At 38.6% G+C, this 66,658-nt stretch overlaps 4 protein-coding genes and 1 long non-coding RNA gene across 33 annotated transcripts in view; 1 reads left to right on the top strand and 4 right to left on the bottom strand.

The window, feature by feature from the left end:
• Positions 1–29,108: 29,108 nt before the first annotated feature.
• Positions 29,109–34,540, bottom strand: LOC133739361 (probable serine/threonine-protein kinase SIS8). Of its 17 annotated transcripts, none has more exons than XM_062167134.1 (10): positions 33,946–34,540; positions 32,474–33,213; positions 32,282–32,391; positions 32,109–32,185; positions 31,963–32,015; positions 31,318–31,465; positions 30,969–31,078; positions 30,606–30,657; positions 30,251–30,285; positions 29,109–29,438 (listed from the first exon to the last, which is right to left on the bottom strand). In XM_062167134.1, the coding sequence occupies exons 4-10, from the start codon at positions 32,178–32,180 to the stop codon at positions 29,393–29,395; spliced, it is 516 nt and encodes a 171-aa protein (XP_062023118.1). In that variant the 5' UTR covers positions 32,181–32,185; positions 32,282–32,391; positions 32,474–33,213; positions 33,946–34,540; the 3' UTR covers positions 29,109–29,392. The 17 variants fall into 17 exon arrangements, with proteins under 17 accessions (XP_062023118.1, XP_062023124.1, XP_062023119.1 ...); XM_062167140.1 differs by having other exon boundaries at positions 32,109–32,171; XM_062167135.1 differs by having other exon boundaries at positions 32,282–32,380.
• A 5,452-nt stretch (positions 34,541–39,992) lies between these two features.
• LOC133736002 (polyadenylate-binding protein 8-like) lies at positions 39,993–44,804 on the bottom strand. The gene is made up of 9 exons (XM_062163436.1): positions 44,115–44,804; positions 42,890–43,008; positions 42,147–42,803; positions 41,968–42,045; positions 41,648–41,737; positions 41,363–41,500; positions 40,936–41,109; positions 40,653–40,856; positions 39,993–40,441 (listed from the first exon to the last, which is right to left on the bottom strand). The coding sequence occupies exons 1-9, from the start codon at positions 44,371–44,373 to the stop codon at positions 40,196–40,198; spliced, it is 1,965 nt and encodes a 654-aa protein (XP_062019420.1). The 5' UTR covers positions 44,374–44,804; the 3' UTR covers positions 39,993–40,195.
• A 4,805-nt stretch (positions 44,805–49,609) lies between these two features.
• LOC133739419 (uncharacterized) lies at positions 49,610–53,275 on the bottom strand. 9 transcript variants are annotated; one of them, XR_009860607.1, is made up of 10 exons: positions 52,796–53,275; positions 52,318–52,489; positions 52,116–52,192; positions 51,939–52,028; positions 51,359–51,521; positions 50,799–50,870; positions 50,571–50,650; positions 50,181–50,244; positions 49,961–50,020; positions 49,610–49,863 (listed from the first exon to the last, which is right to left on the bottom strand). XR_009860607.1 is itself a non-coding variant. In XM_062167200.1 (6 exons), exons 1-4 carry the CDS (start codon positions 53,001–53,003, stop codon positions 51,418–51,420), a joined length of 516 nt encoding a protein of 171 aa, XP_062023184.1. In that variant the 5' UTR covers positions 53,004–53,262; the 3' UTR covers positions 50,456–50,650; positions 50,799–50,870; positions 51,359–51,417. The 9 variants fall into 9 exon arrangements, 1 of the variants encoding a protein (XP_062023184.1); XR_009860611.1 differs by having other exon boundaries at positions 52,376–52,489; XR_009860609.1 differs by having other exon boundaries at positions 52,137–52,192; positions 52,796–53,274.
• Positions 53,276–56,290: 3,015 nt separating this feature from the next.
• LOC133741167 (uncharacterized) lies at positions 56,291–60,041 on the bottom strand. 4 transcript variants are annotated; one of them, XR_009861658.1, is made up of 3 exons: positions 59,319–60,018; positions 59,117–59,221; positions 56,291–57,910 (listed from the first exon to the last, which is right to left on the bottom strand). It is a non-coding gene; the product is annotated as an uncharacterized LOC133741167 (long non-coding RNA). The 4 variants fall into 4 exon arrangements; XR_009861659.1 differs by having other exon boundaries at positions 56,291–57,596; positions 57,850–57,910; positions 59,117–60,015; XR_009861660.1 differs by having other exon boundaries at positions 56,291–57,019; positions 57,405–57,910; positions 59,117–59,925.
• A 5,328-nt stretch (positions 60,042–65,369) lies between these two features.
• The window catches only part of LOC133738204 (CBS domain-containing protein CBSX1, chloroplastic-like), a 5,098-nt gene continuing 3,809 nt past the window's right edge, over positions 65,370–66,658 (top strand). The window contains exons 1-3 of one of the 2 annotated variants that reach the window (XM_062165667.1): positions 65,370–65,857; positions 65,938–66,002; positions 66,125–66,185. In XM_062165667.1, the coding sequence (XP_062021651.1) occupies positions 65,551–65,857; positions 65,938–66,002; positions 66,125–66,185 (433 nt within the window). In that variant the 5' untranslated portion in view covers positions 65,370–65,550. The remainder of the gene's footprint in view (positions 65,858–65,937; positions 66,003–66,124; positions 66,186–66,658) is intronic. The other variant, XM_062165666.1, reaches the window with a different exon arrangement.

The following is a 66,658-nucleotide window of genomic DNA, read 5'->3' as shown; positions in this document are numbered from 1 at the left end:
ACTGGTTCAAGAATCACAGAAAAATATGGTCTGTAGCTCGAGATATACCGATCGAAAGCTTCGGTGGTCGGAAAAATTCCAGAATTTTGCAGAATCCGGCAAGGCTCGATTTCGACGTCAAAACTTCAATTTAAGGCTTCGATTCCTTCTGAAGAGTTGTTAAGAAACTCAATAAGAACTCACTGGTTTAAGAATCACTCAAAACGACGTCCTGTAGCTCAAGATATTTGGATCGATAGTTCCGGTCTCGTTCTTGGCTGGGTTGACTTGTAGTTGCTGCTACGGGATGCGCCGCCATGCAAGGCTGCTTCTGGGGGCTTCAGGAGGTTGAGGGAAGCACGAGGATGCAGTTTGGCAAGGATCGGTGGCCGGAAGCACGAGTTATCGAGCTTGGAACTAAAACGGGCTTAAAACTAACCGGACTTCCGCCGCCGTTTCGGACCGTTCTGCGGCGTAAGGCTGCCTCCTGCAGCTGCGCAAGATCAAGGTGAAGCTGTGGAACGTGGTCTGGGGTCGATCGAAGGCCTGTGGAGCGAGAACAAGCTTGGAGAAGGAATGCTCTGTTTTGGTTGCTAGTTTCGGCAGAGAGAGAGAGGTTTATTTTTTTTTTCTTTCTTTTCTGCGTGCTGCCTACCCCTTCCACCAATTCTAATTCAATATACAAAAGAAGCAAAGCAAAGCAATGCAGCCGTCCCTTTGTTGCTCAAAACACGGAACATGCCGCACCATTTCTATTAAAAGAAATCTCCACTTAAAAAAAAGGGGTTATTACAATCTACCCCCCTTAAAGAAATTTCGTCCCGAAATTTAAGCGCAAGTTAATTGCTCTCGATTACGGTTAACCTAACCATCGAATCTCCATCTTTCCCAAAACTGTAGTAATCTACAAAGCCACAGCCCTTTGTATAAAAATACATTCCTATGGCCACGAAATCCTTTCATCACAAACGTAAACTCACACAACATCCTCACATGGATCCTCACATAGATCTTCACATAGATCATCTCATAGATCATCACCCTGTACTGGCATACAAGCACAGTAACATTCCCACAAAGCGTTTCGCCACTCAATTAGCATCACTCAAAACAATTCATTCCAAAAAGCACGCCAATAAATTATGTCACTCAGTGATGATGACTTGGGCTTACTCAATCCTTGGGCTCAGCACTAGGGCTGGCCATTTGGGCCGAAGAAACGGAACCATCCAAATTTCGAACCGGCCCGAACCAATTTGGGTTTAACATTTGGGCCTACCATTCGGGCCGAACAATTGGGCTTAACATTTGGGCTTACCAATCGGGCCGAACAATTGGGCTTACTATTTGGCCCACCAACTTCCAGCTCGGCTACGGTATGAAATTGTACATACCGTATATATGTATGCATACCGTACAGACCGTATATACGTATGCATACCGTATAACTGTATATACGTATGCATACCGTACAGACCGTATATACGTATGCATACCGTACAATTGTATATACGTATGCATACCGTACAGACCGTATATACGTATGTATACCGTACATACCGTATATACATCCGTATATCAAGCATATACGAGATAAAAAAATATTTGTAAGAGGTAAGGTTCGAACTCCCGACCTCGAACACGAAGGTTTTGCTCCCAACCACTGAAGCAAGAGCTGCCTTCATTAATATATGCTCACGTGTTATATTTATTATGTCATAAGCGACATAAATAAAATAACGGGAGAGGCAAGGTTCGAAACCTTAACCTGCTGCACGAAACCTTTGTCCCCAACCACTGGAGCACAAGCTGTGCTTAATATAATGTGTACAAATTTTATACTTATTATGTCATAAACGAACATAATAAAAATAAACGAGAGGCGAGGTTCGAACCTCAGACCTCTTGTACACGTACTTTACACTCAACCACTCGAGCACGGCTGCTCACGTTATTATCCATACCAATCCTTTTATTTAAACCAACTGTTTCAACTGTTTCAACAATTCGGCCCAAAACATCCAAAACTGTTTCAGAAACTCGGCCCATCAGGCCTCCACCCACAGCTACAGTGATGCCTTGATCCGAGACAGGCCCAAGTACGGCCCACTTGTGTCACGGCTTATCCCTTCCGTGATTTACGGCAGTCAAATCTGCTTTCGGCTACAGCTGTCTGCCACAGCGCCTCGAGATTCCCTCGGTCCCCTTACACGCTCTCCACGCGCCAACAACTTTTCCGGGTTTCAGGGCGACTTTAATCCAACGCGTAGAATGAATCACAGGAATCGTCCATCCAACGGTGGAGATCTGCTCACCTCGCTCTATAAATAGGTGCATTCTGAGGGCGCAACTGTTCACTCCAAAGGAACGAAAATCTCTCCTGAGTTCCAGCCCCTCTCTCCCAACTCTTCAGCTTTCCTCTTCTTTCAAAACTCAAAACATTTCTTCTTCGATTCAATCCTTCTCTTCTGATCTTCTCTCCCATCTAGTTGATTCAATCCCATCTTTCCTCTGAACTTTCAGATCTCTAACCCACCATCATCATCCTTAATCCCTTTAACAACAACTCCTTCAAACACTCGACAACTTTACTCTTCGATCTTCACATCCCCTCAACCCATCACCATGGAACCACGAACTCTGCAACTGATGGAGCTACAAACCCAGCAACAAATCGAGGATGGAGGAAACAACCAAGCAGCCGGGAGTAGTGCCAACACAGATTTCTGGCGAAGCCGTGCCAGGTGGGTTCCTACTCCAGATCAAATAAGGATCCTCAAGGATCTTTACTACGACAAGGGAGTTAAGACCCCAACTACAGAGCATATTCACGAGATCTGTCTCCAGCTGCAACAGTATGGACAGGTTGAGGGCAAGAACATTTATTTTTGGTTCCAGAATGTCAGGGCTCGAGAGAAGCAGATGAAGAGGTGCAATCAGGCTGCTCAAGTGCCCATGGGAACTAGTTCTCCTGGTACTGGTGGATCCATTGATCTCAATTTTGGGTCCACTGGTTCTACTGGTGCTGGTGGATCCATCGACATCAATTTTGGGCCAGCTGGTGGATCCATTGACATCAATTTTGGGTCCACTAGTTCTACTAATGATGGTAGATCCATTAATCTCAATTTTGGTTCCACCGATTCTACTGGTAATGAAGGATTTCTTGATTTAAATTTTGTTTCATATTCTTCCTCACACTTCAACACTAATACCAGTACAACTCTTTTGGCACAACAGGAGGACAAACATCCCTGCAACAACGAGGAGGAGATCACCAGGAGGTTGAAACTCTTCCTCTGTTCCCCGTGCACGGCGAGGACGTCTTTGGTAACCCGAAGACTACTTCTGAGGAAGGTAGCGCATTTGGTTACTATTCTGGTGGCTCAGGCGGTTACAACAGTGGCTCTAACGTTTCTCTTGAGCTCAGCCTCAATCCATCCGGAGCTGCTGACTAGGCTTAGCATAGCATAGTCCTCGTTTTCCTTTTTGTAATATAAAATCAATAAGATTGCATGCATGTCGTTTCTTCTTTTTGTTAAACCAACAACAACACCAAGGATCAACCTTGGTCACCTAATACTATTTTCAAAACCATTGACAACTCTGCTGCACACATCAATCATAATGATTTATCACAAACAATCAATTAAGTTGCACAGAGGTCTAGCTAGCATCCTTAGAGTCAAACCAAACACAACAATTTTGTCGTTAGAATTAGGGTTTAATAAAGCTAAACACATCCTGAGTTAGCTAGGAAAAACCCACATCCTTAGAGTTACTCATACAAATCTTATAAAATCTCAACCATTTCCTCTATTAATTTCTCCATTAAACTTACCACAATTCATACCCTATGAATTTACGATTTAGAAACCGAATCAAACTCCATATCGCATAGTAATTCACTTGAACCACTATGGATACCCAACATTGTCACTACAATCAATACCCAAAATTGCACTTAACCATTTCTCCTAAAATCCATCACCACAGAAACACACCCTCATCTAATAACATTTACAGAGAGTTGACTCTAAATCTCCCCATTAATTACCGACCAAGATCAAATTCCATTTCAAAACTTTAAGTGTCCCGCCTACTTAAACTTAAAACACAACAACCTCAAATTCACTTCAGTCCAACTCCATACTACGATCCAAAACTTAAGAAAACTAGTTCACAAAATCAATTTCCTTCACTTAAATAAAACTATGTCCACAAGTCATAGTCAGGTCAACAGACCAAGGTGTCCAAACGGAGAATTTCCAATCCAGTTGTCTTTGTGAAACGCAAAATATCAATCAAAAATGATGCTCGCAATATCAACCACGTATACAAAACATGTTCCTCGGATCTCGATTTAAATTTAGAAATACCAAAACTACCACTAGTCCCACTTCAAATAGCCCTTAAGATTGTAGGTACTCGGAGAGAACTCAAATATATAGTCGTTCGTCTCAATCACTCAAACACGAGATCAAACTCCGTTCTCGCATCTCAAACTCTGCTCAACAACTTACAAGCACATGGAAGAATTAACCACAATAATTTCTTCCCTAACCGCAACACTACTCACAACTCCACATGAGTCTAGAATCTATTCAAATGCATCTGTATGTCCAACTTAAGAAGGCAAAATTACTATCAATTAATACTCGTATCCACATCAGATACAAGCATAGGTTCACACCATGCCTTCAACCAAACACTTCTACATACAAACGGAAACTCATTTCCATAAACAATCCTCACTGACTCATCAGAGTTAAATCCGGAGGTTTCCATTCCTCGAAGATCACAACTCGCGGAAACTAAACTTATTCTAATACAAACTTAGAAGGCAACTCTACCGTCCTACGGACATACACGCTGTCTAGACCCCATACTAAGACATACCCAATGATTATACCAATACCGAAGAGTATATGATGGGGATCCGCTGCAGACGGGCCATCACTCGGGAAGTATTGATTATCACCAAATATGTACCTTACGCTCTGATACCAAACTGTCACGCCCCGAATTTTGAATAATAAATTCAAATCCGAAACATGAATAATTACAATTACAAAATCCAAATCTCGAAACTTCGAGTTCATTATTACAATTCACTCTCACAAGCAATATTGTAAAGCTCAAATGAGCATAACACACCTCACAACGTACAATTGCTGTAAAACTCTAACAATTGCTCTAACCGCACGATCACCGTCCTGGTTCTCCTGTCCTGTAGGATTACCCGCTACACAATTTGAATAGTGTACCGGGAGTTGCAACAACACAAAACCCGGTAAGCTTTTTACAGCCAGTATGAGTAAACAAGAAAGAATTGTTGATTTAATAAAATACATTTCCTTTAACTCAAGTATAGAAATGTAGAAACATCACAATTACAATGATCACCACAAAACCACTTCACTTTCTCACTCTCATATACATATAAATATATATATATATATATAAATATTATACACTTTATGAGTCACTCCCCGTTACCCTCATAAGGTCACTCAACATTTGGCAGACAGACTAGAGCTCTAACTGATCGTTTCCACCTACCCGGCGCGAGGGCGTGGTTCACGATTTAATGCTATTAGTTTCCACCTACCCGGTACAAGGGCGTGGTTCACTAATAGATGCCATGGTCACCCCCGTGACCTATTGATCTCCACAGATCAATATATCTCAACAAATCAACAATTTATTGTTTCTCAACAATAAATTTAATACCTCTCACAATATTGTTGCTTTTCAACAATAAACTCAACACAACCATAACAGTACATAATATCTCACAATTTCAACAATACATATTATTTCACATAAATAATATATATATAGATAGACATTCACACAGGAATGCCCATTAATACCAACTATAGTTCACACAATGACGACAAAAAATAAATTAATTAAAAGTACTCGGTTCGTAATATGAACCACGTGAGGTTTACTCACCTCGATAATCCCGCTGCGTCTTCAATTCCGCTCAAAATACGATCCACAATCGTCCACTAACTCAAACCGTCAATCACCTAGTCAGATACGATCTTAACTTAGCAATCATTCATAAACCACACATATACGGAAATCCAACGGTCGGATTCTAATTTAATGATGATCCAACGGCCAGATCGAATTTATATGATGATCCAACGGTCGGATCCTCACGGATCGCCCTTAGGATCATCCTCCAAAATTATCACGAAGATCCAACGGTCAGATCTTCTTGAATCACTCTAACAAACATCTCCTCAAAATTATACGAAAATCCGACGGTCAGATTCTCACTAATCGCCTTCCGAATCACTATTTCACAATTATACGAAGATCCAATGGTGGGATCTTCGCCCGTGACCACACAAAGTCATCGGGACAGTCATACGATCAACATATTCAAATTTGAAGTAAATCTGACGGTCGGATCTTAGCGGATCGTAAACCGAAGATAAAACGTAAAAACGTTAAATAGTAACGTCAAAACATAAATCCACTATTTATCAACGTTTTCTAAAATGACCTTGTAATATATCAAAACGCTCGTAAGGATGCGTAGATCATCACCTAGATAATAAAAACTCGAAATATGGTCGAATACGCCGCCACAAGCGGCGGTCAGTGGGTGGTCAACGCGGCGGTCAACGACGGTCAACCACCTCCGATGCAAAAGTTGTCAACTACAAACTTGTTCAAAATGACGAGTTGATCCACTTTCATAACTAGCATGAAGTCTTAAAACGAAAGGAAGTGGTCGGAAATTACCTAGAACAGTCGAGGTGACTGGAAAATTTCCAGAATCCGGCGAGAAACTGCAGAAAACGGCGAGCTCCAATTCGATGTAAAAACGTCAATTTAAGGCTTCGATTCCTTCTGAAGAGTTGTTAAGAAACTCAAGAAGAACTCACTGGTTCAAGAATCACAGAAAAATATGGTCTGTAGCTCGAGATATACCGATCGAAAGCTTCGGTGGTCGGAAAAATTCCTGAATTTTGCAGAATCCGGCAAGGCTCGATTTCGACGTCAAAACTTCAATTTAAGGCTTCGATTCCTTCTGAAGAGTTGTTAAGAAACTCAATAAGAACTCACTGGTTTAAGAATCACTCAAAACGACGTCCTGTAGCTCAAGATATTTGGATCGATAGTTCCGGTCTCGTTCTTGGCTGGGTTGACTTGTAGTTGCTGCTACGGGATGCGCCGCCATGCAAGGCTGCTTCTGGGGGCTTCAGGAGGTTGAGGGAAGCACGAGGATGCAGTTTGGCAAGGATCGGTGGCCGGAAGCACGAGTTATCGAGCTTGGAACTAAAACGGGCTTAAAACTAACCGGACTTCCGCCGCCGTTTCGGACCGTTCTGCGGCGTAAGGCTGCCTCCTGCAGCTGCGCAAGATCAAGGTGAAGCTGTGGAACGTGGTCTGGGGTCGATCGAAGGCCTGTGGAGCGAGAACAAGCTTGGAGAAGGAATGCTCTGTTTTGGTTGCTAGTTTCGGCAGAGAGAGAGAGGTTTATTTTTTTTTTTCTTTCTTTTCTGCGTGCTGCCTACCCCTTCCACCAATTCTAATTCAATATACAAAAGAAGCAAAGCAAAGCAATGCAGCCGTCCCTTTGTTGCTCAAAACACGGAACATGCCGCACCATTTCTATTAAAAGAAATCTCCACTTAAAAAAAAGGGGTTATTACAATAGGGACCAGTCTGATTAAAAAAAAAGTTTAAGGACCAGTATGATTTTAGGCCCAAAGTTCAGGGGGTAAACTAAATTTTTTCCTAATCTATATATGCCTAAATTATAGCATTTTTGCAAGTATGTGATTTATGGCTTAACTCGTGCATGCTTTGATTTCAAATTTTAGAAAAACTTTTATATATAGCACTATGATTTCAAACTATATTCTTATTAGATACTAGTTTAGTTCCTGTAGACCAAAAGAAAGAAGTTCAAATTTTTGTGGTGTACCACCTATGCATTTGATCGATCATATTCTCTTTCTAATTTTTGGCTTTCAAAAGTATGGTATCTACTAATAAGGTATGTTATTCATGAGATTTAGTTTTTTAAATATTTTCTTTTGTCGTCATTGTGCCATGAATTTTCTTATAGTAAAGTATTTTTTTTTCTAGGTTTGAACTTTGTCTTTTGTATATTGTCATATTAATTTGATGGTTGTTCATTCTCAATTGTTGTCTAATAGATAGGTATATGCATTTAGGGATAAGTTAGAGATTTTCAACCTAAGAAATATGGTCAACTCGCAATGATAGAATAACTAAGAAAGAGGTTGATGTGGAAAATGATTCCAATAAATAGGTTGATATGAAAATTCCTAGAAATGAGGTTAGCTAAACATACGTGTCTAATCTTTAGGTTGTAATTTAAAAAAAAAAAAATACTTATTAGCTAGGTTAAAAAATTAAACCTTACCTTTACGTCAGGTTGCAAGTTGAAAAGCAAGCATCTAGAGTTGTTTTGCAAAAAAAAACAACGATAACAACAACTAATACTAATGAATTGAGTTTCCAAATACAAAAGCTACATTTAAAATAGAAAGTTAAAATTACCAAAAAGTAAATTACACATTCATTTAAATCTATAAAACTTTTGAATTCAAAAATATATAGAGATAAAAATATATATGTAAAGAATAGCTCCATAATTCTAGCAATAATGATGAGTTTAAGGAAAATTGCTGGAATAATGAGACCAATAAAAAATCTATAGTTAAGGTATTTAAAGAGAACATTAATCTTGCTAGTGGACTTAAATTTATTAGATTTAATTAGTGGCAATGTGTGTAGTTTTTAGAAAAACGTAAGTGTAATATTTATCCTAGTTGACAATAATTGGATGTAGATTGAAAAGAAATAATAGTTTTTTCCAATAAATTTTTTTTTTTAAAGGGGTTTTTTCCATTATATTTTTTAAGAATTGGGTCTTTAATGAATTTCCCCAAAAAGGATAGTAAAAAAATTAAAAGCAAATGAAGTTTATAACACAAGCATATATACCTTGGACCAATTTGAGCATGTGATTGTTCACCAGCATGCTATCTGGATGTACGGATTATGACTCGATTCCTGCTGTGGAAGTCATAAGTAGAGGTTGGAAATTGTGAGCAATCATATTGTCACGCCCCTGATTTTTAACACAAATAAAAATCGATATATAATCTCATAATTACATATGCGTGATCGTTCAACCATCAATACCAAGCACCTGGAAACTTTTTCCCTTTAAACTACACATATATTGATGCCATGAACCTACTATGTCAATATTGACCCACTCCACAGAGTCATATATTACATAAGCTTACGAATTAAATTGTCAACAACAAGATAAAACGTAAATACTCCTCAGAGTTTACTACAACAGAAGTCCTTGTCAATAGTAAGGTCACAGAAATAGCTTCCTACCGTAAAGCTGCAAAGGCGCTACCTCAGCTTCAACCACGATTATCCTAACCTGCAGGATTAACCCCTACACAGTTTGAATAGTGTACCGGGTTGCCATACAACAAACCCGGTAAGCTTTTGCAAGCCCGTATGAGTAACTCAAAACAGTTAACACAACTCACACCAGAAATAAGGAAAACAACTCACGCTTTGATTCCTTAAAACACGAAATAAAGGAGAATAACTCACATTAATTTCCTGTCAAATCGAAATAAAAGAAAGCAACTTACACCTTGGTTCCTTTTAAAACGAAACATAGAAAACAACTCACTCATTGGTTTCTATCAATTGTACCAAAATCATACCATAGAAAACAACCCACACTTGAATTCTATCAATATAACATAGAAATTAAAGCAACTCACACTTGATTTCTATCAAATATAACATAGAAAACAACTCACACCTTGAATTCTATCAATCGTACCATAGAAAGCAACTCACACCTTGATTTCTATCAAATCGTTAATAAGGAAAACAACTTGCACCTTGTCCCCTTAAAAACCGTTAATAAGGAAGCAACTCACACCTTGTTCCCTAAAAACACGTAATATCATGAGTTATCAATAACCAATTCCCGTTACCCCATGAATTACCTATATGGCAGACAGACTAGAGCTCTAACTGAAACGTAACCACTCGTCCGGCTAAAAACGTGATTACCTGATATTCTGCCCAAGGTCATAGACCTTCATTCCTCGAACTTTTCAGTCCCATGGAATAAAACATTAAAGGAGTCACACTGGACCCAAAATGTTACACAAATCGCAACGCTTTTCAAAACAATCAAAATCAACATTTCCATAATCATTGTTTTCCGAAAAGCCATAACACAAAACAATAAAGAGCATCAATTCATGCATATTGTTTTCATACCCAAATCTCATCGCTTTTCCCAAATCTCAACGCTTTTCAAAACAAATCGAAATCAACATTTCCACAATCATTTGTTTTCCAAAAGCCACACCCAAAACATAAAACGCATCATTCATGCCTATTGTTTTCATAAATCCACAAACCACCAAAACATATATATTTCACGTAAATATATATATACGTAGTCATCTGCTCAGGAATGCCTACTAATACCAACTATAGTTTGCAGTTACTAAATAACTTTAAAAAATAAAGGTATTCCGTTCATTAATGAACCTTGTGAGATTACTCACCTCGAAACTCCCGCTGCGTCTTCACACCACTAGACTACTTACAGAATGCACTCTGTCAAGCACCTAAGGAAAGTACAGCCTTGATTCAGTCAATGAAACACAAGGAAAAACGTTCGAAACCCTAAATCGAACCAAAATTCCCAAATTGACGCCAATTGAGGCGAAACCACATCCGAGACCACCCAATGTCTCCGGAATACTTCTACAATCGATATGTCCAAACCACAAGTCGATCGAACGCTCGGATCCTCACGGATCGAATAAATTCACCGATATGAAACGGTAAAAATCATAACAAATCCATTCGAACTCCAAAATTTGCATATTATATATCGAAACGCTCGTATCAACGAGTAGAATCTATATAATACCAGAAACAGTCCCCTAGAAGGCCAGAATACTGCCGGAACGCCGCCACAGGCGGTGGCGCACCGCCGCCGGCCAAAACTCATTATTTCCCAAAACTCCCAACATCAAAAATGTTCATCTAAGCATGCTTGTGAATTTTCATAACTAGCTCGAAGTCAGAAAACAAGCATAAAGGGTCGAAAACTACCTCACAAGCTTTGAATTTTTACTCAATCCGAGTTGAACCGATTTCCACGTAAATCGATCCAAACAAACACCACAGATCGATCTAGAAAGCTTCCACGAACCCAAAGAAGGAAACTTGAAGCCGTGCCGTCACCGGAACAAGGATTTCCGGTCGGGTCCGAAATCCTCAAACTTTGCCTCCTTGCAGCACAGCTATGAAGGAGAATCGCTGCTAGAGGACACCAGAGGGAGGAGAAGACGACCGAGACGAGCTGATCTGGAAGATTTCACCGCCGGAAAAGTCGGGTCGGGTCGGCCGGGTCCGAGTCGGGTCAGATGAAAAACTCAGATAGTGAAGGCGTCGACTGAGAGAGAAAAGAGAGAGAATGAGAGTTTCCGAAAATGGAAACTTGGAAATTATGAAAATAATTTCGGAAAATTCCTAGTTATACCAAAATGGAAACTTCTTCCAAAAGCCATAACTTCCCCATACGAACTCCGATTGACTCGTTCCACATGTCCACGAACTCGTATCGACGCGCTCTACAATTTTCATGAAGGAAGTTTTCAGAGAATCTCAACGTATCAAAAGTCAAGCTTTGCGCCACCCCTAAAGTCATATTTTCCGATAAAAATTCGTCCGAAACACTTCCGCTCCATCCACGAGCCACGAAACCGTCCAATAACCACAAATTAGATTCCGGAAAATAAATACGAATTTCCGGGGCATCACACATATACCTCTAAGACTTCCAATGACGGACACTCAATCCCGTTATTTCCGGTGTAGAAGCTTGTGAGCCACAAAGATCCTCCAAATATAAGCTTGTGAGCTGTGGCAAAATTATTTTATTCAATGTTCCCTCGCCTGGTCCAATGATCATCTCCAAACAATTATAGAACTGTACAAAAAGCATCTTCAATTGCAAAAGACTTCAAGATACATCAGATGCATGTGAAGACATATTTCAATTTGCCGCATTCACTAACTTCCAAATGTTGAAGATTACGGAAGATTGCATAACTAGCAGGACCGCTCCATATGTTTTTTAGCTGTGGTAGACTATACAATCTAAGATATCTAAATTTTCGCAACTCAATTTGTTCTTGCCCAAAATCATCTGACCAAAACACATATTCCTCACTTCTCACATATCCAATAACAAGTCGTTCCAGATTTGCAATCTTGGTAACAAATTTGATGGAAGAAATGGATTCAACAATTTACTACAATTTTCCACCATCAAATACTTCAGATTGCCCAGAAACTCTTGTGGTAATGCATGAACACACTACTCTTTCAACTCATTCAACTGCATCACCCACAAGAGTTCGAGATTCTCAAACACAGGTTTATTCACGATTGGAACCCTTGTTGTTGTGTCCATTAAAGTTACAACTTGATAGCAATGTTTGATAACTAGCCACTCAAGTCCGAGTAAATTTCCATGGTCATATTCCACTAGAATGTTATTTAAGCCTTCGCACTTTGTGTACCCAAGTGCCTGGGCTCTCTGGGTAACAACACTATTGAACCAACTGGGCAAGGTGTTAATGGTTCTGTTAAGGACCAATACTCTTGTTATAATCACAACTTATTAATCCAAAAAATAACTCCAAAATAAGGGATTTATGCAGGCTCCCATGTTGGGATTAACTCTAAAGCTAGAGGTTTTTCTATTCAAGCCTTTTTGTTATATAAAAGTTGGATGTAGTCCGCGCATCTTTTCTTGTTAATTGCTGTCCATTTGCTTTTTTTAATAGTCCATTTTACCCTTAGAACCAGATAAGGTAAATAATTCTAAATTTACTAATTGAATTACAATTTTAGCTCAATTTTAAATTTCAAATTCATATTCCAAATCTACAATTCATTAATGAATAATTTTCAAACATTTAGGACTAAATGCATTCCTAGGAAATCAATATACCTAAAATGCAGGTTTATCGAATACTTATATACCTACATTATAGGACGAAAAACATTAGAACAAAAATTCAAACATTATTGCTTCAATTGTATCTATATAGTAGGTATTTAAAGATATATAGTAGAGATTTGACCTACCCAAACATACAAAGCATGAAAAAAAAACATATAATATATTACCAATCTAATCAAAAGGTACAAATATGTACATATAGAATCTATACCTAATTAGAAGAAAAAAAGTATGAAAGAGAAAGTGGGAGATAATGAGAGAACCTTATTATAGAGAGATAGAGAAACTTGAATTTTTTTAAACTTGTGAAATCTTACCTATAAATAAGGCATGTAAATGTGACATAAAAATGTTAATCAAATTCTAGGACAAATCTTACCTATAACGCCGTGATCAATTCCTTTATCAAAGGTAAGCAAAAACTTTTTACCAAGTCTATAATAAAGGTAGCTGCGAATTGAAGAAGTCACGTTAGTAAGACCTAAAACCTAACTAATTAGAAGGGAGAAGACACACAAAAATTACAGATATGTTAGAAAAGAAATAACCAAAGAAATGAGAAGTATGTGTTGGAAAAAACAATATGCATGGAAGAAGGAGAGGAAAAAAGAGATGATTCGGTAGGAAAAAAAAAACAAAGAAGGAGGAGGAGGCAATACGTAATAGGAAAGATCAAGGAAAAATAATGTCTTAATCAGATTTGCTCACCTAAGGGACAGTTTTAAGGGACTGTGAAGGACAAATGCATCTTAACCACATGTATTAAATATGAAAGCAGAAATTATAATAACTTAAAACTGTGCATTTATTTTCAGCCGTCAGATTCACTTGTCCCTCACAGTCCCTTAAGAACTGTCCCTTAGGTGAGCAGGCCTTATGTCTTAATATATATAGATTCCTCATTCGAATTCAATCAAGAAACTAATAATATAAATTAAAGGCAACATATTAAATTTGCTAATTTTACATTAACAAGATTGCAATAATTTAGGATTACAATTAATATATTGATTTTTACTATTTATTGCGCAAAATATAATAAATAAAGGTATGTTAGGAATGAAAAATTTAGGTGTTGAGTCAGCAAGATAGAAAAAGGAAATAAATCCAATGTGGCAGCTGAGTCATAGGACTATGATTAACAAAAAAATTCATTCGGACTACATACAGTACGGGGTGTGAGTTTTGGACTTACAACAAATTAACTCTTAAAGCTAACATTCTCAGGCAAGCACTTTGCATCGATTATGTCAACCTCCAAAATGTTCAAGTATGACAGGCAAATCAACTCATCAAATCCAACATTGGTTTCTTCTCCTTGTCGCTCAACTTTACTCCCCCAGTCCTTAAAACTATCTTGCATGTACATTTCTTCTAACCTAGACAACCTTGATATCAAATTGGATGGAATTCGCTTAATGGACCGACTCCTACTAATGATCAAGCATTCTTCGCTTAGCCAAATTTCCTATTTCTTCAAGTAATTCCCCAAGGTAGGGGTCATCAACGGCCAGGCCTTATAATATTGTTATATAATGACAGGCCGAGCCGGGCTATGCTTCATTATAAATTTCAATATCCATGCATGTCCATATAAATCGGGCCTTGCAAGCTTTTTTGTCCCGGGCTGGGTAGCCCTCGGTTATCCGGGCCTATATTCTCTAGTTCCAAATAATAAATAATTTAGTATATATTTAACTATGTGTGTGTGTGTGTGTGTGTGTGTGTAGGCATTGTCTAATATATTAGACAATACATGCATATATATATATATATATATATGTGTGTGTGTGTGTGTGTGTGTGTGTGTGTGTGTGTGTGTGCGCGCGCGCGCATGCACTTATTGTATAATATATATTTTTTTGAAACGGGGTTTGGAACCCAGCCTAACTGGGAGGCTCAGCCCCACGCCCGAAAATATTATTAATAGAATAAGAAGGATGATTGTACAGCGAGGGGGACATATTACCTACACCTCGAGTACTAGTACAAGAATCCTCAAAGAGAGCATCCCGGATAATCACAGGAGTCTCATCTAACCAGTAATCATCTAAGTAATCAACACTAGCAAGGTGTGCCAATCTATGGGCCACCCCGTTTGCTTCACAATAGACAGAGTATAGATTAGTAGAAGAAATTGCATGCAGATATGCTTTGCAATCCTCAACAATACAACCAACTTCAGAGTAGTCCTCCGTGTCACTTTTGAGTGCAGCAATCACCAAAGAGCAGTCAGTTTCAATATCAACATTGACTAATCCTTGATGAATGATGAGTAAAAGTACTGCTCTCATGGCTTCCAACTCCATCTGAAAGGCGGATCTAGCATGGGGAAAGGGACGTGCAATTGCAGCGAGACATACACCATCTTCATTCCTGATGAGAGCCCCAATACCCCCTTGACCAGTAGCGCTGTGATATGCGCCATCAATATTTAGTTTCAGCCTACCTCGAGGTGGCAGCTGCCACTTAGTTTTATGCCTTGACTTCTTCTTTGGTGACCCCGGATGGGCCGCATGGTAGTCCTCAAGGAGCTTGGTAGCCCAGGTAGCAGTATTCACTGGACAAAAGGAGGTCCCCTTCCAAGTAACATTGTTACGTTCCACCCATATTGCCCAAACAAGCATGAAGAAGAGCTCTAGCTTGTGATTGGGCAGCAAATCATAAACATGCAGAAGCCATGCATGAGCATTAGATGAAGGGTGGTTACGTACCTCAAGTTGCAGCGGGCCCCATAGCCAATACTCCTCAATTCTCCTGCAATTTTTTAGAACATGCAGTGCATCCTCTTCATAATTGTTGCAAAATACACATCTAGTATCCAGCTGCACACATTTTCGAGCCAAATTGACTCTTGTAGGCAGTATATTTCTATGCACCCTCCACATAAAGGATCGGACTTTTGGGGGAACATGAGTCTTCCACAATCTAGTCCAATGAGAATCAGCCAACCTAAGTGAACTCCCAGATGAAGAGGCGCGGCTAGTGGCATTTTCAGTGAACCGAAAAGTATGATACCCACTACGGACACTATAGACTCCTTTTTTATCAAAATGCCAAACTAGCTTGTCCTCCCGGTCTCTAACACTCAAGGGAATGCTGGCAATGATGTTGACTTCCGTTTGAGTGAAAATCTCCTCCATGAACGATACTGCCCATTCTCTCTGGTGTTGATCAATGAGGTCTTCCACAACTAAATCCTCCAACCCAACCATTGGGGGTGTGAACGGTTTGAAAGAGTAGGGCAGAGGAAGCCATGGGTCTTCCCACACCCTTATTGACGCGCCATTACCGACCCGAAAGCGCAGTCCCCTTCTAAGAACCTCTTGACCTTTCAAAATGCTTCGCCATGCAAAAGAGACATCACCCTCAATAGAAGCATGCATAAAATCCGAGTTAGGAAAATACCTCGCCTTAAGAAGCCTTGCAATGAGAGAGTGGGGGTTTTGGATTAATCTCCAACCCTGCTTTGCCAGAAGAGCTAGATTAAAAAGATGCATATTACGAAAACCAAGACCGCCCTCCGATTTCGGCCAACACAACCGTTCCCATGATAGCCAATAGATTTTCTTGTCTTCCTCCGTGGAACCCCACCAAAACTTGGCCATCAAACTATGCATTTCATTGCACAAGTGAATAGGAATTTCAAAACAGCTCATAATATAAGTCGGAATTGATTGAGCCACTGCCTTGATAAGGATTTCTTTGCCAGCTGCACTAAGTGTCTTCTCTCGCCATCCCTTAGTTCTCTTCTTGATGCGTTCATTAAGAAAGTTGAAAACTTCCGTTTTTGAGTAACTAATTTCAATCGGAAGACCCAGGTATTTATCATGTCTTTCCACCCACAACACTTGTAAGAACTCTGCCAACTCATCTTGTAGGTCACGGCGCACATTTTTGCTAAAACTAACACTACTTTTCTGATAGTTGATCATCTGCCCTGACATCCTTTCGTACTCTTTCAGAATTTCTTTCAAGACGAGAGTATCCTCAAAATCTGCCTTGAAGAAAATAAATGAATCATCAGCGAAAAAAAGGTGGGAGATACACGGCGCACCTGGGCAGATTGCTATACCATGCAGCAGACCATCATTCTCCGCTTTCAATAAAAGTCTAGATAGCACTTCAGCACGGAGCAGGAATAGGTACGACGAGATAGAGTCACCTTGCCGTAGCCCCCTAGTAGGGGTAATAATTCCTCTAGGCTCACCATTAAGGACGAAGGAGTAAGAGACTGTCTTTACGCAACACATTATCCAATTCACCCACACTGGACTGAAACCAAATCGTAGCATCACAGATTCTAAAAAAATCCACTCTACCCGATCGTAGGCTTTGCTCATATATTGTATAATATATAATTACATACAAATAGTATAATATTTAATTTGCTGGTTACGTGCCTTTGGCGGGCCGGGATTCAAACCCCTAAACCAAACCAAGCCCTCTACCCACTGGGTCAGGCCTTTTGGGGGGCTTTTATGCGAGACAGGCCGGGCTTTTACCCTTCGGGCTTGCTGACCTCCATCTGCCGATTTGATCCGCGGGCCAAATGATGTGGCCTACCTCAAGGGCTGAATATCTCAGGCTAAGAATTTCAAGTTTCTTCAGTTCTCCTAGTAGAGATACATATCCTATTGACTTGCAATTATCTAAATATAATGCCTGGAGATTGGTCCGCAGACTCAAAGACTGCGGTAAGATCGAAATACCAGTACTACTGAGATCTAAGACCTTTAACTTATTCAAAGTTTCAAAAAAATGTTTCTAGGATCACCTTTATATTTTCATTATCTTGCAGTAATAAATTTGGAGTTTTGGACATACCAACTCTTCAGGAAGCTTCCGAATATTGTTCTTCATTAAAGAGATTGCAGGGTAGCCTTTGCATGCATTACAGTTATTTTAGTCCCAGCTTTCACGAATTTATGGTCAGCGGAAGAAGTTTCAAATTTTGAAAATTTTGTATAAATAGAAAAATAGAAAAATTGATTTTCTATTAAACCCTAATTTTTCAAAAATGGAAACCCGATCCGATTTTCTCTCCCAAGCCGCTGACCAACCCGTTTTTGGTTTTCCGGCCTCGGCTGTCTGGCCACCTTTGGCCGCGCCACCGGCTCCATTCGAACCGCATCTTCCCACTCCATCGTTATGTGGTGGTGGTCCACGGCCAGACCACCACCAATGGCGTAGCCAGAAATGTTAGCTAGGAGGGTCAGAATTAAATAGTAATGATTATACAAAAATGAACTTCATCAAATAACATAAAATTGTATATATTGATTGTTAAAAAAAAATTACATATATTCGTCTATATGTCATTCTTTTGATAGAAAAAAAAATCATAAGTCATAAAATACTCAAAAATAACAATTTTTTTATAAAACAATTATAATTAAGATTTGATGAATTACCTTTATTGATTATTCATAAATCTACTAAAAATTGAAGAAAGAGTAGCAGACTTCGACTTGCGTTTCGTAGGAGAAGAAGTGGAAAAACGAGAGAAGACAGAACAGAGAATGAGCAGGAGAGAAGAAAATAAGTGTATAAACCTAAATATATATGTAACAAAACTGTCATTGATTAATTGATCAATGAAGAGCATATGAATAAAATATAATAAAAAAATTAAAAGGTGGTGGAGTATGTCCAAACTTTGGAGTTATGGGTGAATGGGACAAAAGTCCAAAAGCTTTACTATTTCTTTTCATTTTAATATATTAAATATAAGTATGTATATAAGTATCAAATGTTTCAACCAATGGCCGCTTAGTGAGAATGGTCAATTGACCCTTCTCGCCCTAGTGTCCCTACGCCCCTGTCCACGGCGATTCGCCGCCAAGAAGACGCAGCAAGACGAAAAAGTGGTGGCCGCGTGACTTCGGAGCTGCCTTGATTTCTCTTGTTTCCGCTATCATTCTATATAGCATGATATATAAAATGGAGGGTTAGGGGCATAAGCTTTGATCGTTTCATATTTGAAACAAGTTAGTCATATTCACTTGGAATATAATATTAAGTAATTTGTTGTATATGCCGGAAGATTTGGGAGATTTTACTGATAATAAGATAAAGGCTGCAAAAATAAGAAGGTAACTTGTAGAGATTGGCTTTACACTCAATTTCACAATGATTTATTAGTTAAATCCAAGAGAAATTTTAAATACACACCCCTAACTACTTAATACACATCCCTATTATTTTATATTTCAAATTAGATTTTATAAGTAGGTTAAATGACCAAAATAGACATCTATGTATTAGAAGAAGAAAAAAATTGAATCGCGCATTTCTATGTCTCTTTTTCTAAACCCTATACGTTGCAATACATCTTTCTTCTCCGCACTTCATCACCTGAATTTCGACTATGAACATGAATTTGAAGACCTCGTCCTCGTTCAACAATCTTCAGTTGAGATATGTATTCTTCATCTTGTATTGAATACAATTCAATGTGATCTCGAGAGCTATCTCATTGAGATCCACCGTTGTTTTGGAGGTGGTAGCCAGTAAGTTGTGAGAGTGAGTAGAGTAAGAAAGCAAAGCATTTGGTTTTTTTTTTTCCTATCAGTTTTTAGTTTTCATCTTGCGTAACATATTGAACATGTAGTGCATGAAAGTGTAAATTTTGCAGACTATATTGAAAGTTTAAATTTTGAAGGATTTGCAAACGTTCGAAATTTTACATTTTCAAATTTCAATTAATTGATGTCATAATGGAGTTGGGATAGGCCAAAATATCCAGCAAAAAATAGAAGAAAATATGTAAAAGAAAATTATGAAATCTCAATATAGTAATATATAATAATCATATTAAATAATAATCTTAATATAGTCAAATAATATGATATTTCATGGTTTTAGAGATTAAGGGTATTTTAGGTCATTTGGGTTGTGTATTTAGTCTAATATTAGAATGAAAAATTAAATAGGTGGTGTATTGAGTATGGGGTGTGTATTAAGAAAATAAGGGTGTGTATTTAAAACTCCTCTAAATCCAATCACTTTTTCTTTTCAATCTACACTCAATCCACATCAACAAATATTCCTTACTAAGTAGATTGTTCAATTAATACAATTTTCATCCATTTTTGTGTTCCCATTAATGTATCCTTTAGTAGCTTATAGAAAGTTATATAGAAAGAAATTAATCTATATGCCTAAATTATAGCATTTTTGAAAGTATGTGATTTATGCTTAATTCGTGCATTCTTTGATATTAAATTTTCCATGTGGAAAACTTTTATATATAGCACTTTGTTTTCAAACTATACATTCAGTTCCTGTAGACCATAAGAAAAAAGTTCAAATTGTTGTTGCCCATCACCTATGCATTTGATCATCTTCTCTTTGTAATTTTTGGCTTTCAAAAGTATGGCGTCTACTTATAAGGTATGTTATTCATGAGATTTAGTTTTTCAAATTTTTCTTTTGTCATAATTGTGCCATGAATTTTCTTATAGTAAAGCAATTTTTTCTAAGTCTGAACTTTTATTTTTGTATATTGTCATATTAATTTGATGGTTGTTCATTCTCAATTGTTGCCTAATAGGGACATGTTGGAGATTTTCAACTTAAGAAATATGGTCAACTCGCAATGATAGAATACCTAAAAAAGAGGTTGATGTGAAAAATGATTTACAAGAAGGGCACGTTTACTTACTTGGATGAGAGGGAATGATTACGGAGTAATAATATTCATGCGTTTACTAACACATGAAGGAATCGGAATTGGTGTAGGTCCTATATTCTTTTCAGAAATTGACTCCTGAATACTCAAGAATTTGATTACGAAAAGGGAAGATGGGTTTAGGAATGAAAGTCTCCGGAATCAAGACCGATTCCTTTCTTCCCTCATTCCAGTTGTCTCCGATTCATGATTATTTTCCATTCCAAGTTAGTAAACGTACGTGCTATAAATAGGTTGATGTGAAAATTCCTAGAAGTGAGGTCAGCTAAACATACGCGTCTAATCTTTACGTTGTTATTTTAAAAAAAATAAAAAATAAAAACTTATTAGCTAGGTTAAAAACTTAAACCTCTACTTTTAAGTCAAGTTGCAAGTAAATATATGAAAAACATAGGTCTAGAGTTGTGTTGCAAAACACAACATTTAAGTCAGGTTACAAGTAAATATATAAAAAATATAGGTCTAGAGTTGTGTTGCAAAACACAACAGATAACAACAACTGAACAACTAATACTAATTAACTAAGCTTCAAAACACAAAAGCTACATTCAAAATAGAAAGTTAAAATTATCAAGAAGTAAATTTCATATTCATTTAAATCTGAGACTTTTGAATTCAAAAAAAATGTAAAAAAATAGCTCCATAATTCTAGCAATAATGATGATTTTATAAAAAATATACAATTAAAGTATTTAAAGAGGACGTTAATCTTGCTAGTTGATTTATGTTTATTAGATTTTTTTTTTAAGAGAAGGACGACAAATTTTATTGATAGGACTATGTTTATTAGATTTAATTAGTGGCAATTTGTGAATGTTTATTTTAGTTGGCAATAGTTGGGTGTAGATTGAAAAGATTTAGATAGGTAGGTTTTTTCCATTAATTTTTTTAAGAAGTGGATCTTTAATGAATTTTCCCACAAAGGAAAGTGAAAAAAAAAAATTAAAAGCAAATAAAGTTTATAACACAAGCATACATACCTTGAAGCAATTTGAGCATGTGATTGTTCACCACCTGGATGTATGGACTGTGGCTCGGTTCATACTGTGGAAGTCGTAAGTGGAGGTTGGAAATTGCGGGCAATGATACATAAGACTTCCAATAACGGACACTCGATCCCGTTATTTCCAGTGTAGAAGCTTGTGAGTTGCGGAAGCCATCTCAAATGTAAGCTTGTGAGCTGTGGCAAAATTATTTTGTTCAATGTTCCCTCGCCTGGTCCAATGATCATCTCCAAACAATTGCAATCGTCTACATGAAGCTTCTCCAATTGCAAGAGACTTTGAGATACATTATATGTGAAGACATATTTCAATTTGCTGCATCCTAAAATTTTCAAATGTTGAAGGTTACGGAAGATTGCATAACCAGCAGACCCCCTCCATATGTTTTCCAGTTGCGGTAGATTGAACAATCTGAGATCTCTAAATTTTTCCAACTCAATTTGTTCTTTCAAAAAATCTTCTGATTGAAACACATATTCCACACGTGATAAATCTGAAATAAAAAGTTTTTCTAGATTTTGCAATCTTTTCAACAAATTTGATGGAAGAAGTGGATTCAACAAGTTACTACAATTGTACACCAGCAAAGACTTTAGATTGCCCAGAGACACATGTGGTAATCCACCGACACACAACTCTTTCAAATTATTCAAATTCACCACACTCGAGGCTTTGAGATTCTCAAACACAGGTTTATTCACAATTGGAACCCATGTTGTTGTGTCCATCAAAGTTACAACTTGATTGCAATCTTCGATAACTAGAGACTGAAGTCCGAATAAATTTCCATGGTCATATTCCACTAGAATGCTATTTAAGCCCTCATACTCTACGTACTGAAGTGTCTGGGCTCTTTGGGTAACAACAATATTGAACCAACTGGGCAAGGTGTTAATGGTTGTGTTCAGGCCCAACGCTCAGGAACTTGTAAATAATTCATCAATACCCCAGCTAAGATGTTTGTTAGAGCATCTCCAATAGTAGAATTTACATTTTAGTTAAATTTAGCTAGAGTTACGAAATATAGCTATTGATTTAACAATGTTGCTCCAGCAGTAATAGTTATTTGTGAGTGATATACTATATTTTGTTGAATTGTAAATTGACATGTGGATAAAAGAGGAGAGAGAAATATAACTTTTGCTTTAGCTATTCTTGATTGTCTAGCTAAATATAGCTAGTCATTTTAGCTAAAGTTAAATTTAACTTAGCTATAGTTAGTCTGTTGGAGTTGAGTTTTCCTTAAAAAATAGTTATATATAGCTAATTGAATTTAGATATTCTGCTGGAGATGCCCTTATCTCCGACACATATGTCAAATTTTACCCAATTGGGATTAAAGCTAACATTCTTGGGCAAGCACTTTGCATCGACAATGTCAACCACCAAAATGTTCAAGTATGACAGGCTAATCAACTCATCAATTAATCTAACATTGGTTTCTTCTCCTTCTCGCTCAACCTTACTCTTCCAGTCAATGGCGGAGCTATGTGAGGACCTATTGGGTCCTGTGCCCCAATCAAATTTTGGTTTCTAACTATATATGTGGTTCTGCTATATATCACAGCCACTGAACTATTTATTGTTATTTGTTAGTGAATTTTGTCTTATGCACCTACCTAAAGAACTAGTTATCTTTATTGTTTCTTCTTTTTTCCTGCCAAGTAAAATATTTTGCGTGTTAGCTAACTAGAGTTCTATTGTATGCATGTATTTGTATAATTGCGGGGAGTTCTTATTTCCATAAAAGTGGTTAAGAGTGTTGATGAACTAAAATAGAATGATGAAACTATTTTATTTAATAATATAAGTTTAATGAAAATGTTGAAGGATGTCGACATAATGTGTGCCTCTACAAACTAGGGTTTAGAGTTGTAATAGGAATGTGCTCTAGGTATTCAATTGTAATCGGATTCTATTACCTTTTTGGGTACCTTGTAACTCCCTATTTAAAGGGCTCCTATTATCAATGATAAACACAATTCCATTCTCCTACAACACGTTATCAGCACGAGTTCTAACGCTAGCTTCGAAAAAAAAAAAACTTTTTCTTCTTCTCTGCCGCCAACCCAAAAACAAACAAAAAAAATTTCCCACCGGCCTCCAGCCGTGTAGCGCCAGCAGCCTCACCTCCGGTCCGGATCTCCAGCCTTCTTCTGGCCTCCTCACCTCGCTGCACACCTCACCAGCAGCCAACGACGCGCCCCCGTCGAACTGCCGCAGCCTCCTGCTCTTGCTGCGCACCAGCCCACGCTGCCCAGACGCCGCCACTGCACGACCTGCACTCCAGCACCAGCAGCCCACGCTTCCCAGACGCCGCCACCGCACGACCTGCACTCCAGCACCGACCTCCACCTGCACCAGCAGCCCACCGGCCTCCGCTGCCTGCACTCCAGCGACCTTGACCTGCAGTCTGGCCTCCACACCGAACCAGCAGACGCGACCTTGACCTGCAGCAGCACGAACCAGAAGACGCGAAGAAGACGACGCAGAAGAGAACAGAGGAAAGAAAGTAAGAAAGAAGAAGAAAAAGAAAGAAAAAAAAAAAAAAAAAAAAAAAGGAGAAGGGACCCGACCAGAAAAAAAAAAAAAAAAAAAAGAGGGAACCGGCCCAAAAAAAAAAAAAAGAGGAAAGCCCAGAGAAAAAAAAACACACCTGCATCAACACGCGCGTGTTCTCAAGCCCAAAATCACCACGATGTCGAATGAACCTAGACTCGATTTTTCCATGCTTGACTCAACAGGCTCAGAGTACCATAGCTGGGTAACCGATGTTGAGAACCATCTCACTTCAAAGGGAAAATTGCCCATAATCCAGGCACCTAACCCGGATCTTGTGTTCATCCCAACACAAGCAAAACATGCTCAAGCAATTATCTTGATGCGACGTCATATGGACAAAGCACTCAGATTGGAGTATATGTCGATCAAGAATGCAAGAGAGCTATGGGTAGCACTAGAAGAGCGCTTTGGCAATGTCCAAGATTCCCTCCTCCCTGACTTGAAGGTTCAATGGAACAATCTGCGCTTTGCTGATTTCAAGTCTGTTGCTGAATATAATTCAGAGGCTCTTCGCATACAATCCATGTTGAGATTTTGTGGAAAACCTATCACAGAGCAAGAGCTAATTGAGAAGACTCTCTCCACCTTCCCCGTTTCAGCCATTGTGATATCAAAGCAATATCGTACTGAAGTCAATGCTGGACGGATCACGAGGTTTTATCAGCTTATCAATATCATATCTGTAGCTGAGAAACATGATAACATACTTGTGAGGAATTATAATTCAAGGCCCATTGGAACTAAGAGCGTTCATGAGGCGAATTATAATGCACCCAAAGGATGGCGCAAGGAGCGGAACCCTAGGAATAAGAGATATGAGGGACATATGGGTCCATATAACCGCCCTAATCAGGAAGGAAACCACAAGTTTGAAGCGGATACACGTGGTGGCAATGCCACACGTGGGAGAGGGGGTCGTGGCAACCCTAGCCGTGGTGGTGGAGCCATAGCTCGTGGTGGTGGCGCTATGGGTCGTGGTGGTGGCGCCAATCCTCCTAGGGAACGACCACAACGTGCACAACGTGCACCTCAATTAAGGGGAGGCAACCACAATGACATGTGTCATCGATGTGGGTCAAGTGAGCATTGGTTCAAGCAATGCAAGGCAAGCGAGCAACTAGCTTCAAGATACAGGGCATATAGGGACCTGAGGGAGCAAGAAGTGTACCTTGCAGAATAAGGAGAAGAAGATGGTGGAGATGTCAACCTCACCATAGAGGACTTCAAAGCTAAAGATGAAGTGCACAAGGATGCTGCAGACTTTGATTAGAATAGTCCTTTTTATTTTCCAAGAATTTTTGTAATGGCATAAGCCTTAGGGGGGTGTATTCAATTAGGAGTCTATTGAATTGTTTTGTATTTTGAAAGTCCATTAAAATCTTGTGGTATTCAATTAAGATTTTAAAAAATCCTTTAAAATCTTGTGGTATTCAATTAAGATTTTAAAAAGTCATTTCAAATCTGGTGGTATTCAAAAGTCCATCGATTTTCAAGGATTCTATTAGATAGTTGATTGTGTAGGATTCTGGAGTGCTTGGTATAAATACCAAACTCTATCAGAAATCCGCTCTCTGGATATGAGATTTTGACGACCTTTGTTTTCTCTCATTCTGAAGATGAAAAGAAGACGGCCTCTCACATCGAAGGTCTTTGCTGCCGTTCTCTTAGGGTTTGGAATACAAAGAAACAAAAATAAGCTAAAGATTGGTGCCACTCGAGGCCAGTCTCGGAGTCCAATGGCAGAGGTGGTTTCTTAGTTTCAAATCTCCACGGAGCACAACTCATCAAAGGTTAGATTCAGAAACCTTAAATCGCCCCCTTTTTACTTTTGTCGAAATTTGAAGCTATGGATTTCCCCAATTTAAAAGCTGTAGTACCTTGTTTATTTAGCTGAATTGTTCGATTCAAGTGACCTTTAAATTTTCCTGGTCATGGTTATGGAAGCATATGCTATACTGTTGATAGATTATTCATCAAATTACAAATAGTTTAATACAATGCACCATTAGATTTATGGATTTGGTTTAAGTATGGTTTTAGCGTATGAATCTGGTTTCGGCTCGCATCAATACACTGATCCTTTTTTTTAAGAAGATAAATCCTAGTACATTATATAAATGGTTGAAGATAGAAAGTAAAGAAGTATGCTTGCCTACAGAAAACCTAAAACTCAGGAAAACAACATAGAAAGAGGAAATTTGCTGGAGAGAAACGGTAGGGGTCTTCTTGGACATAATGACGGATATGAATAATACCGGATACATAAATTCATTGAAGTTCAAGAGGACTATGCTTAATGGAATCTGCAGAAATGTTTAAAATATTATTATAGTCATGTTGATTACTGAGGAAATAGCGGCATTGACAGTGAATGGTTCTCATATTCAAAGATTCCCAACTAAGTTGAAAAGGTATACCATCTTTGAGGATAATTGAACATATAATGATTTCTGTAGTCAATAAGACATGTTAGCAGTATGTCCCAAAATGATGCTAAAAGGAACCATTTTAAGATTTCAAAACAGTCTCATTTCACTACAAACACATACACTAACCCCTCCTTGTTTTGCCTCCAATTATTTTGCCGACAAGTGAGACAGAAACAAACACAGATAGAGATATATATGAAGTTCAAGGCCCAGAGAATGGTGTGAATCTTTTAGAAAAGAGGTTCTTACCAGCACTAGACAAGATGGGAAAGATATGACATCTCTTCCTCAACAGAGACCGTGTTTTCTTGAACTTCAAATTGCCCTTGAAATGGCTCAAGATTTTCCCCAAACTCTGGTTCAGGTTCCAGATTTGAATCAGTTGCAAAACTTTGTGGATCGGATGAGGCATGTTGGTGATCTGCTTAATATTTCCATAAGCAAGTATGGGGATTTACACATTCAGATTTCAACTACACTGATCACACTGGGTGATGAATTTCAGAAGCTTTTGGTCATAGGTCAAGTACACTAATCACACTTATCATTCCTGGTGCCCATCAACTTGATAAGTCAATCAGTATGCAGTGCAAACTTCCTGTAATTACCAATCATGTTGTAGACCATATATAATGTTGTACAAAGTTCAAGGCCCTTATCTAACAAAAACCAATACAACACCAAATGACAGTGGAGAAAAAAGCTTTGTATGGCACACATATTTTCACCTACACAGATAGACACAGTTTTAGATGATACACTATTCATTTTCTACATAATTTTATAACTACGAAGGCACAATCTTCGTTAATGCAAAGCTTGTTCAATATCCCATCCAACTCCTGCAATGCAACCTTATAACAGTCTTGTGATTTTCTCATCCCTTCCTCCACAACCTTGTATTATTTTATTTTGGTCTTTACTATTATTGTTATTAGGACAATTCATACACTTATTAAAATCCAAACAAATCTTGCTAATATAATACATTAGAATCTCTTTAAATCCATATGGAATTAAAACAATCCGTGGATTCTGTGGAATCCATGAGAATCCACAGATTATAAAAAATCTGACAGAATCATTTAAAATCAGGATTGAATACACCCCCCTTAGTCAATAAATGACAATTGTATCAACTCTTTCTTATGTGGCGCACCCAATAAAATATGATGTCTAGGAAAGTCATTGAGATAATTGGTACTTAAGCGAGCCTCGCTCCACCAACATCTCTCTACTTTCTTGGTCATATTTGATTGGAGTTACCAAACGGATAGAGTGACTACAATGTGTCTCAGTTTGATTTCCTTTATTTTGGATTAGACTTTTTGGAACCTTTGATGTAATCATTGGATATTTTTATTAATAAAGTATCGTATTCAATGTCATGGACATGTTTTTAATTTCGAACTTTATTATTTTTCAGTATGTTTCCTGGAGAGTTGGAATGCCTTGTTGATAGTGGCACCACACATACTATATTGCGACATAGGCAACTATTTCTATGGATGACGCCTAGTCGATCTTCTGTGACTACGATGGCTGGACCATCACAATTGATTCATGGTCAAGGACCAGCTCAATTTATGTTGCCAAATGGCACAAGTATTAATGTCACCGAAGCTCTATATGCTCCTAGGGCTGGAAGGACCCTATTGAGTTTTAAAGATATAAGAGCCAATGGTTTTCATGTGGAAACACATTGTGAGAATGGACAAGAGTTCCTTTGCATCACCTCTAATGACTACAGACATAAACGAGTATTAGAGAAACTTATGTGTCGCTCTAGTGGGTTGTATCACTACAAAAAAGAATACATTTTGCCACGGCTTTGTGCCGTCGCGGAAAGTCTGTTTGCCGTCGCAAAAGACCAATGGCGACGGCTAGGCGACGGCAATTACACCGTTGTCGTTGGTGGCGTCGCCATTGCTCGTGGCTACGGCAAAACGCCATCGTAACCGGATTTAGCGACGGCAACAAGAGTAGCAATGATTTGGTCGCTTATTAGGCGACGGCATGTAGCGACTGAAAACGCCGTGGCAAGTAACCTATTTGCTATGGCAGATGCCGTTGTCTGCAATAAACTTTTTTTTCATATTTTTTAATTTTTCCAGAAATTTTCGCTCCAAATTTGATTAGAAATAAGCGGGAAATTGATTTTCCCTCTAAAATTGCGACAGCAATGATGCCGTCGCCACCCCAAGTATTTTTCATATGAAGCTTTAGCAACAGCTAATAACCGTCTCAACCAATTGACCACTCAATTTTTTCAAACCAAAATTTTTTCTGCCATTTTACACACTTAATCAAAAGATATCGTAAAACAATATAAAGCACCAAAATAATTCTTTCAATCATAGCTATCTCACAACTGAAATTATATAATCAAAAGATAAGTGCCAAGTTATATTCCACTACCAAGTACAAACTGAAATTAACCAAACTACAGTCTTTCATAATTATAATGTCCTACCATACTAGATAACTGGAAGGAAAAGTTGCCAAACGTAATATTGTTCAAAAGCATCCTTGACCACAATACTATTTATCATTTACTAGAGGGGCTTGGTGAGTACTGGAGCATGCTCAATTTCTTGATCACTAGTTGAATGTGGATGAACTCCTTCTCCTATGGACTCCCTTCTAAATTCATGGCCACTGGTTGCATCTTGAACCTATCACATAATGCACAAGTATACAAATATCAAACCGGATTCACATGAAAAATGAAACATGCACAAATCAGATATTGTCACTACACGTAGTTTGAATTCATAATCTGGGAATGTTTAAGAACTGCTACATGAATGTTATCCTCATTATATTTGTTACAGAACATGATGATTTTGGCTTACTCCATACTCACATAACATGCATTTGTAATTATGAAACGAAACACATAACAAATAATACAAAATCATTGAAGCACACAAACACAGCTTCCCTTTCTTTCTTCAAAACTGGGAAAAAAAAAATTAACTTCCATCAAGAGTTTTATCTACTGTCATACAATAAGCGAAATTGAAATGATATTAGACTCATACTTTTATCCTCTCAGCCATATCAAAAAGCTAAAGCTAACACAGTTTGTTCATAAACTCAAATCAACAACCAAAACTGCAGCCTAAGTCTTCAACCTATCTGAGCTAGCAATCTCAATATCTACACAGATCGTTTTATACACATTCAATATTTACATAATCATGCATATATATACACAAACATGTATATAAACAAATTTGTCGAAGATAAAAATAATAACGATATAATCATGTCCATTTTTTCCCTTATCAATATCTATGTCAGCTGGAAAAACAGTAACACAAATAGCTAAGTATGAAAATATAAACCAACTATACTAACAATAAATATCTACATTAAATGAACAACGTCACATCAAGCAGAAATAAACAAAAAAGTTAATGGCAAAGAGGCCCATGCAAGTTGTTTCTGGTAACTCAGTTTCTATAAAAATATTATGGCTCACCTCTTCCATATGCTGAGACACATCATGAACCACATCTGCATGACACAATCACATAGCTAGTCAGATGAATATAGCAAGCAAGTCTTTCAAACCAGTCCAATCCCATCACTTTCTTCATTCCAAACTAACAAAATTGAACTAACAAGGAAGATCATTAGATATGATGCAGTACGAGTTTATCACTAAAGGCAATTAGATATGAAATGAACTGCTCATCAATCTCATAATTCTAGACTTTTTGTTTTCGTTCAGCTTGTAGTAAACACAAATCTTTGGGCATCTCCGTAGACATTTCTGTGGGATCTTGAAAGCTCCTTATGGCAAAAAAAGAATTTGGGAGGTGACTAGTAGGTACCTTAGTAGGAATTAGTGTTCCAGACGCACCCATCAGATCAATAATATATTCACTGCATGGTATGGCAAACACATTCACTCAGATCAATAACAGTTTCAGAAAATTTTAAAGCATGCATCAACCACCTTAATCTGATGGAAATGTGAATGGAATTGTAGTAGCAAGGCAAAAACAAATTGCATGTACCTTTGATTCTATTATCCTCATTTTAACATGATCGTAAATTCAAATCCTAACAGCTTAAAACTAGACGGGCATCAAATGAACATTAATGCAGAGAATACGTGTAAAACAGAAAACTTAATGAATTAGTTTCACCAGAAAATTATGCATAAAGAGAGATCAAGAGTTAGAGGACATTACCTTCCAATTCCACTATCAATTTTAATCAAGTTTACAGCTCCATCATCAGTACCCGTGTAGTAGCTACCTTTGACCAGCATACATGGAAGATTTATCTTATCAGCTAGTACCTAAAACCAGAGGCAAAAAAGAATTAACTACGGCAAAAATTCCTTCAAAGGCCTAGAAAACCTTCATTAGATTTAAGCATAAGGTAATGATCAATTTTTCAAAAGGAAAAAACAATGGGACTATAGTCGGATTTTTGAAAGGAAAAAAAGTAACAACATGCTAGATAAGTTGAATGGTGCACATAATTTTCCAATGATTCAGATTGACAATTAAGGTGAGTTTTAAAAACTGCCACAACCTTAAAGAGAAGGGCCCGGTGGCGTGAATGTCCAACATCAATTTTTCCGAGGGGAAGAATGATAGTGTTCATTGAACTCCGCAACTCATGCCTCCTTATTTTCCACCTTCTTAAAATCTCATCCGCATCTCCAACTGGACCACCCACTCTATCAACAACAATATCAGCAATCTTCTGAATCAAGCCACTTAAAAGTAGACCATGTTGAGAAATCCACTCTAGAGATGCAGCATATGCTCTTTTCTCGAGTTGTTGGAGTTCAGTATCAATGAATGAGGTTGATACTATGTTGTTCATAAGATGAACTATGTTGTTCATTATGAATGAGGTTGATTAAAAAGAAGAAGAGTTCAGACTGCGGAAGGTCTAGCAATGACATTTACAAAATTCAACACATGTATAATAGGGAACACACCTTCCAGAAAAATGATTATAACCCCCACCCTCACTGTGATTGAAGTGAAGGAGATGTTTCTATGAATCACAAAGTTCTATTCATATTTACACAAAGTGATTTGATTACCTTATGCAACATATTGAAAGATCAAAAGTAGAGAGAAATCATGACAGCTAATTGTTTTAATCCAATTAGTTCTCAGGGCTTAAATATCTATATGAAAACCAAGATTTAGTACAGAAATTTACTTCAAAATGTAGTCAGTCTGGAGGTTTTTCTTTTGTCCTTCAACTGAGATAGTCTGCCAGCATTATATATGTTAATGTCTATAACTCTATATGTTTGACAGAAATATAAATTTATCAAAGGCAATACTATTCAATTTTATGGTTACCTTCATTTTAGTGTCAATATTTGGATCAGCAGCAATTCCATCTTTGTTTCCTCTCCTGCTGACCTGTAGCATTATATCTGCATGAGAAAATCAACCTCTGACTTCACATCTCAATGATGGAAATAAAGAACTAACCCAAAAAAAAAAAAAATCAAAAGAGATGAGGAATGTACCAGCTCTGCTTCCAAGACATTAACAGCAGGTTGAAAATTGTTACAGTCATCTCATGTATGTGAAGGTTGTGTTGGTTTACAATCATTTAAGAAAGATGGCTGCCATGAAGCTTACGAGACAGTAGGCTTATTAAATGGAGGACCAGCAAGAAGAGTACAATGATATCAAACATAACAAGATAGTAATATTACCAGTCATGGATGGATCACCCATACATTTTTCCTATGAAGACACGCTTTTAAAGGCTCTAGTGGGTTCCCTCAACTAACAAACACTACGAGTTTCCAGCTCATTCTTTTAACAGGCGCATGATCAGTCCACAACAAACAACATCTCTAGGGGATATATTATTTACTTGGAAAGATACTTTTGTTGAAAACAATTGGGTGATGGTAATGTTGAACACACACAAATCCAATACAAGTTTATTAAAGAAAACAATTACCTCAGTCTCATTCATGTGAGGTTTCAACACTAGAGTATTGAATATAAAAGTGGCTTGCTATGCGACCAAGCTCTATACAATAAAAATTGCCACTTTTCTCGTCAAACCGCATCATTTTTGCTTTGTCAAGGGCACGCGCAGCATCTGCTACAGAGATCTCTGCTTTAAACTCAAGGAAGGATCTGCCATAACCTGCAAAATGCAAAAGAAATTTTTCCTGTATAAGCACCTAAATTCAAGTGAACTAAGCATAATGTAGTCCGGAGAAAAGCCATCAACATTCAACGATGGTCAACTGGTCAACTATATAGGTTAAGTGTAATCAACACACAGTGCCTCCTCCCATGCGATACCGTATGCCAAAGGGTTGAGCCTCATCCTTATAAAAAGGTCTATATATCCAAGCCATGCACAAGCTTCCTTGACATCGGTGACAGTTCCAAGTGCCACCTCTGCATTTAAATTGTCCTTCAAGGAACTAATGAACTGAAAATAAAAAGACAATTTTTAAACAATAAGGAAATTAAAGCATCTTGACAGTCTTAGATAAATCGAATACACAAACAAGCAGAATTCAGAATTTAGAGCAAACAAGAATAGCTTTCCATTAGAGCACACATGAATATTATCAATATCACCACTATACTCATATTTTATAAAAGCCACAGGTAGAACTAGAACATGAATCTGAAACGTGAATATGAATTTCTATTGAAGTACGCATACAAATTGAACAGTAAGCACACCAAAGCAAAATCTAGACCGGATCAAAATCACTAATTTCCCAAAATTGAACAAATTTCAAACTCATTTACATAGAACTTCAGCTCAGCTCGCTATCAAACCTAAACTTCATATAAAATCCAAAAAAAAAAAAAATCAAACCACAACAGATTAATTCCACTAATCAACAAATCCACCTCAACAAAGATCTCAAAATTCGATAACCTGGATTGTTCAAAAAAAAAAAAAGAGAACTTGGTGTTGATAAAGGAATGTATTGGGTGAAGCTAGCTCGATAGAAATTCTATACATTTGGCTTGTACGTGACGGGTTAGTTCGAGACCCATATCTATCCTCCAGCCACAAGAGGATTCAAAGAAGCAATTACTCTTCAAACCGAGAGTATCCATGAAATGAAAATAAACAATGTAATCCCCAACCATAAACCCATAAATCTGAGTACCCACCCATTGAAAATTAGGGAGATAACAGTACCTGAAAGTCCGCATCTTCTAAAGTTCTGATTTTAGAGTTATTGACTCCTCAACGTTCTATCTGGTTTGATAGAACGAAATTAGATCAGGGAGAGAGAGAGAAGTCGAAAATTGGGGGAGGGCTATCTGATTTTAGAGTTATTGACTCCTCAACCATTTGATTTGTTGAAATAAAAGACCAATTCCCTGGAGTAAACCCAAGCCAAATCGAATCTTGGTTTTGATTAGCTCCCAAAACATGAAAAGAAGTGAGCTTTGAGCTTCTGACCTGTTTTGAGAGTGGAGATCGACAAGATGCAGTCCACAAAGCGAGAGACGGACAAATCTGATTGATTTCTGGGTATTAGAGTTTAGGGTCTGAGCGACGGATTGAATGTGCAGAAAGAGGAATAAAAATAGGAAGGAGGTGGAGCTGAACTAGCAGATGTCGACTTCGCAGATTGCTATGGTCGACTTCGCAGATTGCTATGGTTGACTTCGTTGTCCGGATTGGATGGAGTGAGCGGGAAATAGCAGATGGAGGAAGCGGGAACGAGAACGATGTTTATGACCCTAAAAACCTAAAAAGCTTTCCCGACATGTTTAATTTTGGCACCAAGATCCCGCCTATATCCACCCAAAAGTCAAAAAAAAAAAAATATATATATATATATATATATAAAATTTCATTTTGCGACGGCACGTTTTACCGTAGTTAAAAGTAGAGAAATTTAGCGACGGAAAGAATATGCCGTAGCAATTTAAGGCACATTTATGCGATGGCGACGCTATGCCGTGGCAAATCATTTTTCTCTTTGCGACGCCACTTTTGCCGTAGCAAATTTTTGATCAATGGCGACGGCATTCTAATGCCGACGCTAACTGGTGAAGCTAATTGAATTCTTTTTTGTAGTGTATGCAACCACTATTCGAGTCGTTGAATCTAACCATGTCATGAGAGATGACTTATGGGATTCTGACACATATAGGCTTTGGCACGATCGTCTGAGACACCCAGGTCGTGATATGATGATCCGTATACTAAAGACTTCACACGGACATCCATTTTTCAAAACGAAAAGAAGTCAAAACCATAATTTGGTCCAAGGTAGAGCCAAAACCGCCTACCCCCTGCGGCCCAACAGTGGCATTGACACCACTAATGCTTCCTTGGTTCCTTTTTTTACTTCTAAAGTCAATTGTGACTTCGTGGTACAACCAAATTCTTCCTTGGTTGCTTCCAAAGCCCATCATTCGTTTTGCAAAGCCTGCTCATTAGCAAAGTTAGTATCTAAACCATCCTATGCAAGGGACACCAAAGAAAATATATCATTCTTACAAAGAATCCAAGGTGATATTTGTGGACCTATCCAACCAACTTGCGGACCATTTAGATATTTTATGGTGTTGGTTGATGCATCGACACGCTGGTCACATGTCATGCTTTTGTCCACACGAAATGCTGCATTTGCTAAACTCCTAGCACAAATCATTAAGTTAAGGGCTCACCACCCTGATCATCCCATTATGTCAATTCGTCTTGACAATGCTGGAGAGTTTACATCAAAAACTTTTGATGACTATTGCATGTCCATTGGGATTGAGGTTGAACACCCTGTTCCTCACATTCACACCCAAAATGGTCTAGCAGAAGATGCCATTAAAAGACTTCAAATGGTTGCTAGAGCATTGGTTATGCGCACCAATCTCCCTGTTTCTGCTTGGGGATAAGCAATATTGCATGCAGCTGTGCTTATTTGTCTGAGGCCTACTGCCACTCAACCATTTTCTGCGTCCTAGTTGGTTACTGGATATGAGCCTAACGTCTCACACTTACGCATTTTTGGGTGTGCAGTTTATGTGTCAATTGCGCCGCCACAGCACACCAAAATGGGTCCTCAAAGACGATTAGGCAGTTATGTTGGATATGACTCTCCAACTATTATCCGCTACTTAGAACCCTTGACAGGCGATCTATTTACCGCTAGATTTGCGGATTGTCACTTTGATGAGACAGTCTTCCCGTCGTTAGGGGGAGATAAGAACAATAATGTTCAACAGGAACGACAGGAATTGTCGTGGTCTGTCCCCACTTTGTCTCATCTTGATCCCCGAACCGCATAGTCCGAAATTGAAGTGCGGAGAATTCTCGATCTTCAGAACGTAGCAGACTCTATGCCTGACGCGTTTTCTGATATCGCTAAAGTGACAAGATCACATATACCTGCTGCAAACGTGCCTGCAAGGATTGATGTCCCTAAAAATCATGGACATGGCGCCACCCCTAGGGGTATTGGGCATGGCACCGCCACCACTAATAGTGATGGTAATGTGGCTCAGGTCGGGCTCCCAGCAAGGAAACGTGGGAGGCCCAAAGGTTCGATGGACTCTCGCCCAAGAAAGAAAGCGAGTTTGGCACAAAAAGATCCATTAATCATCGACATAAATAACCCGTCTCATGAAGATATCCCGGATTATGGTTATGTCCAAGAGACATCATTGGGGGACGCTCCAATGTTAGAACCAACTCCAGGGAATAGAGAGATCTCCATGAATTACATTAGTGTACATGAGACGTTGAATCGAGATTCTATTGTCCTTGATGATGTATTTGCATACTCTATCGCTCAAGGAATTATAGAACATGATGATATCGAACCTCGCTCCGTTGAAGAATGTCAACGAAGAGCAGATTGGCCTAAATGGAAAGATGCGATCCAGGTTGAATTGGATTCACTAACAAAGAGACAGGTATTTGGGCCTATAACGCTGACACCCCCAAATATAAAGCCTGTTGGCCATAAATGGGTCTTTGTTAGAAAGCGTAATGAGAAAAATGAGGTTGTTAGATACAAAGCCCGCCTTGTGGCGCAAGGTTTCTCACAACGCCCTGGAATCGACTACGAGGAGACATATTCTCCCGTAATGGACGTTATAACGTTCCGCTACCTTGTCAGTTTGGTAGTTTTCGAAAAACTTGACATGCAGCTTATGGATGTTGTTACTGCATATCTCTATGGGGATCTAGATTCAGATATATATATGAAGATTCCAGATGGACTTCAATTACCCAAATCAAGTGGCTCTAAACCACGGAGCGCGTTTTCAATAAGATTGAGACGCTCACTATATGGATTGAAACAATCCGGACGGATATGGTATAACCGTCTAAGTGACTACTTGATTGGGAAGGGATATGTCAACAATGAAATATGCCCATGCGTGTTTATAAAAAGGACAAGTTCCGGATTTGCAATTGTAGCAGTTTATGTCGACGACATGAACCTAATTGGAACTCTAGATGAGTTAAAGGAAACTGCCCAATACTTGAAATCCGAATTTGAGATGAAAGATCTTGGGAAAACACGGTTTTGTCTCGGACTAGAGCTCGAGCACCGTAGTGATGGGATTATGATCCATCAGTCAGCATATACTCAAAAATTACTAAGGCGCTTTAATGAGGATAAAGTAAAGCCTGTGAGTACTCCCATGATCGGCCGTAGTCTTGAGCCCTGAAAAGATCCATTCCGTTCAAGGGATGAGGACGAAGACTTATTAGAGGCTGAAGTGCCCTATCTAAGTACAATAGGCGCATTATTGTACTTAGCTCAATGCACAAGACCGGATATCTCATTCACAGTGAACTTGTTAGCTCGACACAGTTTTGCGCCAACACGCCGCCATTGGATTGGTGTAAAGACAATCTTTCGATACTTAAGAGGTACGATTGATATGGGCTTGTTTTATCCCTACAGAGAGAGAAGAAATAATGGAAGTGTGGGATCGGACTCCACAAGGCAAAACGCCACCTTCCGTACTCCTCCTCCCCTCCATCAAAATGACAACGATGTCTTGATGGGTTTTGCTGATGCAGGGTATCTCTCTGACCCTCACAAAGGTCGCTCCCAAACGGGTTATGTCTTTACCATGGGAAGCACTGCGATATCTTGGAGGTCTACAAAACAGACCCTTGTTGCTACTTCCTCAAATCATGCAGAGATCATTGCTCTACATGAAGCTTTGCGAGAATGCATATGGCTAAGGTCTATAGTTAGACATATTCGAGGAACTTGTGGTTTGAAGTCTACCATAGATGAACCTACATGCATTTATGAGGACAATGCAGCTTGTATTGAACAAATGAAATTAGGTTTCATCAAGGGCGACAACACCAAGCATATATCACCTAAGTTCTTTTACAATCAGCAACAACAGACACTTCTAAATATTGAAGTGAACCAAATCCGATCTGAGGATAATGTAGCGGACTTATTTACTAAGTCGTTACCAAAATCCACCTTCGAGAAACATGTGAAGAGCATCGGATTAAGGAAGTTATCCGAACTCCCATGATTGTAGCAATCAGGGGGAGATATTGACATCAGGGGGAGGCATGATGTCTACATGTTCGGTCTCGAAGAGTGAAGGACGTGTTGTGCTCTTTTTGTCCTTCGACCAGGGTTATTTTTGTCCCACAGAGTTTTTGTTACCTGGCAAGGTTTTTAACGAGGCAACAATCAAAGCGTCATCACCAAGTTTGAGCGGCACAGGGGGGAGTGTTGAAGGATGTCGACATAATGTGTGCCTCTACAAACTAGGGTTTAGAGTTGTAATAGGAATGTGCTCTAGGTATTCAATTGTAATCGGATTCTATTACCTTTTTGGGTACCTTGTAACTCCCTATTTAAAAGGCTCCTATTATCAATGATAAACACAATTTCATTCTCCTACAACAGAAAAGAAAAATTTAAGTGCCCCACCTATACTAAATTTCTGGCTCCGCCTATGCTTCCAGTCCTGAAAACTATCTTGCATGTATAGTTCTTCTTAACCTAGACAACCTTGATATCAAATTGGATGGAATTCTCTTAATGTACCGACTCCAACTAAGATCAAGCATTCTTAGCTTAGCCAAATTTCCTATTTCTTCAGGTAATTCCCCAAGGGCTGAATATCTCAGGCTAAGAATTTCAAGTTTCTTCAGTTCTCCTAGTCGAGATACATCCCTTATTGACCAGCAATTATCTAAATATAATGCCTGGAGATTGGTCAGCTGACTCAAAGACTGGTAAAATCGAAATACCAGTGCAACTGAGATCTAAGACCTTTAACTCATTCAAACTTTCAAAAAATGTTTCTGGGATCTCCTTTATATTTTCATTATGTTGCAGTAATAAAATCTGGAGTTTTGGACATACCTACTCTTGAGGAAGCTTCCGAATATCGTTCTCCATTAAAGAGATTGCAGAGTAGCCTTCATATGCATTATTTGGCCAAACCGTTGTTTAACTCCCAGCTTCAAAAGCATTCTTCCTCTTCACTGTGCAAAAGCAAGTTGGATCACGGAATGCGCGAAACAACCCTTTCCCAAGTCCATACTTCATCAAGTCCTTTATTGAGATATCAGAGTCTTCCAGAAAGAGGCAACAAAGCAAGAAGCATGAAACTTTCAAGTAATCATAACTTAACCTTCTACATTTGAGCACGCGTCCGTCATCATCACGACTCAACAGGAGGAGATTATATTGGCGATGGTGCTAATCTCGCCATTTCGTTCGCCGGAGAGCTGCCGAGGAGCTTATCAGGATGGGCTTGCATCCCAGTGAGATCATTAGTGGATACACGAAAGCGATTAAGAAGACAATTGAAATCTTAGAGGAACTGGTTGAGGAAGGTTCTGAGACTATGGACTTGCGTAATAAAGAACAAGTGTTCAAAAGAATGAAAGCACCTTGATAAATATGAAAATTAAAAGAAGTGAATAACTTGATAAAAAATTAACCGCACTTTAAATCAAGGAACCAAAAGAACTTGAGCGCTGGAAATCAGTCCAGCTAACAGTTGGAAAAGCCAAACTGATCAAACCAAGTTAACCCAATTTAATTTATCTTTACCAAAATTATAAACTATAGCTCACTAAACAATTCAAATATTGATAGCCCGACGGCCCCGACCACGTAACAATAAAGATAACATTGAGAGAGTTGAGACCTAAATTGATTCGGACACGGTACTGTCCCAATTGCAATTTAGCTCTGAAAATAACACCATCCTTCGGCCAAAAAAATATATGGAAAGCAACAGATGTGCATAGAAATATTTATGCATAAACGTCACAATCTCAAAATAAACTTCAAAAGCTCACAGAACAGACCAAAACCAACCACTGGTCTACCTAACTCTCAGAAACTTGCTGTTCAGACTGTATCAAAACCCATCCACACCTAAAATAGAATAAATCCTCCGTTATCAAAGACAACGCAATTAAACTCTCAAGAAACAAGATTATCATTGAGCGACAATGAGGCTAGTTGATCAGCTGCACCGCCAGCTTGCTGCTGCTGAGCAACATTCCTCAGAACCTCCATAGCTTCAGCTACCTTTGCTTTCAAAGCTTCAGGTGACTCGAGCAAATGCAGAACCTCAGTTTGATCCATCTCAAGAAGCATGCCAGTAACCTTCGCTGCATTGTCAGGTTCCAGCTGTTCCACCAGTGGGTAAAGATTCTCCCCCAGCATCTACAAATTCCCACACAACAAACAATGAGATTAAATACAAGTGTCCAATTCTATTATCAACAATAGCAGCAGTCATCATAAACTGTTACTTTTTTGTCATAAGCATCAAAAAACAATGACACAATCGTAGGGGCGTTTCACCAAAGTCCCAACTTCTAGCATAGACTTCTAAAATTCATCTACAATTAAGATGAACCAATAGACAACTTACCGTCCTTTGCTGCTCCGGTGTAGCATTTGCAAGGGCACTAGCCAAAGTCCCAATTGGAACAGGCTGAGACAGTGCTGGATCACGCAATGGCATGCCAGACAAGTCATATGGAACAGAAAACATGCCTCCAGCAACACCAGGCATGGGACCATCAGGCAGAGCGCGCCCAGACGGGTAACGGTAGACACGCCCTCTTGGAAGCATCTGTATTTATGAAGCCACTAAGTCAAAATATCTAATTGCATGCACACTACACAGATATGGGAAAAGAGACAATTCTAACCTGCTGTTGCATTAATGGAACTGGTTGTTGGTTTTGCTGCGCAGGGCCTGCACGTCTGCCACCAGGGCGCTGCCCTTGCTGCCCCTGCTGAACCATTGGCACAAAGAAGTTTGGCATGGGAGCGCCGCCAGGTCTCATACCAGGAACAAGTTGCTGCTGATATCCAAATCCAGGCTACAAGGAAAAGAAATAAAGCCAGAATGAACAACACCACCAGAAATGAAACAGATAACTTAGAACTGCTACATGTTTTATTAAAAGGTAAGACTATAAAATTAATAATGAGTTGTTAAAAAATATCATCATTGGTTACTGAACACAATTCCCAAAATTGAAACAAAATACTTGCTACTGCTACATTTTATAAATCAGTAAGACCGTAAAACGAAGATGAGAGTGAACTTTAGAGAGATAAATAACTTGTTACCTGGGAGGGAATGATAGCAGGTGGGGCTTGACCATAGAATATTTGCTGCCCAATACCTGGACCACCAGGAGGGTACATTGGCATACGAGGAGCAACTGAAGGTGCCATTGGAACTGGCCGCATTTGAGAAAACTGAGCCTGTGCAGATGGCAAAATGTGCATAAGACTTTAATAACACTGACGAATCAGAGAGAGAGAGAGAGAAGCACCGGCTCTAAACAAGCATTGATGAAAAGAAAGAAAAAAAAAGAGAGCGCCACTATAACAACCCAACGACCAACGTACCTGGAGCCTCGCTCTTCTATCTTCTTTTCGTTGCGCAAGTGCAACATAGAGAGGTTTGCTTACAATCATTTTTCCATTCATCTCCGCCAGCTACCAAACAAAAAGAAAAACATAAATCTTTATTTAACAATAACAAAACATTACAAGACCACTAATATCCTTGAACATTCATAAATCTTACCAAAAGTTTGGCCTATGGCAGCAAGAAATTGTTTTTTAAAACCATAATTAATAATTGTACACAAGGAATAAAACTTGTCTTAAAAGGATCAAATAGCAAAGGGAGCGGGACTAGACACTCATATACAAAATTAACTTACAGCTCTATTTGCCTCTTCAGGAGTTGAGAATGCAACAAAACCGGAACCCCTACTTACTCCGTTGGGGTCTCGCATGACCTGCTCATGTGTCAAAGAAGAAAAGTTTTTATGAGGCATACGTACTTAAATAATTTAGAATAATTATGACAGATGATTTGCAATATAAGACCCCTACATACCTTACACGAGGTAATTGTGCCAAATGGAGTGAAGAGCTCCTTAAGTTTATCATCAACTATGCTATCATCTAAATTTTTAACATACAAGTTTGCTCCTTGATATTTGTCTGCTGCCTCTTTCATGCTCTGTTCAAATCGAAGTTTCAATTCATTTTCCCTTTCAGATTTCTTCTGGGCCTTCCCAACATACCACTCCTTATCATCAAATTTCTTTCCATTCAGAGCCTCAACAGCTCTGGCAGCATCATCTGGATTATCAAAGTTGACAAATCCAAAGCACTTTGATTTTCCATCTTGATCTCTCATGATCACTACGCTAGTGATTGGTCCAAATTCACCAAAAATTTTGGTAAAATCATCTTCAGTAGTCGATTCTGATAGATTCTTCACATAAACATTCTGGAATTTTGACTTGTCAGCAACACCCTCCCTTTCCTGCTTGCGGAGGAATGGTCCTACAAAAACTTGCTTATCATTTATAAGCATACCATTCAACTTCGCAATAGCTTTGTGGGCAGCTTCATCATTATCAAATTGCACAAAGCCATAGCCCTTTGACTGGCCAGAGGAGTCTGTTGCCACCTTGCAAGAAAGGATGTTTCCGAATGAAGAAAATGTATCATGCAAGGCTTTGTGATCAAGAGCTTTGTCCAAATTCTGCCCAATTGATACAACTGAAAATGTCAGCAAGGACTGATCAAACTGACGATGACAAACAAAATATATAATGTTTCAATGACTACCTTAATAAATATATTTCCAGCCCCACTTTTACGAATACTAGGATCACGGTGAGAGTACATGATCCTAATGGGCCTTCCATTTACAGGAGTGAAGTTCAACACATCCAATGCCCTAGCAGCTGTGAGGAACATCAACGAAAAAAAGTGAGTAGGAGTGGGGAAAGAAAAGTACTCGCTCTCTTTTTATTATCTCTCCCTTTCCTTTTATTTCTATTTGTTTGATAGGAAAAACAAGACTAAAAGGAATATAGTACAGAGCAGTGGACAAGATAATGACTATAAAAAAAACCAAGGCACGAGCTCAAAATCACAAGGCAAATAAAACATTAATTTACAGTCTCATTCATGTAGTGAAAAGATACAATTATAGAACTTATGAACAGTAAGTATTTACTTTACAAGAAACAACATTTCTGTCTAATTCATGCAAAATGGCAGCCACTAGATGATGGAGAAAATTTGTACTTCAGTTTAAAGAGAGACCATGACAAATCTTCCCATATTGACATTTCAGGGAGGAAAAAAGATATCCCATGAAACAAATCCAAAGTTTACAAGATCTATAACAAAAAATACATGATCATCAGAAACCCAAATTCACAAAGTCCATAAATGTCCAGAAAACATAACTAATCCGAGTATTAAAAACTCGTACCACAGCCCAATATAATAGCAAAAATCTAAGGCTCCTACACAATCCCCGCATAATAGCCCGAATGCAAACATACCAAGTCACCATAATCCTTCCTCATACCACCACATGATAAACATACTGATAACTTAAAATGTGCTATTCTTCTATCAAATATATCTCCACAGAAATCGACAGCTGAAACAAAATACACAATGTCCAGTTTGGTTCCCCCACCCCCTCAAAGAAATCTCTGCTTGCAAAATGCTGAAAGTCTAAACCTTTCAACACACAACACTAATGACCACACCCATCACTTAATTGCGCAATGATTGATCCACACCCACACCTCAAAGAATGCTACTTCCACACAAAAACTCACAATTTTTTAATCTGAGTTTACTTGAAACTCCTATCAATTGTAAACATAATCTGCCCCCTAATCTGCCCATAATAAATCCAATAAACCACACATCCATAATCCAAATTGTCTCTGAAACGCAAAGCAATCCACTACAGCACTACAAGCAAGCATATAAGAGAGCTTCGAAATCCACTAACACAAAACTAAGCGAATCAAAAGAAACGACTTACCGTCCTGCGGGTTGCTATAATTGACATAGCCGTAACCAAGCGACCTCCGGGTGGACAAGTCCCTGCAAACCCTAACAGACACGACCTGACCCAGCTGGTTGAACAGGTCGTACAGCTGCGAATCCGTAATGTTCTGGTCGAGATCCCCAACGTAAAGCGACGTCGTCACGAACTGGTTGGCCCCACCACCATTAGCCGCCGCCGCAGCCGCCGCCGCCGCCGCGTTCGCATTCTGACCCTGAACCTGAGCTTGCGCCATCTTCACCCAAAAACCCTAAGTTTTGGTTATCAAAAAAAAAAAAAAAAAATTTCCTTTTTTTCCTCACAATAAATCTAAAATCTTCTTCCCTCTCCTCCTCGCTGTTATTAATCACTACAAGAAAACCCGAAGGAAGAAATAACCAACCAAACCAACACACACTACTGACGCTCTCCAACTGCTCGGATAAAAATTCGCTCAGAAAGAAAAAGAAAAAAAATTAAATTTTTTTTTTCTTTTCTGAAAAAGGGGAGGAGAGGGAAGGGGGCGGAGGGATAAATAGCCGGAGATCCGACGGTGGGAGAGGGGCAGGCCGCCGGTGAGTGGCGGCGCGTGAGGTGTGACGAGAGAGAAGGCTGTAGATAGAGAGAGAACAGAGGGATGATAGGTTTTTTTTTGTGCCGAGGGCAGCGGAACTGCACTAAAGAAGTGAAACGAAGGCGGTGAGAAATTGATATAGGTAAACCCTAAGGGGATGTAAGGGAGGCGATCTGGGGCGTTGATTTGGAGGTGGTGGGACCGGGAGGAGTTGGAGTGGATGGTGAGGATGTGAGGGAGAGGAGTTGTGAGGTACTACTACGGGTAATGGTAGATTCTCTAGATAAGGTAGGTTTTTTGCTGTGAGGGGTTTGGTGTGGGGGCCCGTGCTGCTTTCGGGACGCGCCAAGCGGCAACGGGAGCGCGGTTTGTGCTGATTTCACTCTCGACTCCGGGACCAGTAAAATCTGATTCTCGAAAAAATAAAAAATAAAAAATCAGTGAAATATGAAATTTACAAAAAACAAAAAAAGATATATTCAGTATAGCAATTTAAAACCCAACACAAAATAAAGTTGGAAAAAAAATTGACGCAATACAGAGTTGGATTATTTATTCCAATAACGTATGATGTAATAGTGTATGATTAAAAAATGTATTGTGTCCGTTAGTCGTGGACTTGAATTATTTGTTCTAATAACGTATGATTCAAACTTCTACTACTTAAATTTTGCTAATTTCAACGTGATTCGGTTTAACAATTTGAAAATTACACAAAATCAAGTAGGAAATAGTGTATGATTAAAAATGTACTGTGTCGGTGAGTGATGACTTGGATTATTTATTGCAATAACGTATAATGCAAACTTTACTACTACTTAAACACAATGTATGATTAAAAAATGTACACTTAAACTTTCCTAATTTCGACTCGATTCAGTTTAACAATTTGAAACCTACACAAAATAAAGTGGAAAATAGTGTATGATTAAAAAATGTACTGTGTCGGTGAGTCGTGACTTGGATTATTTATTTCAATAACGTATGATTCAAACTTTACTACTAGTTAAACATAGTGTATGAATGCCAGTCAGTCATGACTTGGATTATTTATTGCAATAACGTATGATTCAAACTATATTACTACTTAAACATGGTGTATGATCAAAAAATGTATTGTGCCGATTAGTCGTGACTTGGATTATTTTTTACAATAACGCATGATTCAAATTTTACTACTACTTAGACACAGTATATGATTAAAAAATGTATTGTGCTGGTCAGTCGTGACTTGGATTATTTATTACAATAACATATGATTCAAACTTTACTACTACTTAAACATAGTATATGATTAAAAAAATATATCGTGTCGATCAGTCGTGACTTAGATTATTTATTGCAATAACATTATAACTTATGATTCAAATTTTACTACTACTTAGACATAATGTATGATTAAAAAATGTATCGTGTCGGTCAGTTGTGACTTGGATTATTTATTATAATAACGTTATAACGTATGATTCAAACTTTACTACTACTTTTTTTTTTAAAGAAATGTGGATTTCATTAACTCATGCTTAAATGACCATTACATATCATTTTGCTGCCTTCGACTAGACAGATCAAGAAGTTGTAGCAAGAGAACTACTGTGATACATAGAAACAAACCACCTATATTCGAACCAACCGCTCACTTATTAAAAGCGAGCCTATAAACTATGGAAAATAGCAAGACATAGTAAATAGGCCCCTACCACAGCTATCTATATTTTTTCCTCGCCCTTAAAGCTAGGGTAAGGTGGTACTGTTGGGCACAATTGCATCCCCGTCCATAGAGAGATTGGGCCTAACAACAGAGTGAAGCGAGCCCCATAGTTGTCCAAACTTTTGAAGACTCGAATGGACTCGAATGCTTCATTAAGGAGCCCAAGCCCATTACTTTCTTCCTTCATCTTCCTTTTTTGGCCCACAACAGCATTGAGCCCATTTCCAAAAGCCATAAGCATAGGCCCAATAGTTTGACCTAGCTAGCCCAATTAGGTCCAAACCCAATATCCCACAGGCAGCAGCATGCCTACCATAGTTTCCAGCCTCGCCGTCGCAGGGAAGTATCCTGCCAGTCACACGACCCCTTGGAACACAGCCAAAGACCATCCTAGCCACGACCATACCAACCACATGTGGCCACCACCAGGCAATCATCATGTGAACCATCAAGAACTAGGCTCAGAACACCCAGATCGAGCATGGTATCTCCATCAGCTCAGGTCGAATCCCACCATACATCGTTCCTGCCAGCAGCTTCAGCCCGCCACCCGCCACCCGCCACCCGTCTGCGCCTTATACGATGGCGTCAAAGCCGTTGAAGTCATAAGGAGAGAGTTAGAGGTCTCTGACATCCAGATCGCAACGCCACCACCACTATATCCCAGGACCCAGCCCTCATGTCGAGACTTCTGGAAATCGAGCTGCCTCTAATTAGGCCACCGCCCATTAGACCACCACCACGATTTCATGTCGCTATTGAGCAGAAAATTGCCCTTCCAAGAGGGCAGTGCCACAATTGACATATAAGGAGGATTGTGCCCATCTCCTGCAAAGGCATCAGATGGGAAGAAGAGGATTGGACCTATAGGTTTGGGATTTGGAAGGCGGTCGGAACCGCCGTATGCATCGCCGACATTAGTAGACGGCGTTACAGTTAGCGCTAGAACCAGTGTTGCTAGAGAGAATAGGGTCATTTTTCCTAGTATTTGTTTTCAAACTTTACTACTACTTAAACATAGGGCATGATTAAAAACTGTATTGTGTCGGTTAGTCGTGACTTGGATTATTTGTTCCAATAAGGTATGATTCAGACTTTACTACTACTTAAACAATTTATTAGTCACCAGAGGACTAAATTTACCCATTATCATATTGAAGTACATGATAGAATTTAGCCTTTTTCAACAACTATTGACTGTAATGATATCATTATCTATTCATAAAAAATAAAATAGAAAACTAAAGGATTAAATACTGTTTAGTCCCTATATTTATAGGGTTTCGTCGTTTCAGTCCCTGACCTTCTCACCAAAAATCTCCTCGAACTCTGAATTTCCTCACAATTGGTCCTTATCGTCAAGCTCCGTCCAAATTGTCCGTTAAATTGCTAATGTGGCATTCCTCACGCGCTGAAATGTCTAATTTACCCTCACTTGTTTTTTTTTTTTAAACAAATTTATTTATTTTCTTTTCTCTCCATCTTTTTTTTTTTTTTTTTTTCAGGAAAAAAATCTGTTTAGTCCCTATAGTTTGCCTCCCTCATCATTTCAGTCTCTGGCTTTCTAATTTAATCTAAAAACTCCCTAACATCACAATTTCACTCCAATCGGTCCGCTCTGTCAAAATGCTCCGTGAGATAGCTAACGTGGTCGTAAACCATACGCCAACTCAGCACCATGTAAGCTCGTTGCAGTGTGAAATGTCCTAAATGACCATGGTCTCTATTATGGCTGTTTTGACCCTAACTCAGATCGTAACCCCCCCAAACCCTAAATTTCAAATTTCCCAAAGACGGAAACACTCTCCACCCCCATAATCGAGAAACCCAGAAATCATACTCCGATCCCGTTGAAATTCAAAAACCCTAAGTCGGAAACTGAAATCCAGCCATAATACGAAAGAACTAATGCAACCCGGTTCGAAGTAGAGCCCAATCTGTAGAAGTGGCAACATGGTGGGAAATAATCTCAACGTTTGGGTTCCTTGAGCAGAAGACGAGAAGGAGAAGGATGATGTGCCTGATTATGGTGAGTTTCAAATGCAAATTTGGCTGTTTTTCAATGGATTGATGTTTTTCAACATTCTAGGGTTTGCTCGAAAAAGATGGGGGTTTTTTTGGGTTGTTCGATTCTAGTGTCTGAGGGTTAGTTTGAAACTGTTTTCGGTATAAATTTTCATTTTTCAATGATTTGTGTTGTTGATAAAGGGTTTTATTGATTTCAATTTCCAGGTTTTGACAAAATAAATTGGGGCTTTGTGTCTTTACGAGTTTCTGGTATTTCGATGTTTGCTTTGTGGCTGATTGAGAATGAAATTGAGTAGGGTATATACAAGGTGGCTGGGTTGTGTGAAGCATGATTTGGCTTTTAAAATTGCCCAGCAGGAGTTGTTTATTCTGGTTGGCTTTTAATATTGAGGTTTGGCTTGTACAGCTGTGGGTGGTCCTTGTATTTTGTAAAGAATGAATTATTTGGTTGTAACCATGTGTGAAGTGATACGTCCAAAATAGACGCTCAATTTAACCCTGCAATGATGTAGTCGTCAGTAGTAAATGATAAGCAAGGATCCTTCGATGCCAGAGATTGAGGGTAACTATATTAATCACACAAAAGAAAACAAAACAAACAAAACTAATACTAAAGAAAACGTCACACAACAAAAAGAAAAGAGAGAAAGATGGAGGGACAGATAGAGGATAGAAGAGGGCACTGCAATCCTAAAAACGAAACTGATTTGGGGTTTTTGGGTTTTTAACGAAAATAAACAGAAAACAAAGAAAAGAACACGATTTTGAATTTAGGGTTTTGAAAGATAATGATGAAGATGTTAGGAACTCGGAAATCCACCACCAAAATATGCTTGAGACAAATTTATCATCCTACACTACTACAAAAAAAGCATTTTAGGACGTTCGAAAAACGTCATTAAAAACTTTAGATGACACGCAAAAAAAACGTCATCTATCAAGGAGTCATTGTAAGTCACTTACAAGGACGTTCAAAAAACGTCCTCTAATGTTTATAAGGACGCCAGAAAAACGTCCTCTAATCTAAAAAAAAACGTCATCTAATGTCTTTAAGGACACTTAAAAAGCGTCCTCTAATGTCTTTAAGGACATTAGAAGAGTGTCCTCTAATGTATATTAGGACACTTTTTAAGTGTCCTTAAATCCGATAAAAGGGTCATCTAATGTATACAATGACACTAAAAAAACATCCTTATATCTATTATAGAACACAAAAAAAAAATGTCCTTGAAACAAAAAGAAGACATTTACATACAAACAATCTTTACAATCCCAGAACGTCATTGTATCTATTACTCGTTACAATATACTTGACTACAAGCACTTCTAGAAACTAATTCCTAGTTAAACGTACATTCTAATCTTATCTAATTCTAGATGACAATAGACATACATACTTGGCTTCATCTTCAATATATATCTTCAGTCACCACCTGATAAATGACAAGCAAAAGTTAGAAAGTACTAACTAGAGGGCATGGCACCATAAATGACAAAAACATAAACTCATTATGAACAAGTGATACTAACCACGAGCCATGAATCTGAACAAATAACTATATTTGAAGCAACTACCGGTATAACTCTGCCCTGCATAAGTCAATAGTTGAACATAAGTAATAGGAAGGGATCAGATAAAATTGAACTTGAGATTAACAATTTATCCCATCAACCAAACTTGATGACTTAATTAGTACTTGTAGAGTAAACCAATAAGCCATAATCAAAATACAAACATTCTCAACTTTACCTGTTATAAACTTTAACATTTAAACATGCCAGCAGCTACTAGCAACTTAAGTTGAGCATGTGATCTGCCCAATAAAAAAAAAAGATTAAATAAAGTACAGAAAAGCATATCAAAATATGCAAAGTAAACTTAAAAGAATAATATAAAGATGTATATTGATGAAAGCTACCTTTACTTGGTCTCGAATATTATAGACTATCTTGTTCAGAAACATTAGCATATCAAGATAGTTTCTTACTTCCAGCGTATAGGATATTACAGATACTATCCACAATAATTTTTTGAGCTAAACAACATATCCTGTAAAGAATGAAGTTAGGTTATAGATTGAAAAATGAGCACTAAAACTTTAAATTATAAGGATACTCAAGATTATATAGTAAAACAAACCTGAGTCTGAAGCCTAATATTAGTACGTAGAATATCTAACAAGTTTCAGCAGCAAGTATTTTAAGTATGGAAAGAAGTCACTGAAACAATAAAAAGACAGGTTAACATGAAACATTATGCTTTTCACATCAAATTTTAGTAGCATGATGGAACCAGACTGCAACTAATTAATAAAAAGACCAATGAAACAGAAACAATCTTGCAACAGAAAACCAACAACTTACTCACTTAGTTAGTTTCGTATAGCACATCTGGTGCAAGTAAAGCCAGTGGTAGTAACCAAGAAGTTAAAACTCAACCCTATGAAGAAAAAACAGTTAGCCACATTATCAACTACACAATTTAATTTACTCTCTTAACAAAAGAGTCAAAACAAAAAGGGTCAATGGGAAAAAGACTGAAAAAGAAGTTACACCGTATATACACAGACAAAATATGAACACAAAAATTTACCAGCAAAACAGCTACTCTATGATTCCTTTGAATCAAAACATTATTCAACTCCAAAACATGCAAGATTCCATCACATATTTTTCTCAACAACCAAATTTCAAACAATTACAAGTTTCTCATCCCAATTTGATAAAGAAAAGGTCAGACTTATACTCCTGCTGAACAAGTTTAGAGTTTTGACCAAAACAAAAAAACCAATCACACACACAACATAAAACATATCACAATGTTTGATTCATGAGACAATCTACTTTGAATTTGCTTGAATTGTGTGTCAAAATTTTCAAAATTTTCGCAACAAACCAAACACTGCCTAAAAGACATAAACTACTCACCGGTTTTGCTTCCGTCTCCGAACTCTGGATCTGAGCTTGTTCAATTTGAGCCCTCAATGCTATATCGAATATTCACACAAACCCAAGAAAGCACGCAGAAACGTACCAGTGTATATCAAATATTGATTTTTCATTTCCTTGAGAGAATTCTGTTCAGAAGTTGCTGATCCAAGATGCAATCCAAAAATACAAAACCATTTATCAGCCGTTTTCTTGAGGTCTCAATGAAAAACAAACATAAGTAACCTCACTCTCAAACAAAACTAGAAAAGAAAACAAACATTGAACATGTAAATCAATTCTTCACGGAACTGAACTTGGCTAAATCAATTCTCTAATGTGTAACACTAGAATAAACAAAAATGTCAAGAATTTTACACCAAAATCCACACAACATTGCTTTAAACTTATTTCTCCCGAAATCCATGCAATATTTACAATTACAGAAGTATAAGTATATCCTCTGACAGAACAAACATTGACCCTTTAAGAAATAAAAATAAATGCATATATCCTGATACCCAGTAGTCATAGACATTATATTACATGTTCACATCAGCAAGAACATAATAATAGATACCTTGCTTGTCATAAGGAGCCAGATCTAAGGATTCTACTATATGGAGGGTTTGGTGGCAATGAATATGTCTCTTCTTTTTCTTCCCTGCACCTGCCAATGCAAATACAACTGGTAAGTGCAAAGACTCAAGATTTTCTACGAGAAAAATCTTAAACTATCAACAAGAATAGTTTGTACACAAAAATCTCTAAAACCAACTCAAAAATCTCTGTTGGCTGCTGGGGTTTGAGGCCTTGAAGGAACTCCAGGAGCACCTGTGCCATTAAACGTCCCCAAATTCATTTGTAAATGTGCAAAACTGCATGTTCATCCCAGTTATACACTAGGCTATAAAGATCTCACTACAACAAATAACTGGGAAGAAACAAATAATTCATACGATCTCGATAATCTGAAGTTAATAATACAAAAGGGCTAGCAACTAGCGTCATAGTCACCATGAGCAAACTTGTCCTCCAGGTAAAACACTGCCATGACTGGATTCCCACCAAATTTCCTGCCATTAGCTGTTGGGGGTGGCTCAACTTTGAGATATAGCTGATTAGCTGCAACTACACATTGATATATAACAAACAGCAAAATTAGAGGATAACTCAACCAATAGCATAAACCATCAAACTAGATGCCTAAAAGACTGCAAATTCTAGCTTGATTCAACTAGTACGCTTTAAGTAGGTATATCAAAATAAAAATTCTTTTATTTAATCTATTACTAATGCAATATATTTCCTTTGTTCCGGACTTCATATTCTAAACAATTGGATCTGTTGAATTGTTGTTCAGTTCATATTGAAATGAATCAAAATAATCAATTCAGTTGCAACGACACTACATTGAGCATCAATAGTTTTACTCACTTGTGGAAGCAAATACGTTTTTCCAGATACACTCTACATAACCAAAATAACACCCCGCCATCTCTCCACCTTGCACTGCCCCGCGGCTGCATCGCATCCCAACGCCGCAACACCGTCGCACCACAAAGTCGCCCACACCAGAACCTGGCCATCGTTCTAGATCAAATTCCATAAGGAATCGGATCCCATCTGGGCTCGCCTCTGCCATGAGATCGAGAACCCAGCCATCTCCAAGCTCTCTTAAGCACCCGTGACGCCAGAAGCAGCCTGAAAAACGTGCCCCGCCGGCAAATCGCACCTCGCCGATGCTCCATGTCGGAAGTCACCCACGATCCAAGAAGAAAGAGTCCAGATCGGTCTTCTTCGTCCGAGATCGCGCCGCCCTCCTCCATCCCTAAGCCAGGCCTCCGCCCTAGAACCTGTCGCTAGCCCATGTTGTCATCCTCTCCCGGACCAGAACACAGCAGCAGGTGAGCTGGCGGTGTTCGGCCGGGAGAGAGCACTCTCGATCTCCCTTTGGTTTTTCTCCGCGCGTGAGGCGCGTTCTTGGTATTGCTGCTGTTTTCTAAAGGCTAAAGCAATTTGGGGAAAAGAGGTTTGTATACAGTGGATTGAATGCCTTTTATATTTTTTGTGTTCAACTATTAAGGTTTTAGGGTATTCTGTGGTTCGAACCCCAAACCTCTGAGGCTGTGTAGGCGCGTTGGCTTTTGTGCAACGTCTCTTGTTTATGCTTTTGGAGTGCTACCGTGCTGTTGACGTCGTAACATGGGTACAAGGACATTGAGTAAAAAAAAAACGTCCTTAAAAAAATTAGTGGGTGTCCCCGAAATGGTTTTCTGTAGTAGTGCTAGTTTCAATTACTAAGTCGTGAAAAAGGTTTCAATCAAGAACAAACCATGAAGCATGCGTAAGTTCTTATTACTTCCCTAGATTACTTAAGCAAGATGAACACACCATTACTAAGCCTTTAGAATAAACAATCAAGGTATATAACGCTATCCTATCAACAATTTATTCTAAGCATTAATCACATGTGGAAGTTTGATCGAAACAAGTATGCAAAATTAGTGTGGAACGCCTACCTAGCATGCAATCCTTTTTATTTGGTTTCACCTATTGTCCTATAGGTTTTACTACCATTGAAACAAGCATTATTAACCGTTTAGGAGATTAAAATACCTATTTCTAACCCCACTCACATGATCATAATATTTTATGTGCGCATTTATAAAACATAAACATGCAAGAGTTATCTGTAAACCAAAACCAAATAAACAATTTCACAACAAAGCAATCATGAAACTAGGAATCAAAATATTGTCAAAAACATATCTTAGGGGCTTCAAACCTCGCCCCTAACAAAAGTGAATTAGCCACACATCGTCTTAAAATTCACAACTAAAAACATATAAGTTTGAATTACAAGAAAGTAAAAACTGTAAAGGGAAGAAGATGAGAGCCACGAATACACTTTTAGGCAGCCTTAGATACAAGAACTCCTTCAAGATGAAGAACACGGCAAAACTTGATGAAGGTGGATGATGGTGTGCACGGCTTTTGCTTCTTGAAGTTCAGGAATTTTAGACTTTGTCAACTAGGGTTTTTAGACAGAAGATGGCGCTGTAGATGGTTAGTTTGCAACGTGTTCTGCTGCTCTATATATATGTGGAGCACCCCCAAGTTTCCTTTTCCAATTCTGCTTCGAAAGCCTCCCCTAGTTGCTTGAGGATTACTCTAATTAGTGCACAATTAAATGATTTTCAAGCCTTAGTAATCTTCCCAAAATCCTGTGGAATCATTCTAGGACCTTCATATTTGCAACAGCAATAACCTTCCAAAAATGCCCAAGAAATCCGTCCAAATAAGATTTCTGCCAAACTGTCCTGTTTTGACTAGGATTCAATTTCTGTCTCTGAAGCTTACTTCTTGGGCAAGGAACGACTTCGTCTTGACACTTTTCTGGATGGTTCTTGACTCCTACGTGTTATATGACATCACATATTCTAGAATAATCAATCACCTTCTGGAAAAACTCCAAGTAGATTGCCGGAAAAGATCTCCCAAAACGCTTCGTGAAAAGCTGACAGTTTCTGCCTTATCGGGAAGCCTGCTTTGAGCTTGATTTCCTACTGCCTCGTTGACGCTTCTGACCAGTTATTTTGCTCTTGTTGAAGTAAAACATCATCTATTTAAGTATCGCTGGCCCTTTCTGCAAAGGTGCAGCTGGAAACATACGATAATTGCTCCCCAAAACAGTTCCCAGAAAGCTGAATCTGAAACTGTATTTTTCTACTTTGCAGCAACTGTTTTGCACAACGTTTTCCGTGGACTTTCCTGGTAATTTCTGGCCAAATGGATGATCAAACTTGGTCCCTTGCATCAGTACTTCACGAAACATGGCTTCGCTCCCTATAAGCTTTTAATTTTCTTGAATCACTTCACGAACAACCTAAAAAAAAACAAAGTTAAAACTGACTTTTTAAAGGAAATAGCTAAGAAAAGTGTAAATGATTGCACATTGTTTTGTCACATTTTATGCTCCTATCATGAAGATGTTGGTAAATGTTTGCTGGGGACCCTGTGTTTGGCCCCTTTCTGTTTTGGCTTACACCTCTTTATGGAGGCAAACCAATTGGTTGTGTAGGGTTTATGAGGGCATTCACTTTTAGGGCATATGTGCTTTATGTTTTGGCCGGTTTGAGTTTGATATTTATGTTGGTTTCAATAATTGTTAGGGATATTAATTTTCCTGCTCTTGATTGATATTTGCAGGTGATCCAGACTATTTCACACTTACGGTTTGGCAAGGAAGGTGCCTAAGGGATCAGACTTATATTGGAGGGAAGGCAAGTTACTTCGACAATGTGAACAAAGATACCATGTCCCTTGTAGAGGTGGATGGTATGGTGATGCAACTGAACCCGGCTTATGCAAGTCAAAGAATTGACTATTGGTACAAGGTTGGGGATGAAAATGATGAGTTGTTGAAGTTGGAGAATGATAGGGATGTCATGACCATGTGTTCAGCTGTTCCAGCTTATAGACTCATCATTCTAAACTTGGACCACATGGAGCTGCATGAAGTCTTTGGGGTTGACCCGAATGATGATGTATTCATGTATGAAGACTTCCTTTTCACACTACAAGAAAAATGGCCTTTTGCAAGGAATTTTTTCCTTGTAAAAAGGTGGAAATTCGTTGCATTAACCCAAATGCAAGGAATATTCCTTGCATTTGAGTCCTTGCAAAGAGGCCCTTACAAAAGAGCAAATACAACAACCTAAAAATTCCTTGCATTTGAGTTCATAAATGCAAGGAATTGTTCATCTCAAATGCAAGGAATTCAGCACTTATGGTTAACTAATATACAAGGACAATTCCTTGCATATAGTAGATGCAAGGCCCTTATTAGCCATTAACATGCTATTAAAAGTTTAATTACATTTAATTTATTATTAATTTCTTACTCAATCTAATAAAATCTGTTCTCGCTTATGAGATTTTGAATAAATGAAATACTTTTATTTATAAATAAAGTAATAATTACATATGGAAAATTCCACAAGGATTAATAACTCAAATGTTCACAAAGATCTATGTCAAAGACTTTGAGATAATCTCAAAGCTTCCTATTTACAAGTTTACAACCACAATACACTTCTAGCTGGAGCAGCCCCACTCTTGCTAGTTACCTGTAAGGATGAGAAATTTAGTCACTTGGAATGAATCACTAGATTACTGATATTGCCTTACAATTAATCCAACAAGCACATAATATATAGCATCACCTGGGGTCAGGTAACTTGTCCATCATGTAAAGGGGTGAGTGCTGAAAATGACAAGCAAGAAAAGATATACAAAGCTGATAATGAAGGTAATAAGGTCAAAGCCAATTTGGACTAAGAGTTTAGTGAATGTACTAATAGATGATGCAAACTTTTATCTGTATGTTTATCTAGTGTGTCCTTGAGTAAACTTGAAGTGTGAGTGTGATCATTAAAGTTTTCAGTACAACTCATTTATGAAAGTACTCTTAGTGTGTCATTGACGGTAAAAAAAATTACCAACAAAAGAAGAAACAAATGTACCTCTAAGCCCAAAGCCAACTGAAAAAAAAATATGAAAAAACATTCAACAGCAGTAGTACAGAAACCAATTGGTAATTTGCCTAGCTTGGAACAATTCCTAGTTTCCATATTCTGTTCATTTTCCAAATGACCCCTGCAAGGAAACCAAATTTCAGCTAATTTGATGCATGTACATGACATATCAAATTCACTAGTCAAACATGTTAAGACTGTGAACTAAGATCAACTAAGATAAGGTAACAGAGATGCGATGGTTTGGCAATAGAACATAACTCATTAGACTAATGCTATCATTCCATGAGTCTAGGTGTATGCAAATATGAATAAATCTATGTATGTGTTTCTGTTGTAGAAACGGGGTTGTCGTGAGAGCTTCCACCTCCGATATCCGTACTTGCCAACCATGAACAGAGGTCAGAGGGAAGACCGGGCTAGCCGGCCTTCGACCCTTCGATGCCCAAGTCAGATACATGTAGGAATGTAGACTAGGTAAGAGTAAATGGAGAGTGGTGGCTTACCTTGAATGAGTGGAGAGACATGTATTTATAGTGTGGGGATGAGCTTGTCACCCCTTTATTTCCAATGTGGGACTTGGTGCGGTCTACCCAATACCTCAAGTGTATGGTATCGGCATCATCTTTGGGCATTATCGGCATCGCCTTAAGTGGCTAATGAGCCTTGTGCTTCTGATACTTGTGTCTGAGAGGTATCTATACCAACAGTATGTTTGCATGAAGAATCAGTGTGATATAAAAGCCTTGAACTTGCAGACTTCGCAAAAGTGATCACAACGTTGGAACAGTAACACAACACTTTTTAAACAATCCATACATTCTAGAACAGATATAAAAAGGCTTGGGGTTTTCTATAATTCTTGAAAGGTTCAGTCATCAAATCTTGCATGAAACCACAAATAGTTGCGCCAAATTACAGCAGTCTTTATGCAAAAAGAAAATCACATACCAGTCAACCAAATGTACTTGTCAGGTTCCATATCCTCTGCCTTAATTTCTTAGTCACTGTTCTGCAGCAAGAAATTGTTCAAAGATTAAAGTGAATTAAGTAATTCGATCAAGAAAGATATCCAAGACCCATATATGCAGTCATAAATACACAAGTTGAGCCTAACACTGGAAGTAAATGAACTTCAATACTTGAAACCAATGATAAAGTGCTGTAAAAAACTTACAATGCACTTAAACATCAAAATTCTTATATGCTTCACCCTGAACTTAAAATAACCAAGAATGCATGAATATGCATTTTATAAGCTAGAGTTTCTTGGATATGCTCAAAACTTATGCTAAAGAGAGCAAGAAATAAAAATTAAACCAATACATATTAACTGTCAGAGAAGTTTTCAATGTAATAGTTACAAATAGTTTTAAAATATTCAACTTCCTTTGTCTATGTTCTAAAGGATCGTAATGTTAATCGTTTCAGTTCTGCATTCCTTACTTTTTTCATAAGGATCTCTACCTGGAACAGAAACAAACATATAAAGCAAAAACATTAATAGATATGATACAATCAATTACAGCTTTAAGTAAAGAAGAGCAGTCTTAATACCATTAAAAATGTAGCACTAAATGAATCAACACTTTAAGTAACTACTCGACAGAGGTTTCTTATGTGGCAGATTTCAAAGATTGCCTAAACAATTTTCAACCAAGTATGTGCACTTAGGCTAAAGCATATATCCTCTGTCTTGGCACAAGAACTAGGTGAAACATGCACTTTAAGTTACACTAGCTTATAAGACTATCAGGGGTTTCTTAAATGAAGAGATCTCACACATTATAAACTATTCTTAACTTTGTCACCACTGCATTCAAAATTTTATATAACCAAACTTCATAATTGAATTGACAATTTCTCAAGGCTCAAAGGCCAAATATGAAAGCATTACCAATTGTGAGCTTCATTAACTTAAAATGTACAAAGAAACATCCGTTGCTAGACTATAGTGATATCATAACATCACCACTTCCCTATTATATCTTTCCAGGTAATAGGCAACAAGCTCGAATCTTGTTTGGGCTTACAGAATTCATTGACTAATATATGATGCGGAGTCACTTTGTAAATGTTTCTATTATGCCTTTAAGAAAACTTAATATGTGATTCTTAAAGTGTTTACTACAACTCATACGACAGTATTTTTAATGTGTAATTTACAGTATAGAAAATCACAAAACTAGCAAACAAAAAATAGAAGAAACAAATATACCTCTTAAGACCCAAACACAAATGCAACAAATGGGAAGACCTGCAAATATAATCCAAAACGAAGACCTCTGCGACCTACAAATCTGGTCTGATACCCATTCAATTTCTGGACAGAATCACAATTAAAAACCAAAGAATTAACCAAAATTAACACCAATTTACCGAAAATGAACTGCAAACGTAAACCAAAAAGAAGAAACTACCAAACTAGCCACAAGAAATCGAGTGCAAAGTAGTGCGACAAGAAACTGATTGCTAAGTAAGAAGTCAAGAGGCATGTGAGATTGAAGGAGGAATTTGGGGTTGAGGTGTTAGGGATTTTGATTTGGGTATTTGGGATTTTGGACCTAGATTGGATTTCAAAGGAAATGAAGTTGGATGTGAGGCTGAGAGAGTAGGATGATGAAACGGATGTCGAAGATGGATGGCGGAAGTCCGATTCAGATTTGGTTCTTTAGAATTTGGTGTGTTTTTTTATCTGAGTTTTTGAGAGTGAGAGCGACATAGAGGAGAGATGGGGAACTAAAAGATGGAGAAATCTAAACAAAAGAAAAAGAAAAGCAAATAAGCGCCAAAAATCCCACCCAGTCAATGCAAGGAAATGAAAAGTTTATACAACAGCTTTATACTTTTTCTTCAACTGGTTTACCCAAATGCAAAGACTTGATGTATTCCTTGCATATCCTTCAAACTAGAGAAAAGACTTGTATAATTCTTTGTATAATCTAACCAAAAGCAACGAATTGTCAACTCGTTGCAGACCACTTCGTTGTGTTAGCCTAAATTTCTTGTAGTGTCAGTCAAGTTGGAAGCAATGGTGTGGTCATCAAAGAACTACCGGATGAGCCCAGAAAACAACAGACTTGTGTGATTTCAGAATTGTCGGATGAGCCTATACCTGGCAGAAACAAGGGAGTGTCTATAAGGGAGCCTGAGGACTGTGTGCCTACTTAAGCTAGCATTGCTGGTGGGATTGGTCCAAGGGAGAAGGTAAAACGGTTGATGCTAGAGTACACTTTAGCTTCAAAGCATAAAGAAAGTGGGAGGCAAACTTCAAGTGGGGCAGTTCAGTCAAGCATAGGGGTTTGTTCAAGTCATGTTCAGTCAAGTATATATGCTGGTTTTCAAGTGCTGGTCAGACAAATATAGGAGTTGGTTCAAGTCATGTTGGGCAGTCAAGTGCTGGTCAAGGTTTGAGTGAACATGGCCAGTAAAGTTTAGGTCAACAGTCAAGAAGTGTGGGTCAAAGCAGTGATATACAACAAGAAGGTCCGGGCTTGAGGGATATTGAACTCTTGGATTATCTGCAATCATTTGGTGGTGGTTTGTTGGATGAAGAGGATTATGAGAATGAGGGAGACAGTGAAGAAGAAGATGAGAGTGAGGATGATGATTACAATCCTCTAGTAGATGATGATGATTATGAGTAGTATGGAGTAGATGATGATGATTGGCTGCAGGAGGTGGAGCATGAACCAACTTCACACAGAACTGCTCCTCAAAGTGGAAGTATTGGAGAGACTTCATTTCAGGAATCTCAAGTACCAGACTTTGAGGACAATGAAGATATGTTTACTGATAATAGTTCAGATCAAGAGCAGCCGGATTACATCATTAATTCTGATGGTGAGCAGGAAGAGGTTGGTAATGAATTCAACTCCAAAACAGACATGAAGAGGCCTGTTTTCAAGTTAGGCATGAAGTTTGGTACAGTTCAAATATTAAGGGATGCTTTGAAGGAGATGGCCATACAAGGTGGCTGGGAATATGTTTTTATCAAAAATGACAAGGTGAGGTTAAGGGTTATATGCAAAGAGGATGACTGTCCTTTTGAGCTGTTTGCCTCCAAAATGCAGCATGAGAACACACTGATGATCAAGGGGTATAATCCAAAACACACTTGCACAAGGAAGTTCAACAACAGTATGGTGAAATTGAGGTACTTAACTGCAAAGTTCAAGGACCAAATAACCCTAAATGATGCATGGAAACCAGGTTTATTTTCTGTCTTTTCTGCTTTTTTTTTTTCAAGCTGCTTTGGTTGAGTGAAGCATGATTTGTTGGTATTAGTTTTTGTTGGCAGATTCACTTGCTAAAACAATGTCAGCAAAGATTAGAGCAAGAGTGTCAACTCAAATGGCCTATAAGGCCAAAAGGGGTGCTTTGCTTGAAGTGGAGGGTTCTATAAGATACTAGTTTCCAAGGCTCAAGGATTATGGTAGTGAGCTGAAGAGGGTGGATCCAGATACTACAGTAGACATAAGGTGTGATTTCAGCAACCCAAGGAATGATCCAGTATTCAAAAGAATGTACATATGCTTAGGAGCATTGAAGAATGGAATCAAAGCTGGTTTTAGGAGTGTTATAGGATTGGATGGAGCACATTTAAAAAGCTATTTTGGTGGCCAGCTTTTGACAGCAGTTGGAACTGATGCAAACAACACAAGTTGGGTTGTTGCTTATGCAATGGTGGAATTGGAGAGCAAGGACTCATGGATATGGTTTCTTGAGCTACTATGCAAGGTTTTGGAAATCAAGGAAGATGGAGCAAGTTGGGTTTTCTTAAGTGACAAGCAAAAAGGTTAAGTGTCTTCTAGACCGGTTTTTAAAGTTCTGCTTCCAGTTCCTGAATCCTGGGATCGAGAAGCTGCTATTGGAAAAATTTGGTAGCAATCGGAGGTCCGGAAGGTGGTGAACCGGTGGAGTATTTGTTGTGGGTGGTTTGGAGCTTCTGGTGGCCGGTTCGATAGGTTTCTGGCCGGTTCTAATGGTTCTGCCGCCGGTTCTGAATTCCTGGGGTCGAGGGCTTCAAGTTGTGTGGCGGAGGCAGAAAATGTTTCAAGGTTTTGTATTTGGATTTAGGGTTTTAGCTTCTTGAATCAGGGTTTGCCTATTTGTTTTAGGGTTATAAGGGCTTCATGCTGATAACGTGTTTAGGAAAAACTAAATTGGGAGAGAATTAAGTCATACTTTCATTGATAATAGGGGCCTCTTTATATAGAGGATTACAAGACATAGTATCAGAGTTGTACATGGAAAAATAATCGTACAATTAATCGGATATCTATGAATATCTTCGAGAATAACTCTAATTCAAAACCCTATTACAACTATGTCAAATAACCTAGAGTTTGAGCCAGACACATATTCTGGATTTACTTGAACAATTTTATATTATCAAAATTTAATATGTTTTTTTTTTTTTGAATAAAGGGCTGGTGCGGCTGCCCTCAAGCCTTGATTAATGAAACTATCGAATACAAAGGGGGGACATTGAGCCTAAACCCCTGATTACCATAAGCATCTAGAAACTTTTCCGAAATTATATCAGAAATCTCTATAGGAGACTTGTATTCTAACAAGCACCAACTAGCAAAGAGTGCAATAGCTACTCCATTTGCTTTAACATAGCAGTGACATAGCAGAAAGATAACTCGATATGTACCCCGCGTACAACATAGCATAATTACCTGCATTAGCACAACTTTCCTCCTATGTTGCCGTCGAAAAGTAAATCCGACGGTACTTAGTCTCACCTGCCACTAGGCGGCAGCGCCTATTTGACGAAACAAATAAGTTGCCGCCGACCTAGAGCAGACAAGTCACTTAGAGTGCATACCCAGGCACAAAGCCCGATTAGGCCTACACAATATATGTAGGATTTTATTGGGCGCATAAAACGCATCCAACCTAGACAACATAACAAAATAAAAATTGTAAAAAATAAAAATAAAACAACTTGGGCCAGACCCAAACAGTGGGCCCAAACCCAAGCATAATCCCAAGAGACAAGGATACCACAGCCACAGTTTAAGGCCCAGCCCAATTCTGTTCGGGCCTAAGCAGTGGGCCGATACCACCAGAGCCAAATCGCCACCGCTCGAAGGAGATTGCGCTCGCCTGCATCAGACCTCCCTCCCTTACGTCCAGCCACCACCTGCAACAGTCTGCTACCAACTTCGGAGAAACCACCGAACCGGATCGAAACCTGCAACAGCCCACCACCGGCCACCGCTTCTCCAACCCAGTTGTCCCAAGACGCTAAACTACCAGCCACCATGCCCCGATCGGATCTGGAAATACTCCCATCCCCGAAACAAAGCGAATCAACTCGCATCCACCATCCTCGTGCAACCAGCTTGAGAAGAACCACCTCGGATCCGACCTCCACAGCCCATCTGCCCCACCACTTCGTCCTGCCAGAACTGAGCCTCACCCACCCCGCCACCGAGAACACCCCTGCAACCTGATACCGACACCCCCGATCCGGAGCAAGAAAACCCCGATTGAGGGACCTTTGATTGCTTAACAATAGATCCCGCCCGACGACAGTGTCCATAGACGAGCTGTCAAACGGATGTAGACCACCCTTCTGAAAACCCTAGGTTCGCCTCCGCTCAGAGAGAGAGAGAGTAGCCTAAAGCTTTCTTAAGAATGAAGAGAATATAAAAAATGGAAAAAAAAAATCAATGGCTCAAAATTTAATATGTTTTTGATGTGTACAAATTTAGTTACAAAACATGTGAAAATGTAATTCCTTTGTAATTTCTAGTTCTTTACATTTAACCAACGAAAGTACACTACTAGATAGAATAGTTTGAGTTAAATGACGAATTAATGATGGTTTTTTTTTCCTTCTGAAAAATATCAAAGAAGGATGCATCATCTTGCACGTGGATAAGTTTCTTTTACCATCATCCCAATTTGTTCTCTCTTTCAAGAGTGAGCACGAGTCATGAACAGGAATTGGCACGTGAACATCATCTTTTCGATTTTGCCCTTCACCTATATACACTGCTCATTCCACCGCTTCATTCTCTATCCTAGCTTCTCTTCTTCTGCGTATTCATTGTTCCTCCACAAAGATAGGCTGAGAGGAGGCAGGAGAAATAAGAGAGATAGAGGTCCATCGCTGGGGTGGAGTTTGGCATTGGAGGCTTGAACCTTGATACCAAGGTGTCTATTGGCCAAGAAAGTTATTCTGGTATTCTGTGTAGATAACTTACATAGAAGACAAAAGGCTCCACATATTGTGGTTGGGGTCAATTTGGGTTGTTGGTTGAAGCCTCAAGGTTAGTAGTGATGGAGTTCGGGGGTTGGCAAGGATGGAGTTGGGAAAAAGGGGGGGGGGGGTTGCAGTGCATAATTGGGGGAGGGAAGGCTATAAGTGCTTGTGATAGTGAATAAATTTTGATTGTTCGGTGCTACCCCATTGTGAGGGAAAACAGGTCATGACGAGTTCTTTTGATTTTTATTAGGGTTTTAGTCTTTGTTTTTTGATCAAAGGGGGGGTGTCAATCCATTACGGTTTTAGTCTTTGTTAGTTTAATTAACTAATTTATACTTTTTTGAGTACTTTAAGGTTGCGAGTCTTGGTCCTGATGTTGTGTAATCTGATTCAGGTATGATGCAATCCAGGGCTAGGCACGGTGGTGCCACTCATCGTTGCGGCTTGTTGGCGTTTATAGAGGCCTAGTTGGAGGTGTGGGTGCCTAGAGCAATTCTACATGGACCAAGGTATGTGTCTGGTTGGTCTTGTGTGGGCTATGGCTCTTAGGCCCATTCACTCTTGGGTCCACATTTGGGATCCAAGAGGCTTTTGCTTAAAAAGCTGGGATTTGGTTCACTTTTGGATAGGGGACCTGGGTTCCTAATCCTTGTTTTTGAGAGTTCATTTGCTAACGTCCAAGTTTTTGACACTGTTAGTCGCTTTGTTCTCTCAAGAGCCTCACCTCAGTCTGGAATTGGTAATTCTCCTAGTATGTATTTCCCTTGTTACAGTTACGGTTACGTTTACGTGGTTAAGCAGAAGTTATGTGACATTTATTTGGTGGGTAAATGACATATACGCCTTTACGTCTCAGTGTAGATGCGTTTGTGCATCTTATTTTGTTTCATTACTACTCTTTTAATGCATTTGCATCGCATCATATCCTCTTTAATTTCAATTAAGACGGTCGGCCTCTCTAAAACAAAAGGACAAAAAAGTATTTGAATTCGAATAATTCTATGTTAAGTTATTAAACGAAGAAAAAAAAATCCTTGTAAATTAATGCAAAATCTCACTCATATGATTTATGATTCTATATCAATACTAATCAAACAGCGGATCACGTTGCCGTAAACGTGCAAATGACGAATGGTCAAAACCCCGCGGCGCGTGGACTCCCAATTAGTCATACAACGACCGACAAACGCCGTCTCCAAAATTTCCGTTGACACGGAACCCAACGCCAACTCTAAAAGAGGAAAAAAAGAATCAGACAACTGCAACCTGCTCAGAGAATCTCATTCTATCCCACCCGCCAGACCTTTCCCAGTTTCCCCTTCCAAAAATTAAATATTAAATTCCTAAAAATTAAAAAAATATTAAATCTCGATTTGCTTCCTCATCAGCTCAGCTTAGTTTTAGTTCCATCAAAATCAAAACCTGCTATGATGGGCTCAAACTCAATCCAAATCCCAATCGCTCTGGCCTATCACACCTCCCCTCCTTCTTCTCTTTCACCTCTCACCTTCTCCCTTCCTCTACTTCCTCGCTCGCCTCTTCATCCCTCTCTACGACGTCGTTTCCAGACTCTCCGCCTCGCAATCCATCGCCGCTCTTCAATTCTCGCCTCCTCCTCCTCCGCCGCCGGCGTCACCAATTCCGCGCCGAGAAATGGAAACTACACCGTCAGCGATTTCATGACCACCAAAGAGCATTTACACGTCGTTAAACCCTCCACAACCGTCGACCAAGGTAAGAAGCTCATCAACTTTTTACTCCAACGAAAGCTTTGCTTTCATTTCTAACTCTGCTTCGATTTTGTGGCTCTGCAGCATTGGATTTTCTGGTGGAGAAGAGAATTACCGGTTTTCCTGTGATTGATGATGACTGGAAGCTGGTAAATCCTGCTTAATTTTGTTGATTATATATGAGATTGAAAATCAGTATTAGGTTTTGAAAGGAATGACTCTTGGTATTTATGAGTTTGTGTTGCTTGTATTCGTTTCGATGTTGCTGTAGGTTGGTGTTGTTTCGGATTATGACTTGTTAGCATTGGACTCCATATCAGGAAATATAGGAGGTATGGGTGTTTTGCAAGATCTGATTTTTTTTACTTTCGTTTGCCTTTTCAGTTCTGTTATATGGTATGCTTATGATGTGTTGGTTACGAAGTTATGGTTTGTTATTTCAAGACAATTTTTCATGTGTGACAAAACAGAATTAGTCTATCTACTAAGTTGGTTGGTTAGTGAATTCTGAGTGAGAGTAGAAGAATTTAGATCTAAACAGTAGGTCAAATGCACAAATTTAATCCTACTAAAACAGTAGTTTTTTTTATTCTATTTTAATTTTTTTATTATTATTATTTTCTTAATGCAAAGTTGCTTTCCTGTCCTTTCTTTTTTTCCTGCTACAAACATTTTCTGTCGTAGAACTTCTGTGCTCTACTTCTTATGGTAACAGCGAGGATGGTTTTTCTTTTTTGAATATTGTTCGAGTATGGAATCTGAACGGAGAGGATAAAGTTGTAGACATTCACAAAGGAAAGGATAA

This window comes from Rosa rugosa, chromosome 3 (assembly GCF_958449725.1).
Source record: "Rosa rugosa chromosome 3, drRosRugo1.1, whole genome shotgun sequence".
Taxonomy (NCBI): Eukaryota; Viridiplantae; Streptophyta; class Magnoliopsida; order Rosales; family Rosaceae; genus Rosa; species Rosa rugosa.
This window is presented reverse-complemented; position numbering and strand designations above follow the sequence as displayed.

What these genes read in the sequence shown, in the direction of transcription:
- LOC133739361 (XM_062167129.1), bottom strand. An exon ending in ACCGGGCCCTTCTCTTTAAG is followed by an intron (nt 31,079 to 31,317) that starts GTTGTGGCAGTT and finishes CTCTGGTTTTAG; the next exon opens with GTACTAGCTGATAAGATAAA. An exon ending in TGTCTCAGCATATGGAAGAG is followed by an intron (nt 29,439 to 30,250) that starts GTGAGCCATAAT and finishes ATTATGTGATAG; the next exon opens with GTTCAAGATGCAACCAGTGG.
- LOC133736002 (XM_062163436.1), bottom strand. Translation starts at nt 44,373, where the DNA reads ATGGCGCAAGCTCAGGTTCAGGGTCAGAATGCGAACGCGGCGGCGGCG. An exon ending in CTGGAAATATATTTATTAAG is followed by an intron (nt 42,804 to 42,889) that starts GTAGTCATTGAA and finishes TCAATTGGGCAG; the next exon opens with AATTTGGACAAAGCTCTTGA. An exon ending in TTCCATTAATGCAACAGCAG is followed by an intron (nt 40,857 to 40,935) that starts GTTAGAATTGTC and finishes TCATAAATACAG; the next exon opens with ATGCTTCCAAGAGGGCGTGT.
- LOC133739419 (XM_062167200.1), bottom strand. Translation starts at nt 53,003, where the DNA reads ATGGCAGAGGCGAGCCCAGATGGGATCCGATTCCTTATGGAATTTGAT. An exon ending in AAACGTATTTGCTTCCACAA is followed by an intron (nt 52,490 to 52,795) that starts GTGAGTAAAACT and finishes ATCAATGTGTAG; the next exon opens with TTGCAGCTAATCAGCTATAT. An exon ending in GGAGGACAAGTTTGCTCATG is followed by an intron (nt 52,029 to 52,375) that starts GTGACTATGACG and finishes TTGCATTGGCAG; the next exon opens with GTGCAGGGAAGAAAAAGAAG.